The 72,089-nt window shown below is 37.9% G+C and overlaps 3 protein-coding genes across 4 annotated transcripts in view; all 3 read right to left on the reverse strand.

Moving 5' to 3' along the window:
• Nucleotides 1-791: 791 nt before the first annotated feature.
• On the reverse strand, nt 792-27,670 carry LOC122349531. The gene is made up of 19 exons (XM_043245611.1): nt 27,640-27,670; nt 23,889-23,924; nt 23,453-23,731; nt 21,838-22,143; nt 20,791-21,069; nt 18,993-19,274; nt 18,725-18,835; nt 12,433-13,584; nt 9,040-9,075; nt 8,609-8,872; nt 6,773-7,078; nt 5,515-5,859; nt 2,706-2,987; nt 2,362-2,472; nt 2,145-2,216; nt 1,784-1,837; nt 1,633-1,704; nt 1,436-1,510; nt 792-1,325 (listed from the first exon to the last, which is right to left on the reverse strand). Exons 1-19 carry the CDS (start codon nt 27,668-27,670, stop codon nt 1,231-1,233), a joined length of 4,188 nt encoding a protein of 1,395 aa, XP_043101546.1. The 3' UTR covers nt 792-1,230.
• A 2,288-nt stretch (nt 27,671-29,958) lies between these two features.
• LOC122348967 (Fc receptor-like protein 5) lies at nt 29,959-56,316 on the reverse strand. Of its 2 annotated transcripts, XM_043244886.1 has the most exons (21): nt 56,202-56,316; nt 48,899-48,934; nt 46,865-47,152; nt 40,686-41,018; nt 39,222-39,503; nt 35,668-35,991; nt 34,699-34,971; nt 34,262-34,606; nt 33,894-34,187; nt 33,451-33,714; nt 33,028-33,273; nt 32,827-32,931; nt 32,632-32,703; nt 32,204-32,245; nt 32,041-32,118; nt 31,893-31,961; nt 31,748-31,825; nt 31,524-31,577; nt 31,257-31,316; nt 31,112-31,174; nt 29,959-30,241 (listed from the first exon to the last, which is right to left on the reverse strand). In XM_043244886.1, exons 1-21 carry the CDS (start codon nt 56,230-56,232, stop codon nt 30,234-30,236), a joined length of 3,345 nt encoding a protein of 1,114 aa, XP_043100821.1. In that variant the 5' UTR covers nt 56,233-56,316; the 3' UTR covers nt 29,959-30,233. The 2 variants fall into 2 exon arrangements, with proteins under 2 accessions (XP_043100821.1, XP_043100822.1); XM_043244887.1 differs by lacking the exon at nt 35,668-35,991.
• Nucleotides 56,317-71,840: 15,524 nt separating this feature from the next.
• LOC122348978 (Fc receptor-like protein 5) overlaps nt 71,841-72,089 on the reverse strand; it is a 24,421-nt gene continuing 24,172 nt past the window's right edge. Inside the window, exon 10 of the mRNA XM_043244898.1 lies at nt 71,841-72,089. This exon is cut by the window's right edge and continues 535 nt beyond it. The gene's annotated coding sequence lies outside the window, so the exon portion shown is untranslated.

Below are 72,089 nucleotides of genomic sequence, written 5' to 3' on the forward strand. Positions count from 1 at the left end.
CTGTCGAGCAGCCAGGTGCTCAACGATTTGTTTCTGACGGACACTGACCTCTGTGAGCCATTGTGGCAGTTCTTACATGGTGGGGGAGGAGCGCTACGCCAAGCAGTGAACTAAAGGGGAGACCCTTTTGAAGATGAGATCACTTGCCGGTGTTTCTTCATACTCTTGCCCGCATTCTCCACCAGTGTGATGGGGTGAAGAAACACACGGCAAGGAGGGCTCAAATAAAGACCCTGGAGGGTGGATTTATTAAACAGAAAGTTCACAAATGTGAGTGGTGATGAGTGCCTGAGTGCTGTGCGGTGCTGAGGTGCTCTGTGTCCATGCCATAGTGTGTAGGCTATGTGTCATAAGCTGCTTTCTACAGGGGACAAGAGAACAACCGTTAGTCTCAGCTTTCATGGAGGCAAATGCTCGTAGTTGGTGTGCCACGTGGCCTTTGTATGCCACTTCGGTATTGAGGAGCAGCTGGGACCGATCAGCCTGTGACGGGTGTGGGCAGGTGCTCCTCGTCGGATTCCAGTGCGATGCTGATGGTTGTTCGGGACGCTTGTCACAATAAATACATGAATAAGTAAATATACCTTTTCTACAGTCAAAGCGAAAAGGCTGACAATCTTTTTCTAAACCAGGAATTACTACCTACAGTATTTTTAAAATAGCAATAGATGAACAGTTGTGGAAAACTATGCAATAAAAGCATACTGCATACTGTTTGCTTTTGCTGTATTTTTATTTATTAAACACAAAAACCTTCATTAACATCAAAAATGTGTTAAACATACAAATGTTAAAAATCTTCATGCATCTGAATAACTAAAAAACATAAGCATTATTTTGTAAGACATTAAAAAAAGTGCCAATAGCACTATTGTTTTATTCTATTCTATATTTTGTACTGTTAGTAAAAGTTTTACTATATATCATGGATAGATTTGTTTGCTTGCAGATTATACAGATAATATAGTGCATATATGTCTATCGTATTTCAGTGAAGCATGTGCAGAAGCAGCATGACTCGGGTTGATTTCTTAAGCAATGCAAGCGTTTCTGTGTCTGCTGAGAATCCTTTGTAGTCTGCACTTTAAACAGATAAGATGCAGCCAAATAACACAAACCTCTGATTTCAGCTCATTCTGACCAGTTACAGTTCAATACATGCCACAATCTGCTACAAGTGTAAACTGTGAGCTTGCTGTCATAAGTATATATAGCATTTCTGTTACAAAATTATTGTACAATTGTAACAGTGTTGCTGTTTTTTTTTTTTTGGTTACCCTTCCTAACAATAGCATATGTTGCATCACCAACTCCAGCATCAGCATCTGAAGAAAACAAATAATCAATAATAAGACAAAATATTTAAATATTGACTTTGAGTCATTTAGTCAATTTTTCTTAAAAAAAAAAAAGAAACTGGCATAATTTTGCACACCTTTGCTTTTGCATTTCATTCCTTTTGTTCTGACTTCTGAGTACGTCACTTCATTTGACTCGGCCATGGGATAATCTAAAAAAATATATATAAACAAATATATAAAAAGTTTATGCACCATAGATAGACACCATCAAAGTTACTGGTAACGACTGACGACTTTATCGTCTAATTGTAGTGAAGAGGGTTTTTTTAACCTTTATCCACAGATGTCTTTTTCTGAACAGTGATCTCTGAATATGTAAGCATATAAAATGACTCTGGATCATCTGAAACAAACATGTGAAAATTAATGAATGATATCTGCTGATTTTGAATGGTGTGTGTTAAGATGTTTTAAAACTCAACCGTTGAGTCTGTTATTCACTGCAGTCACGTCGTCATAAATGTGCTCAGGATCTGCTGGACGGTAAACAAGCATATATTCAGAAATATATTTGAGGACACATTTCTTTAATGACATGGGAATGACAGAAGTGTTACAATTTTAAGGTAGTTTATGAGGACACTGCCAATGTCCCAATATTTCAAAAGGCTTAAAAACATACTAAATGGTTATTTTTTTGTTTCCTGTAAAGGGTGGGTTTAGGTGTGGGACAATAACACATACTGTATAAAAATATTACACCTATGAAGAGTCCTCATAAACCACAAAAATCAGTGTGTGTGTGTGAACTATCTCTTTAAGTGATTAGGTACTGAGGCTCACCAGACTGTAGAGCAGAGTTTTCTGGTTGAGCCTGATTTGGGACTGATGTCTGGTTAATATTACCCTGCTGATCTATAACAGAAACAAAGAGCGTTATGATCACTTAAGAATATCTGCAGTGATTACAGTAAGTCTTTATGCTGGTATTTAGATCTCCTCGTGAGCCAGAAACTGTATGTTTCCTTGGTTTCTGTTCATGTTAAGAGCTGCTCCACACCTTTGTTCTTCTTGAATCTCCAGAGCAGCAGCAGAGTGATCAAGATCAAGAACAAGAACAAGAACAGCAATCCCAAACCCACTCCAGAGATCAGAAGAGAAGATGAAGCTTCTGAGACAGGAGAACATAAACACACAGATCTTTAAGTCACATATTATAATATTTCCTATAAGCTAATATTTTAAGGCTTCTGACTCCACCCCCTGTGCACCGAACATGAACATCTTTGTTCAAATGATAGCTTTAATAATATCAAACATTTTCCTCAAAATAAGGCATCTTTAAGTGCATCAGTGCGTATATTAATGCCGCAAAACAGGAGTTTTTTCACAGCATTTACTCACCATTAAAAGACAGATTGATTCGGTCACTCTTCTGTGAGAATGATGGTGTTTCTTCTCTCTGTCCTCTACACCAGTACTGACCCGCATCAGACTCAGTAGATCCTCTGATAGTGAGAGTGTCTCTGGTTACAGTGTAATGATCAGACGTGTTTAGTATTACACTGTCTTTATAAAACTCATATCTCCAGTCACTGTGATTAGACTCGATCACACAGGTCAGATTGACTGCCTCTCCAGTGAATATACTCTTTGGTGTCACAGTCACTTTAGATGCGGGTAAATCTGTTAAAAGTAAAGGCAGAAAAAAAGAGACGTACAGATATTCTTTGTTACAAAGTCATGTAAAGGAGTCTCTCTGTGATTAAATCTGTGGTTAAACTCCTGTAATAATCACTTACACACTTTACTCAAGACATTTTATTTGACATGTTTTTATTGTGTTAGTTATTGTCACCAAGCCAGCAGAGGGAGCTCTTACCTCTGGGTGATGTGCGATCACTCCCTCTGCTGCTACTTCCTGTCAGTGGACTATTAATACTGCAGCAAGCCACTCACCTGCAGGTTGCATTGTTCGCCTGTTTCATTGTTTGGATTGCTATTGGTTTGTTTCTTGTTTCTTGTTTCTTGTTTCTTGTTTCTTGTTTCTTGTTTCCTGTTTCCTGTTTCCTGTTTCCCTGGTTTTGACCCTGCCTGTCTTCTGAGTTTCTGATTGTTTGCTGCCTGACCTGACCATCGCCTGTTTTTGGATTTCGTGTTTGCCTCGCCTCTTATACTCCTGTTTGCCCTGTTTGACGCCTGCCTGTTTTGACCATGCCTTCACTTAATAAAAGCCTGCATATGGATCTGCACGCCTCAGGCCGCTCAATCGTGACAGAATGCAACCTCACACCAGGATCCAGCGGCTTTTCACCTGATCCATGGCCAGGTAGGACCCTCGCTCGATCTTTATTGGCCCTCAAGCAAGGCACCCGATCAATTGAGGATTATACTCAAGAGTTTCTGGACATGGCTTACCTCTCTGACCTACCTGACTGTTTATTGATTGAGTTGTTTCACGAGGGAATAAATCAGCCACTCAAATCACAACTGGTTCGAGAGGGCCCACGTGAGTCGCTTGCTCAGTTTATAGAGTTCGTTTTAGTGACTGTGGGGTCACCTTTCACGTTGGGCGTTGAGGAGGAAAAGGACACCGTATCAACTCCAGTAATGGCCGCCTTCCCAGAGCCGCTTCCCAAGATGGCCGCCGCCCGCCCAGCGCCGCTTCCCAAGATGGCCGCCGCCCGCCCAGCGCCGCTTCCCAAGATGGACGCCGCCCGCCCAGCGCCGCTTCCCAAGATGGCCGCCGCACGCCCAGCGCCGCTTCCCAAGATGGCCGCCGCCCGCCCAACGCCGCTTCCCAAGATGACGCCTTCATTTAATAAAAGCCTGCATATGGATCCGCACGCCTCAGACCCCTCATTCGTGACATGTAATGATTTGTTGGATTGTGTTTATTGTTCAGATTCACTGCTGCAAACTTTGATCTAAATATGATGCTATATTCAACACTTTTCACCATCAGTTCATCTCAGGGTTGTTTTAGTAAAAGTTTTGGAGAATTTTCAGCCAATCACAGCAGTGTTTACATTAAAGTCTTGTGACAAGCTCCTTCTAACAGAGCATTCAGAAGAGGATGAACGCAGAGAGGTAACAAAATGACCATTTATATCTATATTATAATGTTTTGATGGAAAACATACTAGGACTGTCAAATAAAAAAATCACATTTTGAATATTTGTTGAATAAAAAAAAAAAGAAACAAAAATCAATCTTGAATACAAAAATGTGAAATTTTATGTGCTCCTCAGGCAATCTTATGAAAGCATATGAGATATGATTTTGTTATATTATCTAGTTTAACTCACTGCTCATTCAAAATATTGCTAAAACTGAAGTCTTTCAGACGGAGCACATGTTCTCAAGTTTTCTTAGAAACGTCTGTCACCTTTGAACTCATGTTTAGAAAGAAATGTAAAAATAATGAAGGTTCATTAAAAAAAAACAAAAAAAAAAAAAACAAGAATATTCTTGAGAACATGTTTCACCTCACCTCATGTTTGCAAATGAAAAAATAAAACATTAGAACATATATATATTTGTTGAAGTTTCAACATGCAACGTCTAAGATTTTCCTGTTTTTTGGCGTCAGCACTGTTCAATGCATCAAATAATCATCTTTGATATTGATCATATTAAGAAGTGTAGCGCAAGGTCAAATTACTTTCAACATCTTGTTTCTTTTCTGAAAGAATCGGTGCTTTAAGTGTAACCATTGAATGGAGGGACTGGTTTAAAGAAGACTTCTTAAAGACAGTTTCATGCCGTTACCTGACCTTACAATGTAATGCATTGACTGACAGCCTGTCTAGAGTAATATACCTCTACTGATAGAACTCAAATATTAATATTAATATACCATAATAATAATAATAATATAGCTTTAAGGTTGATAGATGAAGGCACACATGATCTGTTTGTCAGCACCTGCCCTGTATCTCTATGAACAGACTCTGATGAACTGAACAAACTAACTGACCCTCAGCTGAATAATATCCTGACTTTATCAGTAATTCAGCTGCATTTGGAAAACATAAAAAAAGCACCAGCGTCATGTTTCTCATTAGAAGTTATTGACTGAATTACTTTTATCCTGAACAGAAATAAAACACAATCTGTCTTAACTGCACTGTGAGAGACGTCAGCATATGTGTATTTATATATAAACTATTTTCCCTAAAAAAATTAGGAGGATAATGAAGTTTAACTCACCTTTCACTGAGAGAGAAACAGAGTTTGATTGAGATGATTGTGGTGTTTCTTCTCTCTGTCCTCTACACCAGTACTGACCCTCATCAGACTCAGTAGATCCTCTGATAGTGAGAGTGTCTCTGGTTACAGTGTAATGATCAGACGTGTTTAGTATTACACTGTCTTTATAAAACTCATATCTCCAGTCAGGTGTCTGGTAGTATGTCCAGTCATTTCTCCAGTAATATGTCAGATCATTTCTACTTCTCCAGTCTCTGTAAGACTCAATCTCACACTTCAGAGTGACTCTCTCTCCAGTGAATACAGTTCTGTCTGGAGTCACAGTCAGTGAAGATCTGGGTGAATCTGTGAAGAAAGAAGACAGAGGTCTTTCAGTGATCTGTTCAGAAACATGATCTGATCTGAGTTTCTGTATTTGTGTAACACTGATGTGGAGAAGAGAGTGATGTGTCTTTTATTAAAGGTCTTCTGGAAACTTTATCTACAGTGAAGTTAAATCAGTTGATAAATCAGCTTATGCAAGTTCATTCATGTCTTTTTATTTCATTAAAGAAACTGAGTCACAATCTCCTCAAATAAGGACATAGTAAACCTATAGATGAAATATCATTTTTTGTGTACATTATTTTTAAAGCTCTAAACAATGTAAAGACATCAAAACTATTTTTTCCCTAAAACCTTTTTCTCTAAAGAGTCATATTAATGCAGAAAAAAGTCATATTTGGTGCCCAGAGAACCATTCAATGAACGGATCTTAAAATCAACTTTTTGCGTATTTTGAAGAAGATTTTAATAATCTACAGACCCTTTTATGTTAAAAGTTCTTTATGAAACAATCAATAAGAAGCTTTACTTTTAAGAGTGTACTTCTTAAACTTGTGTACAGGGAAGTTGACAGAATAAATATTATAATATTCAGGTCTATAACTGGTGTGTGCTGTCACTTTATCATGATCATAAAAACTATAATACAGATACAGTGCCATGAGTTTTGTGTTTTAAGACGACACTCGATACAATTTGAAAATACATTTTAAGATTCCTGAAACCAGTTTTATTGTTGTATCTGTTGATAACGTGATAACAGATCCTGTCTGAAAAACTCCTTTAGCAATTTAAAGAACAATTAAACCCTCGAATGAAGTCTAAATGATGATATTTATGAGTAGCGTGAACGTAACATCTGAAAATGAGAACGTCTTTTGATTGGATGTGTGATCATACATATATTACAGAAGAACAATGATATTCAACTCACCTTTCACTGAGAGAGAAACAGCAAAGTTTGGTTGTGATGAGACTGATCTTATCTGTCCTCTACACCAGTACTGACCCTGATCAGATGTAGTTACTCCTCTGATAGTGAGAGTGTCTCTGGTTTCAGTGAAATGATCAGACATCTTTAATATTACACTGTCTTTATAAAACTCATATCTCCAGTAATATGTCGGATCATTTCTCCAACTCCAGTCTCTGTAAACCTCAATCTCACACTTCAGAGTGACTCTCTCTCCAGTGAATACAGTTCTGTCTGGAGTCACAGTCAGTGAAGATCTGGGTGAATCTGTGAAGAAAGATAAAAACAAGTGACCCCTCTTTTCTTGAAATATTGTAAATGTTTCACAGAACTGATCAATTGATCCACACATACATCCAGTGAATCGACACACACTTCTCTTTGGAGACATACACTCGATCTCTGAGTTTATTTCATTTAGTTCACTTTAACCAGAACATCTTCAACCTTTATTAAACACAACTGATTCTGCTAATCGTAATGAATCTCTGCTCTGAGACTTGGGTCAAAGATCCAGAAACAGCTTTATTAAGAGATAATCCATTATTAATAGACAAAGAGTCAACTGCCAACAAACCATAGAAACAACAGTTAAAACACAGACAGAGAAATGATTAGATGTTTAGATAATTAGGTGTGATTAGATGTAGATTTATGTCACAAAATAATTGGCATTCATCTAATAAAGTTTTTATGATAATTTACACATAATTTATGTACTGAAGTATAAATGCTGCTGTTTTAGTATTAGTTTAAACAGAATTGAAGAAGATTAGCATTTAATATTTTTTCTAATTAGCGTAACTGCAAAAATATCACGGTTCAGTTAAAACTCAGTGTTGATTCAGTTCTGTCAAATATGTGAAGTTTATCAATTATGAAATAAAATGAGTTGAACAGCCTCGACAGCTGTGCTGAATTAATGTTTGTGTTTGTCATGTGACAATTAAACATACTACTCTGAAACATTTGCTGCTTATTGTATACTGTTTCACACACTATTGCTTTAAAATAGTATGCAGTATACACTGTGTACTGGGCAGTGAACAGGAAGCAAGTATGCTGTTTCAAACACAGACACAGTCACTAATCAGGCGTCTATGTATAGATATCTATGTGCTGGATGTTGTTAATGAACTTAATACTGTTCACTTTTTGCACAGAATGATCTTTTTTTGTGTTTTCTTTTTCTTTTTGATTCTCAAAGCTTTGCAATGTTTGGTGCCCATTGACTTCCAATTTATGACTGAAATTATAGGATTATAATAAGATTCTTTGTTTGTGTTTTACTGAAGAAATAAAGTCACCTGTATCTCGGATGTCCTGGAGGTAAACAGATAAACATCACATTTTCATTTTTAGGTGAACTATCCCTTTAAAATTTCTCTCAGTTCTCAGATTAACATCCTATAAACACGTGATAGCATTATTAACAGCATTAATAACAGAATCATATGCTTCAGTGAAAAGAGTCAAAGAAAGAAATCCCTGATTAGTTTTTTTCTCAGATGCATGTTTTCAGTAGTAATTAAAATTGTCATTACAATATTCATAATACATTTGTTTATACTGGTAATTGAGTTTTTAACTTATTTTAAACTCAGAAAGAAGTTAGTTATAGTAAAATATACTAAAAGAATATATATATATATATATATATATATATATATATATATATATATATATATATATATATATATATTCAGTTCAATTGAATAAGAAAAGCTAAATTTATGAACCCTGGAACAAATAATGTTGTTAAATGAGTAATAAACAGATATGAATATGAAGACTCACCTGATACAGTCAGTTTCACAGCATCACTGGTGTCTGATGATCTCTGTGAGTCTGATCTCTCTCCTCTACATCTGTATTCACTGACAGACACATAATCAGCTGTGAAACTGATCTCTGCTGCTGTTGGATAGTAAAGGTGTCCATCTTTAAACCAGCTGTATGTCCACTGAATGTTTTCTGTCTGTATGTCACATCTGAGAGTGACTGTCTCTCCTCTGAACACACTCTGATCCGGAGTCACCTTCAAAACTGGTTTTGGTTTCTCTGTATTAATACACATAAGAGTAGATATCATTGTCTCAATCACTGTTATGAACTCAAAACCTCCTCATGAGAAAACAATCATATCTTTATAGTAGTTTATCAAATAATCATCAAACTACTAAAAAAACGATTCAGATTTGTTTAATAAATGAACAGCAGTACAGTACCTTGAGTGAATCCAGCATCGATGAAGAACATCAGCACTAAAAGCAGAAGAAACAAGGATTCATTTTGATTCACGCAGCACAATGTAGATCACTGAAACATGTCTATTTGATTTGATTTCATGAACTGAAAGTGTCTCTACATTTGAATAATCCACATTAACATCACACAGAATGAGGTCACGGGACTCGTGAAGCGAAACGAGTCGATTCTCTGAGGATTCACTGAGATTCACACAACAGACAATATTCCTGTCAAACATTGTGATGTTCAGGACCTGCAGACCATGCCTTTGTTGAATAAAAGCCAGCTAATGGATCCTCACGCCTCAGACCCGTCAGTCGTAACAGTTGGTTTAGCAACATTATTCTGAACTGGAAAGCTAGCTGTTTTTGTCTCATGGCAGCTTGGAGCAAAGTTAGACAAACGTTGTAAAAGAGAAACCAGCATTTTAATCATAAGACACTGTATGAGTTATATCTCTGAAGTATAAACTGGTATGTTCATGTAATATTAGTGGTTTAGTTCATCATGTATAGAACTATTATTTGTAGTTTATTTAAAAAGGACAGTTTATAAATGCACCAAATCTTTCTCAGAAAAAGAACCAGAAAATGAACTTCATCACATTATAGTCAGATTTATCTTTTCAGCTCTAGACATTAACAACATATTGATTCAGAAATGCAAACAATTAAATATTGAAATTATAATTTAATTTGGTTGGTTTTCTTATATATTAAATATTAAGAAACAACTCATTTGTAACATTTATATTATTATTTTAACATTAACATGGATTTAATAAAATATGTATGTAACTCCTAGCCAGCAGAGGGAGCCCTCGCCCGAGTACTAGCTGAGCTCAGACCCTCTGCTTCTTCTCTGACCATTTCCTGTTAGAGGGCTTTATAACCACAGGCCCTCTATGTCTTTAAGTTTTACAGAGCGTTCTATTCTCATTTCCTGATTTCCTGTTTCATGTTGTACGATTCTTGGACTTGACCTTGTTGAATTAATTTAGCAGTCAGTTCTTCCTTCACTCTTTTATGGCTCTGCATGTTATTTTTGATTGTTTTTGTACAAAGCGTGCCATCAACAAACAAATTATGTTTTATTTATTTTAGATCTTATCGGGTACAGTATAAAACAGATATTTTGTTGTTAGCACTTTTAGAAAACCCAAAGTAAATCATTACAGACAGAAATAAGAAAAACAAATGACTAATTCAGAGAATCATTTGACCATAATGTGGATTGTAATGCTTCTAGCTGTTAATGGACGGATCTTTGAACGGCTGGAAACAGGAGCAGATTCATGAATCAGTGGATCTGTCTGCTTTTGTAACATCCAACCAGCAGAGGGAGCCCTTGCCCGAGTACTAGCTGTGATCAACCCCTCTGCTTCTTCTACATCCATTTCCTGTTAGAGGGCTTTATAACCAGAGGCCCTCAGCTCTCGATGTGAAGTATGGCCAGTTACCCCTGCCTTACCGAGTGTTATCTCTTGTTGTTACTGCCTGATACTCTGTGTATGACTCAGATTCTGGTTTGGAGATTCTTTGCCTGTTTACTAATTGAGATTTCGGTGAAACATGGCTTTTAGGGCTACGTCGTTCCAGCGAGTTCGGCAGCGGTTCGAGTGTCCTGGGTGATGGTAAGTTTCAAATAATTTGAATACTCTGTGCTGAGACATGTGCTGAAACTGGAAAAAGCCCCACCCTCCCTTTTTTAATTGCTCTCATCTTAAAGACAAATTAAATAAAAAAGATTATGTCAATAACAATCATAATAATACAGATTGTATACAATAGATATACAGGGTTTCTTTAAACCTAATTAAACAACTATCTTCTGTGAGCCATGTTTATGACTTCACTGTGATCCACTGTTCAATAAAATATGCTTCAATATAATTTTTTAATTATTCTCTTTGGTTTCATGAACTAATTTGTATTATATGGTTAACACATTTATGTATATCATTGAGAAGAGGGGAAGGTAAAGCAATGAGTCAGTTTGTAAATTGAGAAATATAAAAAAATTATGGTCAATACAATTAATATCTAAGTAGAGTATAAGAAACTACATCCAACATATATCCTCATACCGGACAAACAAAAAGGGATTCTGTGGAGGAGCAGGAATATTGGTCTTTTGAAGGTTTCTTCTTCACATTTTACATTACAGTAAAAAGACTGAATTGTACCAGAGCTCTCTCCTCCTATTCATTTCTGTATTTTAAAATAGCAAAAACACAGTGAATTGATTCTGTTATGTTGTTTTTAATTACTTTATTACTTTAGTAGCTAAAACCATGTTTTACTCTGTTTATACGTGTGAAGATGAAGAGCTAGATTAAAAATGAACTAGCTAGCGAATGAGAGCATATGAAAAGCGTAAACATTAATGCAACTATATAATTAAATGTTAAACTGTTTTAGCAATCATAAGATATTTCTTGGAAATGATCTAATGTTATATGACTTACGTGGAAAAGTCTACTCCTCTCTCGGGTCTCACGTCTCAAATACATGAAATATAAGCCTTTTATAGTGTTTCTTGAGAAAAGAAATTGCCGTACTTATTCAAGGAGCAAGATAATTTTGCTGTGCAGGGTTGACAGATTTTCACAACAAATCCCGCCCAATAGCTATTCAAAACTAGCCCAAGCGTGTTACGAGGTGTAAAATTTAAACTATGTATTTCAGAGCCTAATTATCATATTAAGTCTCTTCAACTCATGGAAATGAATTTAGTCACAAACTCTATTTAATGTTTCACTGGCTAAATGTTTGAAGATAGAAAATAGACAGATGCAGAGGGTGATTAATAACATCAATTATTCGAGCATCAGTCGTCTATTCACGAGCATCAAACAGAAACGTTAAGGCAGGCAGAAGGTCAATATCAAAGAGGCAGTCTGATCTTTCAATGAGTACAGGGGAAATCAGGTAAACGACAGTCACAAGGCAGGCAATGGGTCCAATCCAATACATCAGTTCAAACCAAGCAAATAAAACAGAAAGGGCAAATCCAAGACTCGAGAAACATGAAACAGGCAGATACATACACAAGCAGGCAGTCAGGAGATAATCAGAAGAACGCTCGGTAAGGCAGATGAAACTGGCATCTAACTTGACATATAATTGATTCTCAAGAAGTCGGAACAGGACAGTTCTGACATGTTTTACATGTTTGGTTTCTGTTTTAGAGTAGATCAGGATGTCATCAATATATGCCACAACAAACTGATTTACCAAACCCTTAAAACCCTTTGTCATTAATGAATGACTAGAAGATAGCAGGTGCATTGTTTAGCCCATATGGCATAACCTGATACTCGTAGTGCCCCCTGGTGGTGAGGAATGCAGAGAGTGCAATCCACTCGTTACCTTCCTTGATTCTGATCAAGTTGTATGCACTTCTCAAATCCAATTTTGTGTAGATGGTAGCTTCTCGTAGTTGTTTTAGAACAAATGGGACTAAAGATAAGGGATAGCGAAACTTGACAGTGACATTGTTGATTCCCCTGTAGTCAATGCAAGGCCTGAGTCCACCATCCTTTTTCTCAACAAAGAAGAGACCAGCAGTGGCGGGAGAGGTAGATGGATGAATGAATCCCGATTGTAGTGCTTCAGTAATGTACTCCTCCGTGGCTTGGTTTTCTGTTCTGGACAATGGGTATACCTTACTTCTGGGTGGCATGGCATTGGGGAGAAGGTCTATGGCGCAATCTCTAGGTCTGTGTGGAGGTAACTGCATTACCTTGGTTTTGCTGAACAATTCAAACTGATCTTGATAACAGGAAGGGAATTTTACAGACTGGCTGGTTTCTGGTTTCTCCACACTGGTCGTAAGACATGATATGGGGTTGCAGGGAAGACATTGGTTAAAGCAGAATGTAGACCAACTTGTTAGTTTACCATCAATCCAAGAAATATTAAGGGCATGAGTTAATAGATAGGGGAAGCCTAAAATTATTTCATGCTTAGGGGAATCCACAACATACAAGGAAATAGATTCCTGATGGAACAGGCAAACCTGGAGCGTGATAGTTTGGGTTTGGTGTGCAATCCCTTCACCAGTGAAGGCGTTATTAATGGCTTTGATCTTAATGGGTGGGGTGCAGAGTTGTACAGGTATGTTAAATTTAGCAATGATATTACGATTGATCGGATTCAGAGCTGCTCCAGAATCTATCATGGCCATGAGATTAACGGACTTGACGTTAGATAGGATGGTGAAGGGTAATGTTAGGGTTCTACTAGAGAGAAGCGAGAAATGTTCAATATTCACCAAGGTGGAAGAGGCTGCACTGTCCTGCTCCACCGCAGTAGAAACATAGGTGATTCTGACGCCGCCTCTCCCTCTCTTCATTAGGAAGCCGTGAGAGATCGCGTTGCATGGGTTCATGATTCTGGGACTTGGTGATCCTGGCTGATTTCGGGGTTTTGTACCAAACTTTCTTAGACTGTTGGGGAGTCTGTTGAGATTATCTAGCTTGATGTTTAAAGTGACCAAGTCCGTGAAAGACAGCTCCTCTCCTTTGCAGGCCAGTTCCGTTTGCAGATCAAATGTGAAACGGGCAGATACATACACAAGCAGGCAGTCAGGAGATAATTAGAAGAATGCTCGCTAAGGCAGATGAAACTGGCAATACTTTGCATTTGAACGTATGGAGGGCCTCTCATTATATGGCCCCCGAACTGGTCCCTGAAGAAGCAGATGGAGGGAGCCCAGCTAGTATTCAGGCGAGGGCTCCCTCTGCTGGCTAGGCATTAGACTTCTGCACAAGTTGAGCTCCATCTGTGCACATGTCTGCATATCACTGACCCCAATCATGATGAAGTGCTTTGAGAGGTTAGTCATGCATCACATGAAGTCCAGCTTCCCAAACACACAGCAGCGTCTACACTTTCTCCCCGGAGAGTAAGTCTCCCTCCACCTGTCCTCATCACCTTCTACAGGGGCTCCAGTGAGAGTGTGCTGACCAGCTGCATCACTCTCTGGACATTTTCCTCATTCGATGCACCAGCGAGGCCCTTAGCATCGTGAAGGACCCCACAAGCCCCCACAAGTCTCTTCCAGCCCCTGCCACCAGGAAGACGATTGTAGGAGCCATTTGGTTACTTTATTTAAAGATTTATATAGTTAATGTCTTTTGTTTTGCATCTGTCTTTTATTTTGGACATGTGCCCCCTCGGCAGGAGAATGGAGGCTTAAAGGTCTGGGTGTGGCCTACTGGAGCATGGCCTGCTGGGAGCACATGGTCTTTAGACCTTACCTTTTGTTTGTTGGCAGCCAAAACCTTGAAACCAAGTTTGTTTTACCTTTTTATTTTTTGTGGTCAAGTCTGCAATAAATATTCAAGAAATGCACATTGAAGTTGGTGTTCTTTGGACAAACAAAGGCTCAGCGTCTAAACCCTCAGCAGACCCAAGAGGTGACTAAGGTGACAAATTGTTTAAGGATAGTCACCACAACTGTACCGGCTTATCTGTTTTTATCACATTTTATTTGATTATTTTTATTCCCTGGAGCATCAAAGCCTGCTGTGCAAGACTTCTCAACAGCTTTTTCCCAGGCTGTGGAGCTCTTAACTCCAATCTTCCTGTTCCCTTCTGAAACCTCATCCACAACACAACCTACTGAAATCATCAATACTTCACCCCTCTCCACACAATTCATGAAAACTGAAGATCTGAAGGGCAATTCTGAGTGTGTCACACACAGATGAGAGGGCTTTACAAACCACCTCTCTGTCTGCACATCAAACACTTTATAAACACTTCCTGCTACAAAGACATATTTTTGGGGAAGTAGCTCATAAAACATCTAATTTGCACAATTTCATGTTAAAATACATCCTTTGTACAGATTTCAATGTACAAAATATGTCTCTTCATGTAGAGTATTTTATGTAAAGTTCTTGTAGAGTTTTGGGTTATGTATAGCCAACTATTTATAGTGTGTATATATATTGTCACAGTTCGTCAGAGGAAGCTGTATCACTATGAAGCAAAGTTCATTTCAATTCAGAATAACCGAGACGTGATAACTTGTTGATGTGCAATCATTTCAAACCAATGACCGAAAGATAAATGAAACTCTTTATCCTTTTTGCCGTCCTGACTTTTATGCCGCTCTGGCTCTAGTTCTCTTATATGCACATATATATCATATTTCGGCTGATTTGAGAAATACAGATAACAAGGTAGAAAAGATCTTCAGGAACTGAGTTGTGCACCCCAGGTATAGAATATAATAAAATACTTACAGAGAACGAGGCGCAGCGCACCGGACCCCATACTGACACATTAATAATAATAAAAACTGATGTCTGGTGTGATCTAAAACAGACACTTCCTGTTAAACAGTAATTTCACACTTCAAGAAGAGATGAGGGAGGAGACAAAACTCTCCAGAAATAAATGAAGAAATAGGAAGAAATAGAGACTGTGAATGCACAAAAAATCTTAGAATCATTCTTAGAGCTCTGTTTCATTCTGGTGAGATTGTGAGCGGCTCTGGTCTCAGGATCTCATCTAAAAACATCATCTTCAACACAGACGACAGACATCCTCAGAAAGAGCTGCAGAAAACAAAGCAGAAGTAAAACTAACATCTATCAGCTCAACACTACACTCACTTAACATTAAAGACTTATCATTTCTTCCAAAATACAACAATTCTGCCATTAATTACTCAGCCTCATATCATTCTGAACCAATAAGACAAATTAAGATATTTTTTATGAACTCTCTAAAGACAGCAAGGGAACTGAAACATTCAAGGCCCAGAAATATAGTACAAACATGGTAAAAGTGATTCAATCATCACTTTATAAACATACAATTTTCTTAGAATAAAAACTACAAGAGAAACGCATACTCATGCGGTGTGTCATTTTCATATCTTGATAAAATTAAGACTGAACCACCGATGTCACATGGGTTATTGTAGCAACATAATTTTATTTTAGTCGACAGACAGAAGCAGGTATACAGAGAAACAGAAGAGAGATAGAAGTGTTTCTTCACCCGTCACATCACTTCCTAAAGAGCTGAAGTGAAGCTTTTAGTGACGTGTCGATGCAGATGAGTATCACTGATGATCTCATTTATCTCATTATTGACTTCTATTTAGAGGATTCAGTTCCTCAGGAAGCTCACAAACTGACTCCATGTTCAGGACATTTGATGATAGTCAGTGTTTCAATGTCAGCTTTAGAGGAAAAGTACAATTAAAATGTTTTTAAGAAGATGAGAGAAATGTTACAGGGCTAGAAACTATTCAGATCTCTTAAAAATATTTGTTTTTGAAGTTTGAAATAAGAAATGTGTAATAAATATTAATAAAGTGTTTAAAAGACTAATTGTGAGCACATCTGCTCTCTGCTGGCTGCTCATAGACTCTGAGGACTGCATCTTTAATCACATCGGTGACGTCTGTTTAGTGATTAGTTTCTTTCATTTGTACGTTTTGAGTCTTTTTGTTTATTCATGATCGTGAATAATATGATCGTGGATGCACAAAAAATAAAAATAATAAATAATCAATAGTTTAGAAAAAGCAATAAATGATAAAAATGGAGAAGAAATAGGTAAAAATAAATTAAGTGACAAAAAAGTATCAAATAAGTGATTAATATATGAAAAGCAAATAATGCATAACAAATTTGCCATAAGAATAAGAAATTCATAAAAATAAGCATTTTAATAAATGAGAAATGTAATAGATTAGTTTAAAAGGGAAATTAATTATGATTAATTACAAATATTTATATCCTCTGTCAGTAGTAACTGTACTTGTCCTCTAAAGAGACAGAGAGCATCGACGACCGTCCTCCATCTGACCCTGTTGATGTCTTTCAGATCAGGAGAGGGATAATTCAACATATTCAGTAAGAGTGTCATCACTCAAGCTCTTTCCTGATTGGAGGAATACGTCATGTTACGACCGTCCCCGGTCTCTCCTACTTGAATACAACTTTGTACTTTTTTACTTGGACTCAAGTATGTTTTTGGCCAGATACTTCCAACCTTTTAAGATTTCAAATTGTTACTGTGAAGTCCATATTGAGATTCTGACAGATATTTTCAGCTGTTTTGAACACATGCGACCGATTCTTTAGGAAGTTCAGATATTATTAAATGGTTATTAAACAGACTGTCACGTCCTCACTTCCATCATCCACTGAACCCGTCTCCTGATCACGATCTCAATCACCTGATTTCTAATCACCTCTCACCTGCCTCCCTTTAAAACACGCTCTCACCGTTCCTTCCACGGCTGATCACAAGGTTACAGACCTTAGGTTCTGGTCATCATCTCGTCTGCCTGCCAGAAGGAGCCTGTCCCTCGACGAATCTCCTACAAAGGAAAGATCTTTACTTCCCTTGTTGATATTCTCATTTGAACGATCTGTTGTTTGAGTAGACGGCGTTTTGCCGCTCTCTATGTTGTTCAATGAAAGACTTACCTTTGGAATATATTCAGAGTCTGTCTCCTTGACCAGATCGTGACACAGACAGAGTATCAAAAAGACTTAAACCCTCAATTAATTTTTCTTCATTGAAACATGTCTACTTGGCCTTACTTAACTTTTTACCATCAACAGGTTCCTCGTAACTGAGTTAGGTTGCGTTTAAGTAACGATATTGATTTCAGTAAACATTCATTGTTGTTTAGTTGGACTTACTCTATTAATTAAGTTTAGTTATTATAAAATGTATATTTTCACCTTCAACCAAAACAAATAATCCAGTTTCATTGATCAGTTTATTCAGTAAATACACACAACTTTTTTTTACAACTTTTTCAGTCTTTCTTACATTTATCTTACAAAAACACATGAATTCTCTACAGGAGGCCTTTATTAACCTCCTGGAGATTTGTTCATGTAAGTTAGGTGAAATGATAAACACAGCAGTCAATAACTGACTACACATCAATAAGATTGAACTTCAGCTGAAGAGTCACTGTTTGATGAACAGATTAACATGACATTGATTTCGTCCAGCAGATGTATAAAGCCCTTTTGCTTGTTAAACAAATTATAATCAGAAGATATATAGACACACAGAAGGTTATAATTATGATTTTGTCTAAATAAAAACATTCGTTCTAAAAACATCGACAACAAAAAAGAGCATAATAAACAAAAAAAGATGTTAAGAAGTCCTTTGAAATGTATAAGTGTTGCTAGTAGAGCAGTATTTAAAATCAGCTCGTTCTTATCTGGGGAGGTCTGTTTTCTTCAAGTAACGTAATGAACCTGACATTCAATCAAATGTTAATATATCAGATATTATTGATGTCTGTGTCTCAAGCTTTTATTGACAACCAAGGACTCCGGTGTCCTCTGACTCTGTGGTTTGGAGAATAGATGGAATATCAGGTTGAAGTTTATTCCTCTGTTATGGTGCACTAGCTTTGGTCTTCAGATGTACCTATGAGACACACACACACACACACACACACACACACACACACACACACACACACACACACACACACACACACACACACACACTTTAAGTCAACACACTTTCTGTTTTATTTCCAGTGCAGTTATGAAAAACCACCATCTGTTGTAAATCTCAATCTATAACATATAAAGACAGATAGTAAAGGCCTGTCTGTCTGAATGTGAATGGTTTGAGGATCAGACAGAAGTCTTACCTCTCTCTCTGAAGTATTTGAACAGCAGCACGACCGTCGACAGCAGATACGGACAAGCTGCCAGAAGAAAACTGAGGATGTTGAAGACAGAAATCTGATCTGAACGTGACACTGAAAAACAGAAACAAGCACATTATCGAGGAACATTAAAGAGCTCCTAAACGCTTTCAAAGGTTTCTCAGAGAGACCAAAGCTTTGTGAGAATATTGTAGTGTCTGGTTATTTAAAAAAAAAATAAGACAAGTTGTCACAGCATTCATTTACTCACCATTAAGAGACAGATTGATTCGGTCACTCTTCTGTGAGAATGATGGTGTTTCTTCTCTCTGTCCTCTACACCAGTACTGACCCTCATCAGACTCAGTAGATCCTCTGATAGTGAGAGTGTCTCTGGTTACAGTGTAATGATCAGACGTGTTTAGTATTACACTGTCTTTATAAAACTCATATCTCCAGTCACTGTGATTAGACTCGATCACACAGGTCAGATTGACTGTCTCTCCAGTGAATATACTCTTTGGTGTCACAGTCACTTTAGATGCGGGTAAATCTGTTAAAAGTAAAGGCAGAAAAAAAGAGACGTACAGATATTCTTTGTTACAAAATCATTTAAAGGAGTCTCTCTGTGATTAAATCTGTGGTTAAACTCCTGTAATAATCACTTACACACTTTACTCAAGACATTTTATTTGACATGTTTTTATTGTGTTAGTTATGATTTGTTGGATTGTGTTTATTGTTCAGATTCACTGCTGCAAACTTTGATCTAAATATGATGCTATATTCAACACTTTTCACCATCAGTTCATCTCAGGGTTGTTTTAGTAAAAGTTTTGGAGAATTTTCAGCCAATCACAGCAGTGTTTACATTAAAGTCTTGTGACAAGCTCCTTCTAACAGAGCATTCAGAAGAGGATGAACGCAGAGAGGTAACAAAATGACCATTTATATCTATATTATAATGTTTTGATGGAAAACATACTAGGACTGTCAAATAAAAAAATCACATTTTGAATATTTGTTGAATAAAAAAAAGTAACAATAAAAATCAATCTTGAATACAAAAATGTGAAATTTTATGTGCTCCTCAGGCAATCTTATGAAAGCATATGAGATATGATTTTGTTATATTATCTAGTTTAACTCACTGCTCATTCAAAATATTGCTAAAACTGAAGTCTTTCAGACGGAGCACATGTTCTCAAGTTTTCTTAGAGACGTCTGTCACCTTTGAACTCATGTTTAGAAAGAAATGTCAAAATAATGAAAGTTCATTAAAAAAAAACAAAAAAAAAAAACAAGAATATTATTGAGAACATGTTTCACCTCACCTCATGTTTGCAAATGAAAAAATAAAACATTAGAAAATTAAATATTTTGATATTTAGATATTTGTTGAAGTTTCAACATGCAACGTCTAAGATTTTCCTGTTTTTTTGGCGTCAGCACTGTTCAATGCATCAAATAATCATCTTTGATATTGATCATATTAAGAAGTGTCTCTCAAGGTCAAATTACTTTCAACATCTGGTTTCTTTTCTGAAAGAATCGGTGCTTTAAGTGTAACCATTGAATGAAGGGACTGGTTTAAAGAAGACTTCTTAAAGACAGTTTCATGCCGTTACCTGACCTTACAATGTAATGCATTGACTGACAGCCTGTCTAGAGTAATATACCTGTACTGATAGAACTCAAATATTAATGGTAATATACCATAATAATAATAATAATATAGCTTTAAGGTTGATAGATGAAGGCACACATGATCTGTTTGTCAGCACCTGTCCTGTATCTCTATGAACAGACTCTGATGAACTGAACAAACTAACTGACCCTCAGCTGAATAATATCCTGACTTTATCAGTAATTCAGCTGCATTTGGAAAACATAAAAAAAGCACCAGCGTCATGTTTCTCATTAGAAGTTATTGACTGAATTACTTTTATCCTGAACAGAAATAAAACACAATCTGTCTTAACTGCACTGTGAGAGACGTCAGCATATGTGTATTTATATATAAACTATTTTCCCTAAAAAAATTAGGAGGATAATGAAGTTTAACTCACCCTTCACTGAGAGAGAAACAGAGTTTGATTGAGATGATCGTAGTCTTTCTTCTCTCTGTCCTCTACACCAGTACTGACCCTCATCAGACTCAGTAGATCCTCTGATAGTGAGAGTGTCTCTGGTTACAGTGTAATGATCAGACGTGTTTAGTATTACACTGTCTTTATAAAACTCATATCTCCAGTCACTGTAAGACTCAATCTCACACTTCAGAGTGACTCTCTCTCCAGTGAATACAGTTCTGTCTGGAGTCACAGTCAGTGAAGATCTGGGTGAATCTGTGAAGAAAGAAGACAGAGGTCTTTCAGTGATCTGTTCAGAAACATGATCTGATCTGAGTTTCTGTATTTGTGTAACACTGATGTGGAGAAGAGAGTGATGTGTCTTTTATTAAAGGTCTTCTGGAAACTTTATCTACAGTGAAGTTAAATCAGTTGATAAATCAGCTTATGCAAGTTCATTCATGTCTTTTTATTTAATAAAGAAACTGAGTCACAAAAAAGTCATATTTGGTGCCCAGAGAACCATTCAATGAACGGATCTTAAAATCAACTTTTTGCGTATTTTGAAGAACATTTTAATAATCTACAGACCCTTTTATCTTAAAAGTTCTTTATGAAACAATCAATAAGAAGCTTTACTTTTAAGAGTGTTCTTCTTAAACTTGTGTACAGGGAAGTTGACAGAATAAATATTATAATATTCAGGTCTATAACTGGTGTGTGCTGTCACTTTATCATGATCATAAAAACTATAATACAGATACAGTGCCATGAGTTTTGTGTTTTAAGACGACACTCGATACAATTTGAAAATACATTTTAAGATTCCTGAAACCAGTTTTATTGTTGTATCTGTTGATAACGTGATAACAGATCCTGTCTGAAAAACTCCTTTAGCAATTTAAAGAACAATTAAACCCTCGAATGAAGTCTAAATGATGATATTTATGAGTAGCGTGAACGTAACATCTGAAAATGAGAACGTCTTTTGATTGGATGTGTGATCATACATATATTACAGAAGAACAATGATATTCATCTCACCTTTCACTGAGAGAGAAACAGCAAAGTTTGGTTGTGATGAGACTGATCTTATCTGTCCTCTACACCAGTACTGACCCTGATCAGATGTAGTTACTCCTCTGATAGTGAGAGTGTCTCTGGTTTCAGTGAAATGATCAGACATCTTTAATATTACACTGTCTTTATAAAACTCATATCTCCAGTCATATGTCAGATCATTTCTCCATCTCCAGTCTCTGTAAACCTCAATCACACACTTCAGAGTGACTCTCTCTCCAGTGAATACAGTTCTGTCTGGAGTCACAGTCAGTGAAGATCTGGGTGAATCTGTGAAGAAAGATAAAAACAAGTGACACCTCTTTTCTTGAAATATTGTAAATGTTTCACAGAACTGATCAATTGATCCACACATACATCCAGTGAATCGACACACACTTCTGTTTGGAGACATACACTCGATCTCTGAGTTTATTTCATTTAGTTCACTTTAACCAGAACATCTTCAACCTTTATTAAACACAACTGATTCTGCTAATCGTAATGAATCTCTGCTCTGAGACTTGGGTCAAAGATCCAGAAACAGCTTTATTAAGAGATAATCCATTATTAATAGACAAAGAGTCAACTGCCAACAAACCATAGAAACAACAGTTAAAACACAGACAGAGAAATGATTAGATGTTTAGATAATTAGGTGTGATTAGATGTAGATTTTTGTCACAAAATAATTGGCATTCATCTAATAAAGTTAAGATAATTTACACATAATTTATGTACTGAAGTATAAATGCTGCTGTTTTAGTGTAAACTGAATTGAAGAAGATTAGCATTTAGTACAACCGGAATATATCATTTTTTTTAAATTAGCGTAACTGCAAAAATATCACGGTTCAGTTAAAACTCAGTGTTGATTCAGTTCTGTCAAATATGTGAAGTTTATCAATTATGAAATAAAATGAGTTGAACAGCCTCGACAGCTGTGCTGAATTAATGTTTGTGTTTGTCATGTGACAATTAAACATACTACTCTGAAACATTTGCTGCTTATTGTATACTGTTTCACACACTATTGCTTTAAAATAGTATGCAGTATACACTGTGTACTGGGCAGTGAACAGGAAGCAAGTATGCTGTTTCAAACACAGACACAGTCACTAATCAGGCGTCTATGTATAGATATCTATGTGCTGGATGTTGTGAATGAACTCAATACTGTTTGCTTTTTGCACAGAATGATCTTTTTTTTGTGTTTTCTTTTTCTTTTTGACTCTCAGAGCTTTGCAATGTTTGGTGCCCATTGACTTCCAATTTATGACTGAAATTATAGGATTATAATAAGATTCTTTGTTTGTGTTTTACTGAAGAAATAAAGTCACCTACATCTTGGATGTCCTGGAGGTAAACAGATAAACATCACATTTTGATTTTTAGATAAACTATCCCCTTAAAATTTCTCTCAGTGTGTGTGTACATTATAACATATATATATATATATATATATATATATATATATATATATATATATATATATATATATATATATTCAGTTTAATTGAATAAAAAGCTAAACTTATTTAACAACATTATTTGTTCCAGGGTTCATGAGCATTGAACAGATATGAATATGAAGACTCACCTGATACAGTCAGTTTCACAGCATCACTGGTGTCTGATGATCTCTGTGAGTCTGATCTCTCTCCTCTACATCTGTATTCACTGACAGACACATAATCAGCTCTGAAACTGATCTCTGCTGCTGCTGTTGTTGTTGTTGTTGGATAGAAAGTGTATCCATCTTTAAACCAGCTGTATGTCCACTGAATGTTTTCTGTCTGTATGTCACATCTGAGAGTGACTGTCTCTCCTCTGAACACACTCTGATCCGGAGTCACCTTCAAAACTGGTTTTGGTTTCTCTGTATTAATACACATAAGAGTAGATATCATTGTCTCAATCACTGTTATGAACTCAAAACCTCCTCATGAGAAAAAACTGTATTTGTGGGGAAATAATCAGCAAACTACTAAAAAAACGATTCAGATTTGTTTAATAAATGAACAGCAGTACAGTACCTTGAGTGAATCCAGCATCGATGAAGAACATCAGCACTAAAAGCAGAAGAAACAAGGATTCATTTTGATTCACGCAGCACAATGTAGATCACTGAAACATGTCTATTTGATTTGATTTCATGAACTGAAAGTGTCTCTACATTTGAATAATCAACATTAACATCACACAGAATGAGGTCACGGGACTCGTGAAGCGAAACGAGTCGATTCTCTGAGGATTCACTGAGATTCACACAACAGACAATATTCCTGTCAAACATTGTGATGTTCAGGACCTGCAGACATTTTGAGGGACAGTGACCCAAACCAAAAAAACTATGTTCCAGTTGTTACAAATCTACAACTAAAAGAGAAGACAGCACACTCTTTCTTTTAGATGTTTTGATAAAACACTCTCTCAGATTGTTTCTGTCTCATCTTTAATGGAAGTAGAGGAGAGCGGGGTAAGTTGTCACATAGTTGATGTTTCACCAAGCCAGCAGAGGGAGCCCTAACCTCTGGATGAACTGTGAGCTACTTCCTGTTCCTACTTCCTGTAGCTCACGATAAATTCTGAAGCAGGCCTCTCACCTGCATGGAGCATTGTTATAGTTAGCCTAGCCTTGTATTTCCCTGTTGATATTCTTTGGATTTGACCCTGCCTATCTTTGATTCTTCGATTGTTCGCTGCCTGACCCGACTCCTGCCTGATTTTGGATTTTGTTGTCACCTTCCCTCTGATATTCCTGTTTGCTGTGATTCTGACGCCTGCCTGCTTTGACCATGCCTTTGTTGAATAAAAGCCAGCTAATGGATCCTCACGCCTCAGACCCGTCAGTCGTAACAGTTGGTTTAGGAACATTATTCTGAACTGGAAAGCTAGCTGTTTTTGTCTCATGGCAGTTTGGAGCAAAGTTAGACAAACGTTGTAAAAGAGAAACCAGCATTTTAATCATAAGACACTGTATGAGTTATATCTCTGAAGTATAAACTGGTATGTTCATGTAATATTAGTGGTTTAGTTTATCATGTATAGAACTATTATTTGTAGTTTATTTAAAAAGGACAGTGTATAAATGCACCAAATCTTTCTCAGAAAATGATCTTCATCACATTATAGTCAGATTTATCTTTTCAACTCTAGACATTAACAACATATTGATTCAGAAGTGCAAACAATTAAATATTGAAATTATAATTTAATTTGGTTGGTTTTCTTATATATTATATATTAAGAAACAACTCATTTGTAACATTTATATTATTATTTTAACATTAACATGGTTTTAATAAAATATGTATGTAACTCCTAGCCAGCAGAGGGAGTCCTCGCCCGAGCACTAGCTGAGCTCAGACCCTCTGCTTCTTCTCTGACCATTTCCTGTTAGAGCGCTTTATAACCACAGGCCCTCCATGTCTTTAAGTTTTACAGAGCGTTCTATTCTCATTTCCTGATTTCCTGTTTCATGTTGTGTGAGTCTTGGACTTGACCTTTTGTACTGTTTGTCTGGTGTGGACTGATGTACTGGATTCAACCCATTGCCTGCCTTCTGACTATTGTTTACTGGATTTCACCTGTACCTGTTGAAAGATCAGACTTCTTATTTGATATTGACCACTCACCTGTCTTTAACTTTTCTGATTCCTGCATATGGATTCAACCTCAGCTTCCGCCTGCTCGTTACAATGTATTATAGATTACAAGTATGAAGAAAAGTGATTATAATGAGAAATATACCTAATTTATATGTCCTGCTGCAGCTTTGTTTGTGATGTTGAATTAATTTAGCAGTCAGTTCTCCCTTCACTCTTTTATGGCTCTGCGTGCTATTTTTGATTGTTTTTGTACAAAGCGTGCCATCAACAAACAAATTATGTTTTATTTTAGATCTGATTGGGTACAGTATAGATATTGTAGTCCTAAAAACAGATATTTTGTTGTTGATTCCCCTGTAGTCAATGCAAGGCCTGAGTCCACCATCCTTTTTCTCAACAAAGAAGAGACCAGCAGTGGCGGGAGAGGTAGATGGACGAATGAATCCCGATTGTAGTGCTTCAGTAATGTACTCCTCCATGGCTTGGTTTTCTGTTCTGGACAATGGGTATACCTTACTTCTGGGTGGCATGGCATTGGGGAGAAGGTCTATGGCGCAATCTCTAGGTCTGTGTAGAGGTAACTGCATTACCTTGGTTTTGCTGAACAATTCAAACTGATCTTGATAACAGGAAGGGAATTTTACAGACTGGCTGGTTTCTGGTTTCTCCACACTGGTCGTAAGACATGATATGGGGTTGCAGGGAAGAAATTGGTAAAGCAGTATGCAGAGCAACATGTTAGTTCACCACCATGCCAAGAAATATTCGGGTCATGACTTGATAGATAGAGGAAGCCTAAAATTATTTCATGCTTAGGGGAATCCACAACATACAAGGAACTAGATTCCTGATGGAACAGGCCAACCTGGAGCGTGATAGTTTGGGTTTGGTGTGCAATCCCTTCACCAATGAGGGCGTTATTAATGGCTTTGATCTTAATGGATGGGGTGCAGAGTTGTATTCAGTATTCAGACGAGGGCTCCCTCTGCTGGCTAGGCATTACAGTTCTGCACAAGTTGAGCTCCATCTGTGCACATGTCTGCATATTACTGACCCCAATCATGATGAAGTGCTTTGAGAGGTTAGTCATGCATCACATGAAGTCCAGCTTCCCAAACACACAGCAGCGTCTACACTTTCTCCCCGGAGAGTAAGTCTCCCTCCACCCGTCCTCATCACCTTCTACAGGGGCTCCAGTGAGAGTGTGCTGACCAGCTGCATCACTCTCTGGACATTTTCCTCATTCGATGCACCAGCGAGGCCCTTAGCATCGTGAAGGACCCCACAAGCCCCTCAAACAGTCTCTTCCAGCCCCTGCCACCAGGAAGACGGTACCGGCTTATCTGTTTTTATCACATTTTATTTGATTATTTTTATTCCCTGGAGCATCAAAGCCTGCTGTGCAAGACTTCTCAACAGCTTTTTCCCAGGCTGTGGAGCTCTTAACTCCAATCTTCCTGTTCCCTTCTGAAACCTCATCCACAACACAACCTACTGTTCATCAATACTTCAAATCATCAATACTTCACCCCTCTCCACACAATTCATGAAAACTGAAGATCTGAAGTGCAATTCTGAGTGTGTCACACTCAGATGAGAGGGCTTTACAAACCACCTCTCTGTCTGCACATCAAACACTTTATAAACACTTCCTGCTACAAAGACATATTTTTGGGGAAGTAGCTCATAAAACATCTAATTTGCACAATTTCATGTTAAAATACATCCTTTGTACAGATTTCAATGTACAAAATATGTCTCTTCATGTAGAGTATTTTATGTAAAGTTCTTGTAGAGTTTCGGGTTATGTATAGCCAACTATTTATAGTGTGTGTGTGTATGTGTATATATATATATATATATATATATATATATATGTCACAGTTCGTCAGAGGAAGCTGTATCACTATGAAGCAAAGTTCATTTCAATTCAGAATAACCAAGACGTGATAACTTGTTGATATGAGTGCAATAATTTCAAACCAATGACCGAAAAATAACCTAAACTCTTTATCCTTTTTGCTGTCCTGACTTTGATGCCGCTCTGGCTCTAGTTCTCTTATATGCACATATATACCATATTTCGGCTGATTTGAGAAATACAGTTAACGAGGTAGAAAAGATCTTCAGGAACTGAGTTATGCACCCCAGGTATAGAATATAATAAAATACTTACAGAGACCGAGGCGCAGCGCACCGGACCCCATACTGACACATTAATAATAATAAAAACTGATGTCTGGTGTGATCTAAAACAGACACTTCCTGTTAAACAGTAATTTCACACGTCAAGAAGAGATGAGGGAGGAGACAAAACTCTCCAGAAATAAATGAAGAAATAGGAAGAAATAGAGACTGTGAATGCACAAAAAATCTTAGAATCGTTCTTAGAGCTGTGTTTCTGTATTTTGCCGCTGAAGTGTGTTTCATTCTGGTGAGATTGTGAGCGGCTCTGGTCTCAGGATCTCATCTAAAAACCTCATCTTCAACACAGACGACAGACATCCTCAGAAAGAGCTGCAGAAAACAAAGCAGAAGTAAAACTAACATCTATCAGCTCAACACTACACTCACTTAACATTAAAGACTTATCATTTCACCCAAAATACAACAATTCTGCCATTAATTACTCAGCCTCATATCATTCTGAACCCATAAGACAAATTAAGATATTTTTTATGAACTCTCTAAAGACAGCAAGGGAACTGAAACATTCAAGGCCCAGAAATATAGTACAAACATGGTAAAAGAGATTCAATCATCACTTTATAAACATACAATTTTATTAGAATAAAAACTACAAGAGAAACGCATACTCATGCGGTGTGTCATTTTAATATCTTGATAAAATTACGACTGAACCACCGATGTCACATGGGTTATTGTAGCAACATAATTTTATTTTAGTCGACAGACAGAAGCAGGTATAAAGAGAAACAGAAGAGAGATAGAAGTGTTTCTTCACCCGTCACATCACTTCCTGAAGAGCTGAAGTGAAGCTTTTAGTGACGTGTCGATGCAGATGAGTATCACTGATGATCTCATTTATCTCATTATTGACTTCTATTTAGAGGATTCAGTTCCTCTAGAAGCTCACAAACTGACTCCATGTTCAGGACATTTGATGATAGTCAGTGTTTCAATGTCAGCATCATAAAAACATATTTTGGCTGAGTATATTTAACAAAGATTAAGAAGATATAATGTGATTTAACATCTTGCTCAAATCATCATCGGGTTGTTTCTTCTGTTCTTTGTGGAGCAACTAATGGATTGTTTTCACTTTTGCTGGATTGACTTGCGAAACAGGATTTGTACACGAGACACTTCAAAATTTATTTTATATATATATATTTTTACTCTCTGACAAAGCTAACATTTTACTTCAGTGTCACAAATATAAGAAAATCAGACATCTGCCCTCTGCTGGCTGTATGTTTGTGATTAAAGCCGAAATTGCAAAAGTGTTGTCTGTTTTGTGATGTCTTTATTCGTTTTTATAATGAAACAGAAAAAAGGAAGACAATTTTGACTTTTTCTTTATTCATCAGCATTAAGTAATGAGTTATGTTAGGAGGATTGGGTGCACAATGTGGTTATAAACAATAAATGGCTCATTAAAAGTAATAAATAAATAAAAACAAACAAATGAAATGATAAAATAAAAAAAAAAGGACTAATAAATAAAAATTTGCCATAAAATAATACGTTTATATGATTGTATTTTCCAAATAAAAATAAGTAATGAATTAATAATAAGAAATGTATAATTAATTACTTTTTAATAATAATAAAAATATGTAAATAATACTTCTATTTCTTAATAAAACATGTTAATACCTTTGCCACCAGCAGGAAAGCCTATAAAATATAAAAATATAAATTTTTAAACATTAACATTTATGCATTTGGCATACTTATGACATTGCATTTATGAAACACTTTATACATAAAGCATTATACCGTTATTGGCATGTGGTTCTATGATGAATCTTTAACATCCACTAAATCTCTCCGTCGCACAAAATGTTCTTTACAGTTTAAAGTTTCTTTTCATCATTAAAAAGCTTAGAAAAGGTGTTTCTTTGAAGAACTGTACTCAAAGCTGCTTCGTTCTTTTCTCTTCTGCCCGTCTTTTCTCTCTCAGTATAAAACCACTTTAATAAGCAACAAACATAGAAGTAACTCAGTTTCTGTTTAATGTCACGCATCAGCAGATTCAAGAGCGTCCGGCGCTTTTTTTTTGACGATTTCAGCTCATAACCAGATTCTGATTTGAGATCTGTTTTAGTTACTGTGTTTTAGGTCAGAGAAGATCTGCATTCATCTACGGTTAAAATGATCTTCGGTTAAGAAGGTAAGTTCCACAAACAATAGACAATTAGTTTTTTATATCTTTATTTTTCAAATATAAACCTTACACTTTGTTAAAAGAACAAAAAAAGCAATACATATAACATAAAATCAAACATAAATGTAAAAAGCAGTAAAAAAACATTAGTTTCATTGCCTTAACACACACAAAAAAACATTGTATCTAATAATCAAACGCTATTTTATTCTACTGTTACTGCACGGCGATCTTATGATATTAATAACTTTAGAGCAGTTTCACCTAGAGCTGTATTAAGTGCTCACTGGTGAAATAAAAAAAACTTGCAGATAATACAGAGCGTATGCGTCTCTAAATCAAGCACACGCACAAGCAGTTACTTTAAGCAAAGCCAGCGTTACTGTGTCTGCTGAGAATCTTTTCTTCGTCGGCCGTCTTCAGACACCTTTAAACAGATAAAAGCAGGTGATGAGAATTATGAGCTCGTTCTGGTGATGATTAACAGTCATAAGATCAAGGTAAACTGATTTATAACATAAAAGAATCATATGCAAAAAGGTCAAACATTAAGATCTTGCTTGAATTTTATGAAGCGCTCATCCGCTTTATATAGCACTTCAACATATACTATTTATTCGTACTCTTTCTCATAGGACTACGTTTTCTCTGCTCTACTGATAAAAGACCACCTATCAGGGATAAGCTAAGAGTCCTGTGACAGTTTCGTTATTTAGCCACTTCCTCCTCCACCTTATACGGATGATTATCAAAGCTGTAAATAGATATATGCAGATTTTATAAAGAAAAAGCTGATTTTGGTGTAAGAATACGATTTCTTTGCCCCGAACTGTATTTTTCTTAGCACTTAAAGCGTTGCAGATGAATCATATCTTACGTGACAATAAATTGTAGATTCTCAGGCAAAACGTGATGCTTTTTTTTTAACTGCTAATTTCAAACGTTATGCTAAAACGGCTAAATGAACCCCGAATGATTGTGGTGGGGGACGTTGGAACAGTTTAGCATTCCCTCGCATCGAACTGAGTACTATCATATTGGCTATATGGAGATTTTCTGGCATCTCAAAGCCAAAGGATGTCTGGGTAAACTTTCTGGATCCACCAAGCCTGCACTTGAGGGTTAAAACACTTTCGACCGGTAGTGGAGTATATCGTATTAAGAGCACTCCATGTATTTAACATCAACTTCTAGGAGCTGTGATATTCTTCTAGACGTTTGAAATGGTGTTTGAGCACTCTAAGCTGAAACAAAGTGCAACAAGTGTGAATTATAAGCTGGTGATCTGAACTCTTACGTGTTTTCTTCTTCTTCTTCTTCTTGATAGGTTGAGCGTAAGTTGCATCAGCAGCTTCAGCACCTGAAGAACACAGATAATCATGGTGCATGATGGGTAATATTCAAGAGCAGTGTTTCTCCTGTACTAGTGATGTTTCTCTCACCTCCGACCGTGTTGTTCTTCAGTTCTGAGTACACAGTGTCTCCAGACTCACCGCTCTTTCCTGAGACGCAACAACAGAGAGAGAGAACTACATTAATAACTGATCGGATGAAGACTCGAACCACAAAGATACAGAAGACTACTGATTAAAAACTTTATTTCCAGGAAACATGACTGTGATTAGGGACCTTGTTTTATTTTATTAGCCGGCTCTGTTAACGTATTTTTATCCTTTTACACGTGATGATATTTGAGATCTTCTCTTTACCTCTTTGTTTGTCCTTGGATTTCATTTCAATGAAAAAATCATGAAGTCCAGCACCTATCACGAAACAACACGTCGTTTTCAGACTTAAATGCCAAGTCTCAAAAAGGCAGATTTTAGAGTTACATTATTGAAATGAAGTTGTATGAATTTGCTCAATCACCTCTTTTTAAAATCGTAAATTATTTCATATTCTAGTTAAATGTTAAATGTGATGTGATGTTTACCTTTGCCCTTGGTTTTCTTTTTGTCCTGTAAATCAATCTGTGCATAAATCACATCACTGGGTCCTGCGGTATTAATATCTAATAAAGAACAGATGGTCAGTCTGATTAATCAGAACTTACTGTAAAAACAAAAACAGGATCTCACCTCGGCTTTTGGATTTTTTTACTTTTACTTCAGAGTATGTCACGTTATTTGGCTCTGCCATGCTATCATCTGGAATAATATAAAATGATTAATAATAATAATTAATTATTAGAAATGATAATACATAATTAGAGTTTTTTTTTTTTACCTTTGTCCATCTTTTTCTTTTTTTTTTTCTTAACAGTGATTTCTGAATATGTGACATCTGCCAGCGGATCTGGACCATCTTTAAAAAAAAATAAAAAAACAGCCAATATTACTGATGAAATTATATTTGTTTTTTATGGGTTTAATAAGGTTTAAGATTCAACCTTTTTTCACTTCAGTCACAACGTCACAAATCTGATCAGAACCTGCTGGACAGAGAAAAAAGCACCGTAGTCTTACAAGAAAAAAAAAAAGAAGTTATAAAGCTGAAATTGATATTGCACAAACATCTTTTGAGGAATGCAGGTGTGCAAAAAAACATATAGATAAAAAAAAAAAAATCCAACAGATGACAGAAAGATGGACTTTTGTGTGTGTGTGTGTGTGTGTGTGTGTGTTGGTGTGTTTATTAGGACACTGCCGAAGTCTTCATAATTCAAAAGGCTTAAAACAGGTTTCCTTTAAGGGTGTACAACAATAACATACAGTTTGTACAGTACAACTGTACAACTTTCCAGGCCTTGAATCCATGTGTCTGATATTCAAGTAGTATTCAAAAAACGTGAGAACACTGTTAGTTACTGAGGCTCACCAGACTGTAGAGTAGAGATTTCTGGTGGAGCCTGATTAAGGACTGATGTCTGGTTAATATTACCCTGCTGATCTATAACAGAAACAAAGAGCGTTATGATTAAGAATATCTGCAGTGATTACAGTGATTTTTGTTATACGTCTCATGAGTCTTTATTATTCAGTTGTATTAATCATGTTAAGAGCTGCTCCACACCTTTGTTCTTCTTGAATCTCCAGAGCAGCAGCAGAGAGATCAAGATCAAGATCAAGAACAACAATCCCAAAACCACTCCAGTGATCAGAAGAGAAGATGAAGCTGCTAAGATAGGAGAACATAAACACACAGATCTGTTAGTGAGCGACATTTCTACGATACTATTACAGAGGAACATGAAATCACTCAACATTCCCAAACCTCTGACTGAGATCCAGCTCTTGGGTGACTCTCCTCTCTGTGTTTTACAGTAGTAGAAACCCTCATGTGACTTTGAGACAGTCGTGATGTTCATCTCTCCTGTCGTCTGATTCTGGAGAAGTGATCCGTCTTTATAGAAATCAGCTCCGAGGATGGAGGAGTTTGTAGATCGATGTAAACAGCGTAGAGTCAGAGTATCTCCCTCAACCAGAGGATCAACAGAACTCTCCAGAATCACTTCACCATCTACAACACAAGACATACAAGAGCTTACTGTATATAGTAAGAACATATCAAAACAGTTCAGGGCTTGCTTTCGGTGTTTTATGCACTAGTTTCATGTAGTCCAACGAGACTTCACTAAAAGACTTTAGAATATAGATTAGAATATGTGTAGATGTAGTGATTGGAAACAGGACTCACTATGTACAGTGATGTTGAGAGGATGATGTTTCTCTCCAGATTCAGACTGACACCAGTAAACTCCAGTGTCAGATGTGCTGAGAGAGTCGATTCGACATCTAGATCCTGTTTGTTTTGAACAATCTTCAGTTTTTCTGTCTGTGTATCTTCTCACTGTCCATCCAGAAGAGCTCCTCTGATCCTCACAGCTCAGAGAGAGAGAGTGAGACGAGAAGTGTTGACTTCTGCTGGGACTGACCTTCAGAGAGACCCGCGACCATTTACCTGAAAACAAGAACATCACTCATAAAACTGACAGACTATATGTGTGTAATCCTTAAAGTGTGTATTTAATAGTAATATTGATGCTGATCTGGTTCACACTAGTCTTTCCCCCTGTGCCAGAGACTGTACTGAAACACAAATAGAGATGAACAGCAGCACAAACACAGTCACACACTCACCAGTGATCCACAGCAGCTGTGTGCTACTGTTGTGTGTGTAAAAGGCCGGTCGTCCTCTCTCTGCTCTGCACGTATAAACTCCTGTGTGCTGTAGAGCAGCAGGACTGAGAGTGTAAGAGTCTCCAGCTCCTCTGCTGCTGTCTGACAGACCATCATCCTCATCATCATCATCCTCTCTGAACCAGCTGAACGTCCAGCCTGTAGAGGAGCCTGGAACCTCACAGATCAGAGTCACTGAGTCTCCTTCAGTCAGCCACGGCTGTGGAGACACTCGCACTGCTGCCTGAGCTTCAGCTGAACAAAACATGAGTGGTTATAGAGAGAGAAGCTGTTCACACTGATGACAATCAACAAACACACAAACTCACCTGAAACCTTCAGTGTCACAGCATCACTGCGCTGAGAGCATTGAGTGTTATTCTGTCCTCTGCAGGTGTAGATACCGCTGTGAAAGTCTTCAACTCTGCTGAGGATCAAGTCTTGTGTTGAACACCAACTGACAGCATTTCTGTGTTTCTGATCATCTGTTTCACTGCTGCTGCACTCTTTTGTACATCGGTCAGCAGAGTCTTTATACCAGTCTGTTCCCTCTATTTCCCATCTGTACGTCCATTCAGTGTCTCCTCCCCACTTTATATCACATCTGAGAGTGACTGTTTCTCCTCTGAACACGTGTTTATCAGGCCGTACCGTCACCACGGCTTTTGGGCTCTCTGTACAAACACAGATTATTTCATTTATTTTGGATTAAAAAAATTTAGGAGTTCTGCAGATATTGTCTTTGATCACATATGTTTTCTCTCACCTGTAACATTTACCCACAGTGCATCACTGTAATGTGTGTAGTAGACTGGTGTTCCTCTTCCAGCTCTACACCGGTACTGTCCTCCATCAGACACTGAATCAATCTTCACTCTGTAGGAGTTTGTTTCTGTCTTTGTCTCAGAGGTCAGTGTGTGTTTGTTCCAGTAAAAGTCCCATCCAGTGCCCAGATTCACGAGACAGGTCAAAGTCACTGTGTTTCCTGTCAGTGCAGCTCCTTCAGGATCTGATGTGAGTTCAGGCTTTGGCTTCAGATCTGCAGGAGAACAAGAACACATTCAGATCCTGAAGAGCCAGAAATTACAAATCACTGACTATTTGTCTGCATTAGAAAAAAAAATCTGATTACAAGATACAGATTTGGTGCTAATACAACCGAAAGTGAGAGAGAACAGAATAAAAATAAAAATGATGTGACTTTTATTCATGTTATTATTAATCATGCTATTATTTATTAGTTCTTAGATAATGTCTTTTGGGTGAAGCTGTCAAGGTAACATGGATATCAGACCATAAAGTATCCACATACACAGAATGAAAAAACAGATGATCCATGGTTTCAGTGTCATCACAGAATATAGATTTATTAAAGTCAAATCCAAATCTAAGTCTTTCATACTCACTGGATGGAATTATCCCATTTTGGGAGATTATGTATTTAGTTTTAAGAATTTGAAGGGAATCTTTTTGATATCCAGTCCTTGTCATACAATGATTTGTTTCTAACTTTTATATATCTATTGTTCCATAACGGTGTCTAGTGTGCTGCAAAATGATGGTTGTATAAAATCTTCCTCTCCCTGCACCGACTCAAGTTTAAGACACTGATTCTTACATATACACATTTTTAAGTGTGATTTGCCTAAAAGGGACCAAACAACAACAACAGTCTCTCAACTAGATATATAGACATAGTTCAGAGGGTTTAGGAGAACAATGATATTTAACTCACCTTTCACTTTGAGAGAAACTGAGCTTGATTCTGATGAGACTGATCTTCCTTCTACGTTTCCTTTACAAGTGTAATCACCTTCATCAGATATTTTAGATTGTTCAATAGTGAGAGTGTCTCCATTTACAGTATAACTCTGAACAACTCCACTGCTGCTTTTATACTCATATCTCCACTCATACGGCCAGGTAGAACCTGAGTTATATATCAGACCGTTTCTCCATCTCCAGTCTCTGTAAGACTCAGTCTCACACTTCAGAGTGACTCTCTCTCCAGTGAATACAGTTCTGTCTGGAGTCACAGTCAGTGAAGATCTGGGTGAATCTGTGAAGAAAGTTTAAACCAGTTTAAATCTAGATTAAAGACACATCTTTTTAACTTAGCCTACACATAACACACCAACACACCTTTTATTATTCAAATCCGTTAAAGGATTTTTAGGCTGCATTACTTAGATTTGCTGGAACCGGGAACACTACTCCTACAATACGATGTACTTGTGACATCGTAAAAAGAATGGCATCTAAGCTAATATTAGTCCTGTCTCTTTCTTAATCTGTTTCACAGTTTGTATCCAGACTAGATGGTGGATCAGCACACAGAAATTATGTTCATCAGAGACCAGAAAACCTAGATGCGCCCGTCGACAGATCACCAGATCCTGATGCACACACACACACATACACACACACACTTAGTCATTTACACTATCTGACACAGCTGCGTTTAAAATTGAACTGGAAGTTAAGTGCTGGGCGTCCGGTCAGAGGAGAACTGACCCCAACTGAGTCTGGTTTCTCCCAAGGTTTTTTTTTCTCCATTCTGTATGCATGGGGTTTTGGTTCCTCTGGCTTGCTTTGTTGGGGACACTTAACTTCTAGTGATTATCGTCGAATTGATTACAGAGACCGTCTCTACATTTAATAAGAAATTGGTCACTCTCGTCATTATACATCCCTGTCATTGTACTCTTCTACATTATACTGTACAGTGCTTTGATGCAACCTGTGTTGTTAAAAGCGCTATATAAATAAAAATGATTGAATGATTGAAGAAAGATAAAAACAAGTGACTCAAACACCTCTTTTTGTGAAAAAAAGGCCCAAATATATATTAGTTAATAATATTGTATAAAGATACAGTCATGTCATGATTTGCTCTGATACACAATTCTGATCACAACACAATCATACTAAAAATAGACAGAAAAATAGAGTTAAAATGAGAAATGGCATATTTTACATTTTTGGATTTTAATCATTGCTTCTAAAACATATAAACTATTATAAAATATGAAATTGATCAACAAGGTTACGATCCACACTGATCTGTGATGATCCTCAAAGTGACTTTCTGCATTATTACACTCTTCTGCTCTTTGTGTCACACTGATGTTAAAGAGGAGAGATGAAGAGAGAAGATGATGGTCTCCTCTGATTCACTACAGGTTTAATGTGAGTTATGATAATGATCATAGAGTAATGATCAGGCATCTGTGACATTGGATCGTATGTGTTGTCTTTATTTCCTCATAGATCCAGTCACTGTGACAGTATTTTATCTCACACTTCAGACTGACTGTCTCTCAGTGAATACAGGGCCACTTCTTGGGGCCAGGGACCCCTTACATAATTATAAAAGTGTTTAATCATATGCTTATTACTTCTATTATTTTTTTCTAGATAATGTTGTTTTTATTCTGTTTTAACAGCAGTAACTGTAGTATGTTTAATTATTAAAACTTATACATTAACAACAGTTTAATAGAAACATATGATAGTAGTATTATTATTATTTTCTTCGTCAGTAATAGTGATAAATTAATTCTCATACTGAATCACAGCGCTGCACTTTGAACACTTTAGGATGTTTAGTGATGCTCTCAACTAATATTAGTCACGTTATCAATGTCTTTTTAGTTGTGCAGTTAAAAACCTCTCTTTTTTATGACAACTTTCTATTTAAATTAATTTATGTAAAATGGTTTAGTGGTAGATTAGTGCAAAGAAATAAAATAAGATGATATTTCAAGCACAGCCACTAGACGTCTACAAAGATCACTCAATGGTTCATCTTCAAGTATGTTAAGAAATGATTCAAATATTCCTGTTATGAACTTCCAGGAGATTAAGACACACATGAAAGCAGCTCCGTGATCTTCAATCATATAAAAGAGATCAACTAAAGTGTCTATCATTGAGTTTAGATTAAATCATAAAATTAATATTTCTGTGTCACAACCATGATCCGTCAACACCATCTTCCAGTTTATGACATTATTTGAAAAGATTAGATCATTTGTGTTAAAATTAAACTCTTAAATGTGAATCTTGAATTAAATCTTTTTAACAATAACATACTGCTTTGTGTTTAACAGGAATTGATTGATTAATGTATTTGAAAGATAAAATGAATATAAATTGAGGTTTTCATCAACACCATCATTTGTTTACTCCGTCACCTTTATCAGATCAATATTTGGATCATATTTGATTATGATATTTTAGTTTAGTTGAGGAATTGTTGGTCACATGTCTGTCTGCTAACATGTTTAAAAATGTTAAAAACATCAAGATAAAAATAAAATGATGAAAAAAGAGAAAAGCTTAGTTTAATGCATATAAGATAGACTACATAAATATAGGTTTATTTGTTTGAGTACAAGGTTTTATTATTATTATTATTATTATTATTATTATTATTATTATTTCACACCCTCTTCTCAAGACTCATATAAAAGTGTTTTGTTTGTAGTCTGTGATTATTTTTCTGATCTGACTGTTTTTAAGAGAATCTTAATTTTCCATTTTTTCATCTGAAAGAGAAGCGTTTTCGTTCGTCTGAGAAATGATCCTAAGATTAAATTCAGGATGTTTTCATATAACAGACCCCATATGAGGAGCATCTGAATCTCACTGCTTTTAGTCATATTTATAATCATAGTAATCATTAAAGTTTATGTGACTTTATGACATTACAGAGTTTTTGTTCACTGAAAAGTTGAGTCTCTGTCATTAATAACTGAAGTCTGTGTGTCAGTGTAACTGTATTCAGCTCACTACAGCAAACAACATCATCATTTATAGAAGACAGAAAAGTCTGAATCAAGTTGTGTCTTTAACACTGTTTGTCTCATTTCTGCTGCTTGATCCGCTCTGATACCAAGAGCTCTTGTGCTACATGACCTTTATGGTCTTTAGATCCAAATAATAAGACAAACATACTAAATAATCACTTTGTGATACGTTTTGATCTAAACTAGGCACTCTGTCACCCTTACAACATTGAAGAAAGAATCAGGACATATTGAGAAGATTTCAGAAAGAGAAAACACTCATTAAACAGAATATGATACAATAACACAGATATTCTTCTTATAGACTTTATATATATAATATTTATATATAATATTTAGCTTATATTATCATTTTTTTAAAAGTGAATTGTTTCAGTGTTTTACAGATGTGAGATGTGGCTAAAACAGAAAAGTATAAGAAAGGTGTTGAGCCACAAATATTGAGGATTAATAAACAGATATGAATATGAAGACTCACCTGATACAGTCAGTTTCACAGCATCACTGAAGTTTGATGATCTCTGTGAGTCTGATCTCTCTCCTCTACATCTGTATTCACTGACAGACACATAATCAGCTGTGAAACTGTACTCTGGTGTTGTTGTTGTTGTTGTTGTTGTTGGATAGTAACGGTATCTATATTTAAACCAGCTGTATGTCCACTGAATGTTTTCTGTCTGTATGTCACATCTGAGAGTGACTCTCTCTCCTCTGAACACACTCTGATCCGGAGTCACCTTCAATACTGGTTTTGGTCTCTCTGTATTAATACACATAAGAGTAGATATAGACTGAAACAGCATCACAGTATCTTGATCATTGGATCTCATTACAAGTACATGGTTTCTCTTTTTATTGCTATGCTGACGACACACAGCTCTGTTCTTTCTTTCAACCAGATGATCCATCAGTAGCTGCTCAGATCCCGAGAACATGCCACTCCAACTCTACAACATGATTTCATGATCCAGCTAGGTTCATCAACAACTACAATGCTCTTCTAGATGAACTTCCATCAAACACAATCAAACTTCTCCCTGCACCGACTCAAGTTTAAGACACTGATTCTTACATATACACCTTTTTCTTCAACACAGAAGTCTATGAGTGAAACTTTCAGTTCATTATACAGAAGCTAAATAAAGAGTTTCACTACAAACCAGTGTGATCAAAATTAATGTAATACATTAAAATAATGTCCCAATATACAAAAACATTGGATATCAAGCAGCAAAAACACCTTCTTTTGTACAGCTGAAAGAAAGATAGACCATAGAATTTAGAAATATCTCATTTTTTAGGTCAAGAGAAATGTGTCTAGAGCAGTCACAGGCTCTACTTCCTCACTCTTATGAGTCTGAGATCTTCAAGTAATCTTGTGTTATCATCACAGAGACACAAAATCACTTTCCAGAACACCCCCGACCCGAGAAGACATAAGGTCTGTATATTTGTTTATCGTTACTTAAAGGGATACTCCTCCCCAGAATGAACATTTTGTCATTAACCCCTTCCTGTCTAGCTTCTACTAATCTGAACTATGTCTGAAATATTGTATTATGAGCACTTCCTGTGTTTATTTGTCTCTTTATGATAAATCACTTTGAATAAAAGCCTCTGCTAAATGAAGAAATGTCAGGAAATCAACATTATAAAGTCAAAACCTCCTTGTGATAAATAATAAATAAATAAATACATATAATTAATGATCTAGTTCGTTCTCATTTCACTAAATTGAATAGTTTGTATTAATTGATGTCATGTAAATAGAGTTTTGTTTCATAAATTGGTTTGTTCTTATTGTATTAAAAAATTAGTAAAATAGAGCATAAAAAGTTGATTTTAGTAAACAGTAAGAGTTTTCTGTTCTGAACAAACTCCGTTTAGATTATAGATATGTGATATTAGAGAGAGTTTATGAGGATAATGATGTTTAACTCACCGACAACAAAGAGAGAATCAGAGCTTGATTGAGATGATTGTGGTCTTTCTTCTCTCTGTCCTCTACACCAGTACTGACCCTCATCAGACTCAGTAGATCCTCTGATAGTGAGAGTGTCTCTGGTTACAGTGTAATGATCAGACGTGTTTAGTATTACACTGTCTTTATAAAACTCATATCTCCAGTCAGGTGTCCAGTCATTTCTCCAGTCATATGTCAGACCATTTCTCCTTCTCCAGTCTCTGTAAGACTCAATCACACACTTCAGAGTGACTCTCTCTCCAGTGAATACAGGACTGTCTGGAGTCACAGTCAGTGAAGATTTGGGTGAATCTGTGAAGAAAGATAAAAACAAGTGACTCAAACACCTCTTTTTGTGAAAAAAGGCCCAAATATATATTAGTTAATAATATTGTATAAAGATACAGTCATGTCATGATTTGCTCTGATACACAATACTGATCACAACACAATCATACTAAAAATAGACAGAAAAATAGAGTTAAAACAAGAAATGGCATATTTTACATTTTTGGATTTTAATCGTTGCTTCTAAAACATATAAACTATTATAAAATATGAAATTGATCAACAAGGTTACGATCCACACTAATCTGTGATGATCCTCAAAGTGACTTTCTGCATTATTACACTCTTCTGCTCTTTGTGTCACACTGATGTTAAAGAGGAGAGATGAAGAGAGAAGATGATGGTCTCCTCTGATTCACTACAGGTTTAATGTGAGTTATGATAATGATCATAGAGTAATGATCAGGCATCTGTGAGATTGGATCGTATGTGTTGTCTTCATTTCCTCATAGATCCAGTCACTGTCACTTAAGATGCTAAACAAAGCCCTCAATATAAACACAGAACAAATGACAGAAACCCAGAAGAAGACTCAAGATCACTGCAGCGGTGAAGTTATCTGAGGATAACAAAGGAACCAACTAACTGCTGTACAAAAAGAGACTGATGTCACAATCTCCACCATGAAAAGCACGGAGGACGATTTAAACCAATGTCAGAGCAACTTTTACTTCTGACACAGTTTCCAAGCAATAAAAAGAGGTAAAAAGGTTAACAAGCAGCGTCTTTCAGCTGATGGAGAAATGTATGGATCTGGAAAATCTTGTGCAGTTTGAATATTAAAGGCAGTGAGGAGATTGGGCATAAAGCTACAGAATTTATTTTGCATCTGATAAAGAACTTGTTAGGAGTTTATTCTGTTTTGGGTCCCTAGTGGCCGCTATTGTGCTTTTTCTGTGATGTCTCTGTTTTTGTTTTTTTGTGTCCTTGCCCTACACTGCATTTTCCCGCCATTTTTGATTGCCTGATTATTGTCAGATGGGTTAGTCATGTGATCTAATTTACCTGCCTATTTATATTGGGCCTCGTGGGTGAAATGTCACTGAGTCTTCGCTTTAAGACATGCTGGAGAGTGACCTGTTTTTCTAGTCTTCATCTCTGTCCCTAAGCCAGAAAGTTAAGTTTTTTGTGATTATCCTTTAAGTTTTGTTTTTTGCCTTGCATTTTTGGATTTCCACTGTGGATGTTAAGTTAAGTTTTCATGATTTTCTCAGTTCTGCCCTGTGCTGTTTATTGGACTTTATCATTTCTATTTTTTGAATTCTTTGTTGCAATTTTGATCTTCTGTGGATTCTAAGTTCTTGAAATAAACTCTGAGAAGACTTTTACACCTCTGCACTTGAGTCTCCTGAGTAGCTCACTTTGATTGAACTTTGCCTTTCACACCAGCGAACCGGGTTCGATTCCTGACAGAAGACTCAGACTGCACACAGTGTTCCTGCTACAGAGTTTGAAAAACTCATGGCGGCTATCACCAGCTTTGGATCCACCATGGATACACATGGCCAAGCACTGACCAACCAACATGATGCCATGCTCCAGCAAATTGGAACGACTCTTCAGACTCTGATTTCCCCAGCCCCCCCAGCACAGCCAATGCCTCCTGCGCCTTCAGTACCACCTCCCCCGCTACCTCATGGAACTGAACCTCGCCTCCCAGCACCACAGAGGTATGATGGCAAACAGGGTGAGTGCCGGGGCTTCCTAACTCAGTGCGAGCTTACATTTGAGCTACAACCTGCATCCTATCCTACTGACCGATCTAAGATTGCATATGTGATAACCCTGCTAATTGATAAAGCCCGGGCATGGGCAACCTCCATCTGGCAAAGGCAGGGCCCTGAGTGCTCTGATTTCAAGAGGTTTTCAGAAGATATGCTTTGAGTCTTTGATCAGTCAGAAGTCAGCCAGGATGCTGCTAAACGACTAATGTCAATCCAGCAGGGAAGAAACAGTGTTGCTGACTATGCCATTTCATTCCGGACCCTTGCAGCTGTTAGTGGGTGGAATGAGCTTGCCCTGGTCTCTGCATTCCATCATGGTCTATCAGATGCTGTTAAGGATGGATTGGCCTTTCTGGAATTTCCCAGTGACCTGGACTCCTTGATTTCACATGCCATTCGCCTGGATAATCGAATTAGGGAGCGTCGCCGGGACCAGGCCCTCTCTCAGAAATCTCTGGATGCATCTGCCCCATTCTGGAACCCTTCATCATTGTCAGTTGATTCCCTAGAACCTATGCAGATTGGCCGCACCCGCTTGTCAGCAGCTGAAAGAGAGTGCCGAAGAAGAGAAAGGTGCTGCATCTACTGTGGCAAACTAGGCCACTTTCGAGTTTCATGCCCAGAGCTCTCGGGAAAAGAGCAGACCCGTCCAGCCGTGGGAGGGTTGTGACGGGAGCTACTCTGTCTCCCGAGTTTCCTGGCCAAGGAGTCTACCTTCCCATTTCCATCTCCTGGGGTGAGTCTGTTCATTCTTGTATGGCCCTGGTGGACTCAGGGGCAGCCGGTAATTTTATGGACACTAACTTTGCCCTCAAGTTCAAAATTTCACTTATTCCTCTTAACGTTCCTCTGTCAGTTTCTGCTCTAGACGGCCAAGCATTGGGTGATGGCAAGGTCACTCAAGTAACCTCTCCCTTGCGCCTCCAGTCTGAAGCCCATCGAGAAGAGATTTCCTTGCATCTCATCCATTCACCCGAATTTCCAGTAATTCTTGGCATCTCATGGCTTACACCCCCACATTGATTGGGTGACTGGCCGTGTCATTGAGTGGGGTCCTACTTGTCACGCTACCTGCCTCTTTTCCAGTCCTCTAGTTTTGCCTATTGAGTGCCTAGATCCTGCTGAGTTGTCTCAAGTTCCCGTGGAGTATTTGGATCTTAAAGAGGTTTTCAGCAAAAGTAAGGCAGCCTCTCTACCCCCGCACCGGCACTATGACTGTGCAATTGATCTCCTCCCTGGCACCAGTCCTCCACGTGGACGAATTTTTTCCCTCTCTCTGCCAGAATGCAAGGCCATGGATGACTACATCAAGGACGCCTTGGCCTCTGGATTTATTCGACCATCCACTTCGCCTGCTGGTGCCGGATTTTTTTTTGTCAGCAAGAAGGACGGTGGGCTCCGACCTTGTATTGATTACCGTAAATTGAATAAGATGACTATCCGTAATAGATACCCACTTCCGCTGATGTCCACAGCCTTTGACTTGCTCCAGGGTGCCACTGTTTTCACTAAATTGGATCTGCGCCATTCCTACCACCTTATCCGTATTAGGCAAGGGGATGAATGGAAAACCGCCTTCAATACCCCCTCAGGACACTATGAGTACCAGGTGATGCCTTTTGGTCTTACTAATGCACCTGCAGTTTTTCAGGCTCTTATTAATGATGTGCTTAGAGATATGATAAATCATTTTGTGTTTGTCTATCTTGATGATATACTCATTTTCTCTAAGTCACTACAGGAGCACCGGGTTCATGTACGGAGGTTCCTTCAACGACTTTTGAAGAACCACCTTTTTGTTAAACCGCAAAAGTGCGAATTCCATGTCTCAGAGGTCTCATTTCTTGGATTTGTCTTGAGGGAAGGGCAGATCCAGATGGACCCGTCAAAAACTGAAGCTGTACGGAAGTGGCCCACTCCTAAATCGGTGAAAGAGGTCCAGCAATTCCTTGGATTTGCAAACTTCTATCGCAAGTTTATCCGGAACTTCAGCTCAGTGGCACCTATCTCTGCACTCACCAAGAAGAATGGAGCTTCTTTTGAGTGGACTTCCAAGGCAGAGGAAGCATTTCAAGACCTCAAGCTCCGCTTTTCCTCAGCGCCCATACTGGTCCTCCCTGATCCAGGGCAGCCCTTTATTGTTGAAGTTGATGCATTGGATGTTGGCATAGGAGCAGTCCTCTCTCAGCGGTTTAATGGTAGACTGCACCCCTATGCCTACTTATCTCACCGCCTCAACCCAACTGAATCACGGTATGATGTAGGAGATCGTGAGCTGCTTGCAGGGAAGAAGGCTCTTGATGAATGGAGACACTGGCTGGAGGAAGCACAACACCCGTTTCTGGTTTTGACAGACCACAAGAACTTGGAGTACCTCCAGCAAGCAAAACGCCTTAACCCTCGCCAGGCTCGGTGGGCTATGTTTTTCAGCCGCTTCGACTTCACCCTGTCATATCGCCCAGGCTCAAAGAACACTAAGCCAGATGCCTTGTCTAGGCAGTTTTCTCCTACTGGTAAAGTGAGTGAAGTCAGCACGGTGGTCCCACCCTCCCGTATTGTTGCCCCTATCCGGTGGGGTGTTGAGGCAGCAGTTAGGAATGCCCAACATCAAGACCCAGACCCTGGAACAGGTCCACCTGGTCTTTTGTATGTACCTCGCCAGGCACGATCTAAGGTTCTCCAGTGGGGTCACTCCTCCCACCTTACTGCACACCCGGGGTCCCAAAGAACTTTGGAATTCCTGCAGAGACATTTCTGGTGGCCAGGCATGGGAAAGGACGTTAAGACCTTTGTGTTGGCCTGTTCAGTGTGCACCCAGAGTAAGAACCCACGTCAGCGCCCTCAAGGTCTGCTTCACCCTCTTCCTATCCCAAAGTGTCCCTGGTCCCATGTGTCGGCAGACTTCATCACTGGGCTCCCAGAATCCGAAGGTAACACAGTTATTTTAGTTGTAGTTGACAGGTTCTCTAAGGCTTGTCGATTTATTCCTTTATTGAAGCTTCCTTCTGCACTTGAGTCTCCTGAGTAGCTCACTTTGATTGAACTTTGCCTTTCACACCAGCGACCCGGGTTCGATTCCTGACAGAACTCTGTCTTTGGAATTTTGACATTATTTTGTCTTTGGCATTATTTTCACGATTGACTGAAAATCAGTTCAAATCCATCATCTCCAATGGAGAGGAGCCTGTGATATTTCCTGACCTCTCTTCAACTTCATCAATCACAATATTATGATCTCAGATCATTTCTAACCACTTTTGCAGACCCTTATCTAATAAAGGATAAGAAATTATGTGAATATTTGTGTACACAGCTTAAACAGGTTCACCTTTACTTTTGAGGGACACTTTTAAAGCATATTTAAGAAAAAAAAAAAAAGAAATAAAAAAAACTGGATCTGAAAGAAAATCAACTTTACAGCAGAGAAATTATGTTTACAGCCGTGTAGAAAAAGTGCTTTTGGTCTATACAGCTAATTTTACCCTTCATGACAATGTGAGGAGTTGAATTTCGCATCCTTTAAATATTATTTTACATATAATATAGCTTTGAAGTTCTGCATAATTAAGTGACAGGTGTATTGCTGCTGCTGTCTACCGTCGATCAAACATACCACAGAGAAGCATTATAAAAACTCTGCATCAATCTAATACAAACTTGCCACGGTTTTAGAGCCACTCTCTGGACGTTACATTTTAAAACTTTGACCAAATGTGCAGTAAGATACGTTATAACAGGAAGCAGAAATTTATGGAGAGACACGTATTTTTTTTTTCAATGAGCCCGGGTTGGTTTTGAAGCTTGGATGCTGGTTTAAGATGACCCTTTGCTGGTTTATAACGGTCCAGCACAAACCAGCATAAACCAGCTTCCCAGCATCACAACACACCTAACCATCATATGCTGTTTTTTTCAGCAGAGTGACTTTAATATTGAGAAATGCGTCTGACTGATTGAAAAAGAACAACTAAAACTGTAATAATCATCTCTCTGTGAATATGTGCTGTTTGTTCTCTTTAATTTAACAGTGTTTTATGTGTCACGCTGATGTTGTACAGTTTAAGAAAATGATGACGTTCAACTCACCCTTTACAGAGAGAGAAACATTAGAGCTTGATTGTACTGAGTCTGGTTCTCCATCTCTCCATCTTCTACACCAGTACTGACCCTGATCAGACTCAGCAGCTCCTCTGATAGTGAGAGTGTTTCCTTTTACAGTGTAACGATCAGACGACTCTGATATGCATCTATCTATCTCTTGTTTACACCAGTCATATCTCCAGTCACTGTGATCAGACTCAATCTCACAGGTCAGACTGACCGTCTCTCCAGTGAATACATCAGTGTGTGGAGTCACAGTCAGTTTGAGTGAATCTGTGAACAGAAGAAAACACTCTGAACTGAATATATCTGACTCTATAGAGATGATAGTGACACGGTATTGAGTAAAACTGCTACATTATGATAACAAGCTATAATAAAATGTTTTATTGATTTACTTGTTTTGTCAATTCAGATGGACTAAGAAATTAAAATGTTATTAAATTATTAATTGTTCAGTTCCTGTAGATGGCCAGAAGGTGGAACTGTTTTCAGATGTTTCTAAAAAAGCATTTGTTTTACAGTTTTTTTTTCTCAGGCACTTGAGCATTTCTCAGATCAGAAATCAAAACTACTTGTTCAACCTCCACATCATCTAGTCACTTTTTCACATCATTAAAGCGGTTTCTCATTCTTTTGAACAATTTGGGATCGCTTTTGTACATGAGGAGCATATCAGAAGAAATAAGGGTCACTTATTTCTAATGTGTTTTTAATCATGGCCCTACAATTACTTAAGAGTGCAGCTGAATACTGAGATATTGACCGTATCCTCAATACTGTAATTCTCTTTTTATCAATATCCCACATACAGAAATAAATAAATGTCATTTTGAAAGGATACATGGCACACATAAGAAGCACATCCTTCTGCATTTCATTTTATATTGACAAGCATCTTGACTATCTTAGACTTTTCGTTTCTGATGGCACTGATATGTTTATTGATATAAATATCACTTTTAAATGATGAACTAAAGATTTTGAATAAGTTGCAGGCTTTTGCAGGAAATCCATTACGTGGTGCTGTTTTTGAGAAATACACTGCTTTGAAAATTTTAGAGAAAATGGAAAACCTGCATCTAACTTCTATCTGTCTGTTAACAGCCACCTTTGAAATCATAAAACTTATTAATAACCAACAAATTAGTCAAAATGGTCATATGAAATGGTATTTATGTATTAGCTAGTTATTTAGTTAGTTAGCTTATTTATGAGTTAGTTTATTGTAATGTTTTTTTGATGTTGCTAAAATGTTTTTTTCTTCTTCTGTAATGTCAGTAACTTTGGGGGTTTTTTTTACTGTTTTTTTGTTCAGTTTTGACAGGTTTTAGTATTTAAGTTTACATAACTTAGGGATCATTAGTTAATAGTAATAAACAACACTAGCTAACATATACTGAGAATGATCAATATTTCTACAACATTTATTAATCTTAGTTAATGTCAATTTCAGCATTTACTAATACATTATTAAAATCATAATTTATGTTTGTTAACTTTAGTTAATGCACTATGAACTGACATGAATTAACATGGACTATTAATAACTGCCTTTCCATTAACAGAGATTAATAAACAGCATAATAAATGTATCGTTTAGTTTGTGTTAGTTAATACACTAATGTTAACAAACATCACCTTACTGTAAAGTGTTACCAGATTTTTTATTAAATAGCTTTTGATGTTAATTCTAACTTTAATTCATGGAGAGGAAAGAGACGATGTGTGGAGCTGATTCACTGATTTATTTGATTGATTGATTGATTGATTGATTGATTGATTGATTGATTGATTGATTGACAGATTGATTGATCAAGTGAATGATTGTATTTCCACTGCAGGGTCTGGGAGACACTGATCATCCTAAATATGAGTTTTATCTTTTATTTATCTTAGGGGAGTAAACATTAAATGGCACACATTAAGTTATAACAGTTAAATTCTTGAAATAAACCGCTATAAACCGGTGTGAAGCATGTACACAAATAAAGTCACATTTGTTCAGTAATTCAATACCTTGAGTGAATCCAGCGTGGATGAAGGACATCAGCACTAAAAGCAGAAGAAACACAGACATGAAACATTTACATTCATTCAACACAATCACTGAAACATGTCTAGAGTTCAACTGAACGTGTTTTTCTGTGTTTTTCTGTAGATTCTCCATCATTTCGACGCACAGAATGACGTCACAGGACTCAAGAACCGATTCAAGATTCGATTCAATGATAATTTACTGCTCCTCGGAGAAGATTGTAAGGGTCCCCCTTTTCCTGCAGAATGGAATCCAGAGGCCCTGGTCGAAGGTCAACGCGTGTTCGGTCTTTTCTTTGCGTCTCGTTAAAAATCACTAATATTTATTAATCTTTTGGTTTTCCAATTATAGTACTGACCTTATACATAATTTTATGTGACTCCAATCTTTTGTGATTTTAGTTATATTTATATAAATGTAACTGCTGATCCCTCTTGTTGTGATTAAAATTGGATCATTAATTAACTCTAATATTTCCTAGTTTCGACTTATCGTTCGTTAGGAGTCTGGGTCACTTAGAGACCTTGTTTGTCCAGAACAGTCTCACAACACATCTGGGCTAGTCCAGGTCTTAGTTAGAGGTTACCCCGTAGATCACTTACCTTAATGCAGCCATCTCCTCGATAGACTCAAAAAGAGTAATTTTCTATGCGTTCCCTAAGTAATAGCATGCTAAGCCAGTTTGGTGGCCAGAAGTCAAGATCTCAAAAATGTGCCCCCGGCTCCATCCATTGATCGTTGATCTGACTCACGCTAGCACGACAACAATGTGGAAAACCTCAGAAGTCACTAACCTACTAGAAAAGTTATTTCAGACAATATTATAAGTTAACCATGATTAATGTTTATTTTGCCAGGTAAGAACAGTTTCCAAATTGGTATAATTGATAAACATTTGCACAACTGATCAGCAGTACAAAAATAACACAAAACAAAATAAAACAAACTTAAAGGTCAGTATACCTGGTCTTTAAAAAGTCTTAAGTCAGTCTTAAGTCATATACAGGTTTTGATTCACCTCCTTACAAGATTCACAAAATACTACACATGAACATCTTCTCAGTCTGGTTTCGGACCTCTTCACAGCACAGAGATAGAGCTCAAAAAGATAATGAATTATATTAAATTAATGACTAATTCTGGCTAAATACTATAGATCTCAGTGCTGTTTTTCACAGTGTTGATGTAGAGGTTTTTTAATAATCCTGATTCAGTATAATACACAGAATTATGCTTATATTCACATTTGTCAAACTTTTCTTGCTTTTTGTCTGGTGCATGTTAAGCCAGATACATCGCCGCAGCTAAATGCAGACACATATATTTTAACCGTCACACCTTTTGCACAGTGGTTGAAGCTGTAATCTGCTGATTGGTCAGTTTGAAAGTCTCACATTTGGTTTTTAGAAGATCGTAACCGTTGCTCTGGCTCTTCTCTTTTCTTTGCTGGAGCTTTTTTTGAGGCCCCTACATCGATCCTACACCCCGAAGCTCTGTAAGGAAAACACCCCTAGAACACTGATAAAACAGCATGTTCCTGATTCAGAGCAGTATACAAGAACAGAAGAGTCTGACGGGGAGAATGTGTGTGAATGATGGGGAAAAGAGACACTAAGAGATGAGAAGCCAAAACAGCTGTTATCCAAATGCTGATATATCCAAATTGAAAATGAAAAGAAAAACATAACATAACCATAACATTCTCCTATCAACCCTCAGGCAGATGGGTGTCTCTGGAACAGCCCTTCGGTGGTTTGAGTCCTACCTCTCTGGTAGGTCTTTCAGGGTATCATGGAGGGGCGATGTCTCAGAGTCTCATCACCTCACTACTGGAGTGCCTCAGGGCTCAGTACTTGGGCCACTGCTTTTTTCCATCTACATGACATCACTGGGTTCTGTCATCCTGAAGCATGGCTTCTCATATCACTGCTACGCTGACGACACTGAACTCCATCTCTCCTTTCAACCAGACGATCCCACTGTTTCTGCACGTATTTCTGCGTGCCTAAACGACATCTCAGTCTGGATGAAGGATCATCACCTGCAGTTGAACCTCACAAAAACAGAGCTCCTCGTTTTTTCGGCCGATCCCAACATACAGCACAACCTATCTTTTCAGCTAGGCTCGGCTACTGTATCCTCGTCTAGGTCAGCTAGGAACCGTGGAGTGATCATTGACGACCAGCTAACTTTCACTGAGCACATTTCAAAAACTGCTCGATCTTGTAGGTTTGTGCTGTACAACATCAGGAAAATCAGACCGTACTCATCAGAACACGCTACACAGATCCTCGTCCAGGCACTAGTCCTGAGTAGACTGGATTACTGCAACGCCCTCCTTGCTGGCCTCCCAGCCTCTACAACCAGACCTCTTCAGATGGTCCAGAATGCAGCGGCTAGGGTGGTCTTCAACGAACCAAGGAGGGCCCACGTCACACCCCTCTTCATTAATTTACACTGGTTTCCTATAGATGCCCGCATCAAATTCAAATCCCTGATGCTAGCCTACAGGACAATCACAGGCTCCGCTCCCTCGTACTTACACTCATTAATTGAATCATATGTTCCCTCCAGGTGCCTACGCTCTGCAAACGAAAGGCGTCTTGCAGTGCCTTCACAAAAAGGTGCAAAATCACTCTTGCGCACCTTCACCTGGTCTGTTCCTCGCTGGTGGAACGATCTGCCCGTTGCCACTAGGGCAGCAGAGTCACTAGCAATCTTCAAAAACCAACTCAAAACTCATCTTTTTCGCTTACACTTGACCCAACATTGATAGCACTCTCTTCTTCTCCTGCTCCTTCCTATCCTTTTGTTTAAAAAAAAAAAAAAATAGCCTCGTGTCTGCGTTAGGTAAGACAAGACCCCACTCAGAGCACTTATGCACTACTGCCCTTTTGCTGATATTAATTTGCTTCTATATGCCTACCTCATTTGTACGTCGCTTTGGATAAAGGCGTCTGCTAAATGACTAAATGTAAATGTAATGTAAACCAAGCAATACCAAAAAAGGAAAGAAAACACAATGCCACACTTGCACGACATAATTACATGAACATGTAGATCAAACAAGCTTAATGCAATTTTCTTTTTAGCAAATCAAGAAGAAGCCGATTCTTGTCAAAAGTATAAAATGTTGGTTTGTAACTGTTAGCTTTAGCAAAGATTAATGAAGTTTTGAAGAAAGAACTCTTGTCGTGCCTGAAACTCACAAGACTTTGAGTTTAAGGACGTCGCCATCTTTGATACTACTTCGGTCATTGTCGCTATGGTTACTGGTACATGGGCTTGACTCTTGCTGCACGTTCATACAGACAGACTTCTAAACACAGCTGTAGTGAAAGATATTTTGAGACACAGGTAAAGAAAATACAGTCGTCAACCCAATTCCCAGACTGACAAACTTTTCTGTATTCTTCTGCTGAAAGAAGAATCTTGATTGAGATCTCAGAGAAGAACCATTCATTGATCACTAGAATGAGTGCAGAAGAACACACTTCTAGTCTTAAAATACCAACTATAGGAACGAAAAACCCTCCGACAGAGAAAGATCACGGCAACAAATCTCTTCTCAGAGGGAGGAGTATGTAGAAGAACTCCTGATTCAGTATAATACACAGAATTATGTTTATATTCATAAGAGAAGTTGTTCTGTTATTATTTCCTGATTGTATGCGGTGGCTGTATTTACTGTATAAGGGCTGCAGTGAGCTCAGAACAGAGCAAGCTATATAAATCTGAAAGGCTCTACATGTATGAAAAGAATTTGTTCAGGATCTAGAAATGCAGATATGACAGATATTGATCACACAACATCAAAAGACACCTTAATAAAACAGTAAATGTATGGAATACTATAAATGTAATGAGGAGTCAGAAGTGGTCGGATCCATTTGCACGCTCTTTAATAAGAATGGTCAAACAGGTAGTAAGTCGGCAAAAATACAGGAATATTACAGACAAGGCAGAATCGTGAACAGGGGCAGGCAGATAATAATCAGAGTCAGGGGAAACAGGCAGAGGGTCGATAGGTAGGCAGCAAACAATCAGGATAATTGGTAAACAGAACAAGGTCAAACACAGGAAGACGACAGTAGTGGGAATAAAGCTCGGCATTATCAGCCAGCGGAAAGATAAGACTTCACAATGTGCTGGAGGCTGGATGCAGCTTAAATAGCAGTCTTAACAAGGTACACCTGGGCAGGTAATTAGGGCTGAGTGGAGGCATGATGGGAATTGTAGTTCTGAAAACTAGTACTCCGGGGAGGGTTCCCTCCGGTTGCTGTCGGAGAGCCACAGAGGCACAGTGCATGACAGAAAACTGATTTAGAATGTATATCTGTGAGCAAGAGACACAACTGATGGTCAAACATCTACTCTGTCTGTAATTAATATGTTAATGAAAGGTCTAGCTGGATTCAAAATCTCCTCAGAGACATTTATTCTAAAAAAGGATAATCGATCAGACAATACTGCAACTAAAAAATACTGCAACAATTAGATGTTTTGTCAAAAAACTCATTCATGTCTTCATCAGCAACAGAGTGGACTTATAATGACTGGCCTTCGCAAGAAAACCGACATCTGCAGCTCATCCAGAACATCAGAAACACTGAGTATATCACACCACTGCCTTCCAGTGTCATTTAGGATTGATTTTACAGTATTTTTACTCATTAATAAATCACTCAGTGGCTTTGAACCTCAAAACACTGCAGATATGCTCACTGAATCTAAATATAACAGACTCAGATCATCAGGATCAGGTCAGAAATACCAAGAGTTCGCTCAAAAGAAGTGTCCTGCAGCTGAAACCAGCTTCCAGAAGAGATCAGATGTGTTCAATAAAACATTAACCACATTTAAATCCAGACTCAAAACATATCTGTTCAGCAGTGAATTTACTGAAGGAGCTCTGTCCAAGTTTTTACTGAAATGTATGCATCATCTTTTGTTTAATTCTTAAATATTTGATTTAATTATATATTTTTTTTGTCATTGTAAAATGTATGTTCTTTGCTTTAATTGTTTTAAATTTGCTTTAATTGTTGTGATTATTTTTATGTAATGTATTTTAATTATCATTTTGTACATCCACATATATTTATGTATTCAAATACATCATTTAAATGGATTAAAAACTCAAAACATAACTAACAAGCAAATATGAAGATTAATGTGCTCATTGTTTGACACGACTGATGCTTTACTGGAACAGAAAAAACCACAGACACATACCACATCAGTTTGAGAAACACACCGCCTCACTTCCTGTTTGATGCTGACATCATCTTAACCATAGATGAAGGGTGAACCAACTCCAGAGTAAAGGTAACAGTCAAATGTATTGAACATCATAAACCTTGCAAGTCTTTTATATCATATCTTTTATCTAATTAACTTGATTCACTTCAATATGCAATTATTCATAACTATTGTTTCTTTGTTTTTTGCTTTTTTCTGAAAACTGAGGTGCAACAGCTTAAATTAATTTCGGTGATCAATTCTAAAAACTAATAAAAATCAGTCCTAATAATAATTTAAAAACAATAATAATAATAATAATAATAAACAAAATAAAATCACTAAGAGGTTATTTGTGACAATATAGTGGGGCATGAAAATAATTAGTTTTCCCACAAACTTTTTTTTTTTAAATAAACCAAAGCTAGCAAGTGCAAAGTGCTTTTTGTTCATTATGCAACTGGACATAATAGAACCATTGATATATAAATATATATATATAAGGTATATAATAAATAAATATGTTTTGTAAAGACTTTAGCATTAGTGCATCATATGGTAATGTAATAAAGTACAGATGTTGTTTTTCAAAGTGCGTGAATTCACACATCTGATAAAAATGACACAGAGACAAAAAAATATGTGACAAGTGTCTCAGAAAACAGAAGTTAGTTCTGAGAAAAGCTTGAGCATCAATTTTAGCCGATGACACTTGTGCTTGCATGCAATAATATTCGGTTGGTATTTGGTAGGCCACTATATGGACAATCCATTTTCAATAAAAGTTTCAGAAATAATTAAAAGTGCTAGATAAACTTGTGTGTTTGGCCAAAGCTAAACTCATATAAACACAAATACATCTGATTTCAGTTAATGGGGTCATATAATGCCATTTTAATATGATTCTTTAGGGTCTTAATTGTCAGTTTGTAATATACTTTAATTAAAAATTCTCATTTGTATCGTAAGAAAACAGCTCTGTTTTCAGCACACCATTTCAGTGCATGTGCCTTTAAGTGATACTGAGCTCTGCTAACCCCGCCCCTCTGTTCTGTGGGGCGTTTTGACTCGACACAGTGTTGCCTTGACAACAGTTGAAGATATGTTTTGATGAAAGAAATGGGCAGATATGTTTTGATGGGCAACCGTATCAATTTTTATCGGAGTCAGACCCGGAACAAGATGACTCCCCCCAAAAAGTTTGACAATTATGGTTCAAACAGGACATTTCTGAATGGCGGATTAACGTAATGTCACTTTGATTTATTTTTGTATGTATTGGCAGGGTAGCATAGAGAGATTGTGCTGACTGTAGCAGCATTCATCGAGAAACTTGCAAGCAGTTTGCAAAGATTAATATAACGATTAATAAAAAGTTGCGCTCATTCCTCCTAGAGGTGCAGCAGGAACACAAATAGTATTCGTTTAATACTGACCCTTGTTCATAAAGCAGTCTGCTGAGAAATTATTTTTGCAAAAATTGAAATGACTGCAATGTTCGTTATTACACCCAAGAACAGAACACCACAACTTCTTAGACGCCTTTCTGCTGCAGCGTATTAACAATGGCGGACTATGATAACATCTCTTGAAACACTGCTGTCAGACAACAGTCGTGGGAGGTGCTTCGACTGTGTGATGTCAGACGGCTCGATTTGAGAAAAGGGGAAACATTTTTTAGGAGATTATAAGACAACCACTGGATGGATTTGTATCATTACAGGATGGTTCTGTACAGACACTTTTAACTTTTTCAAACAACTTGTAGTTTGTGTCAATGCGCATATAAGACCCCTTAAACTACATTAAAAATGTCCACAAGGCCTCCATCTTTCACGTGCAGCACAAATAAATGCCTGTTCTGTGACGCTCTGTATCTGATCCACACATAACATATCATCACATTGAATTTCAATATTAAAGAATATAAAAAACAAAGAGATCATCCTAAAAACAGCACAACCATTCTTTATCTTCAGCTGAATACTGAAATGATCACAGAATAATAAAAAATGAGAGTGTAGAATATAATAAAATACTCACAGAGTATGAGAGACAGTGCACTGGACCCCATACTGACACATTAATAGAGTGTTTAACAGCGAAGTGATCGCTAAATCAGACACTTCCTGTGTTTGAGAGATGAGGGAGGAGACGACACTCTACATAGAAACACATGAAGAAAAAGCTGCTTGTTCCGTGCATTCAAACTGTTAAAGCTGTTTTTGTACTTCAGAGAATATCTGGGTGATGACAACTAACTGTGGTGGGAGGAGCTAACGACAGACGCAGTGTGTGTGGCGTCAGGCCTCGGAGAGGCTTTTTATTAACAAAAAAGTATACAAAAATAAAGTGTCTAGTTGAAAAAATGTCCCAAATAAATGGGGGAACTGGTGTCCTTGTCATGCTGCAGTGGGAGTGCAGTTCGAGTAGTGTTCCAGGGGGAAGGGTCCAGGTAAGGGTTGGAGTCCGGTGGCTACATTCGCTCCGCCCCTCCGAAGCGTGAGGGGCGGCGGTCTCTTCCCGCGGCTTCTCCTCGTGGCTTCTCCATTGCTTAGATAAACAGCCCTGCATCATGGCCCGTCAGCGGTAGACGTGTGCAGGAAGAGACTGGTCTCTCAAGGAGAGGCACGCTCGGCATTTAACGGTGGCGGTGATGAGGCTCAATCCACTTCAGGTGTGCCTCGTCACGCACCTCAAGACCTATCCAATGCCACGCCCCTCCTCTCAGACACACCCCCTCTTGTCGGGAGCCTGGTAAAGGGTGGCGAATAAAGGATGGGATGATGATGACAATCGGAAGGGAGGGTCAGTCGACTCGTCACATAACAGACACTGAATTCAAGCAAAAGGTACGTTTTAATGAAGTAAGGCATTGAGCGGCTTCCAGCCATCAAACAAACATAAAGAACTTCAATAAAGTAAGTCAGTAGTTCTTTCCTTTAGGATGATTGCTACACAGAGAGTCCTTCGGGCCAGCAGACAATGCAGGCTGGCAGGCAGGTGGAACAATGACCAGAGCTTGGAGGTATGCAACCTTGAGATCAGCCACTGAAGGAATGGATTGAGGGTGCTTTATGGGGAGGCACGTGAGTGGCTACAGGTGCGGGTGATCAGTACTCTGGTGAGTGTGATTGTGACCAGCTGGCGGGATCGGCAGGTGGGGTAAGTAATGGTGTGACATTACCCCACCCTCTACCCGTTGAGACCGATGGTGAGGACAACCATGCCCCCTGGGAGCTGGACAGTCCGGATGAGCTCGATGGAAATCCTCTGTGAGTGAGAGGTCTAATACTTTGTCCCTGTCAACTCAGGACCTCTCCTTGGGGCCATAGTCCTCCCAGTCAATCAAGTACTGGAACCAGCCGGCCCGCTATCGGGAGTCGAGGATTTCCTAGACCCAATAGATCGACTCAGTGGCTTCAACTTCGGGTGGAGGGGTGGTTCCTCATGCTCTGTGGAGAGAGGAAGGAGAGGGTCAGTGTAAGGTTTCAAGAGGGAAACGTGAAAGCTGGAGGATATATGGTATCGATTAGGTAGGTGAAGCTGGTAAGGGACTTTGTTGATTCGACGACTGATGGGAAAAGGATCAATGTACCGGGGACTCAACTTTCTACAGGGCAACCAAAAATGAATGTCCCTGGTGGATACCCAGACGCGATCACCTGGTTGGTAGACAAGATTGTAAGCGCCATGGTGTGAGTGTGATGGCACAGAAGGGGTAGATAGAGCGTGGATGGTACAAAGAGCCTTCCTTCAGGACCTCCCAGCGGAACAGGTTCGGTCAGGGTGGCCTCTCTGATCTGAACATCAAGGGACCAGCCACTTCAGATCAGCCACTGAAGGAATGATGCGGCACACTTTCAATATTTCTATGCCTTGATGTTGTCTATGTCTACTTATTACATCAATATCTTAATTAGCTTAAAGGTCTTGAAGCTTTGGAATAATTTAAGTGTGAGTAATTAATGATATAATTTAGATTCTCTTTAAAATATTTCACATCTCGTATGGTCTCACTATCAGAGATAAAGTATGAACACCAACACTTATAGAAACCAAAGTATATTACATTTACTGTCACACACAAGTGGCACATACGGTTAATGATATGAGTGTTGATTTGCCACATTGTTTATTCTCTAAATGTAATTACATGACAGTGGTTACTTGTTAGATAAAGAGATTCTTGTGTGTCTTCAACAGGATTCTTTATTAAGAAAACTCTTAATTTTGATTTTAGATGTATTTCAAAATGTAATTCAAAATATGCAAAACAGCAGTGGATGTTTTAGGAGGATAAACAATTTTTAGCCGTCAAATAAAATGACTAAAAATCACACTTTAAGTAGTTATGGTCATAAACACTTGCCACAACTTCCAAAGACTGGAGCAGCCAATAAACATGTTGCTGTGAATCTTTTGCTCTTGTGCTAGTATTTTGAGGTTTGTGAAACTAAAACTCAAAATAGGAATAATTCTTCTCCACTCTGGTTAAACCCACAGAGTAGAAAAAGTCATCACAGTCATTATCTTAACTGTTTTATTAGCCTTCTAACACTTCTGTCATTTGCTCGCTACAAATCGCTTCTGAAGTTAACATTCAATGATGGTCTAAACAAGCTGGTGCAACACATGAAAATGTGACGTGTTACTGCTGTAACTTTCAATTCCCTCTTCTTTTTTTTTGCTACCTATGGTCTCAGTGAATGAGGCCCACTATAGAGAAACAACCCACAAAATGCTGTGACTTCCACAACAAGGTGTGTCTACAATGAAACCACACTACAGAGAGAAACATCAGGGCCTGTATTCACGAAACATGTAGGCTAAATGTAGCTGGCTATTGGCCGCGGTCTGCCTCGGAATATAAACATTGATGATATTGAGCATTTAAAAATGTATCTGCTTTAGGGATTGGAGGTCATTCCAACTCCAAATGTTCCTTTGATTATATCCTTTTCAACTAGTTAGGCAAGAAGTAAAAGCTGTTCTTGTGTCCAGTTTTTGTTTTTTTTAAACTTTATTCAAATTATATTTTAAACCTCTCAGTGCAATATTTTGTAAGGGTCCCCCTTTTCCTGCAGAACTAAATCCAGAGGCCCTGGTCGAAGGTCAATGCGTGTTCGGTCTTTTCTTTACGTCCCCTCAAAAATCACTAATATTTATTAATCTTTTGTTTCCAATTGTAGTACTGACCTTATACATAATTTAATCTGACTCCAATCTTTAGTGATTTTATTTATAACTATTTAAATGTAACTGCTGATCCCTCTAGTTGTGATTAAAATTGGATCATTAATTAACTCTAATATTTCCTAGTTTCAACTTATCGTTCGTTAGGAGTCTGGGTCGCTTAGAGACCTTGTTTGTCCAGAACAGACTCACGACACATCTGGGCTAGTCCAGGTCATAGTCAAAGGTTACCCCGTAGATCGCTTACCTTAATGCAGCCATCTCCTCGATAGACTCAAAAAGAGTAATTTTTTATGCGTTGCCTAAGTAATAGCATGCTAAGCCAGTTTGGTGGCCAGAAGCCAAGATCTCAAGACGGCTCCATCCATCGATCGTTGATCTGACTCACCCACACACCCCACTACGGGCCGATCTGGCTACAGAATCACGCCTTGTTGTGTTTTGTCACTTTCCTTATATACTCAGACCAGACAAAGAGATACCAAATGTAGTTATAAAAACCTTTTGATGTTTAGGTTCCCGTGCTCCATGGTCACAGCTGGCTGGAACACGTTCAGAGACCCAAAAGGAGGACACACCTCCTTCTCAACAGAACACAGTTCTATCAAGTTCTTAATCTTCTCCATAATATAAGTGATTACTGATTCACCTCCTTACAATTTTTATGAATAAACCTCTGAATGAAGAGTCCTCTCATCTCAGCCAATCACAGTGTGCATAGTTAGTAAGCTTGCTTAACCATAGCAACAAGGTCAACCCCATGTGATAAAATAATTATATACACATATACTTCAAAGAGCTCTAAAAATGGACAGGTGCTGCAGTGTACATCCTATAATGTAATGAAATCATCAAAAATGGAGCAACAGACCATCGTTTTGTAAGGAGGGAAATTATTTCTGAATGAAATTAATTCCCTGTGAAGTCAAAAACCCAGGAACTCTTGCAGCACACATGCCATGTGTGATGGTCTTACCTGGGTGGCCTCTTTACCCGAACGCTGCACAATGGAGATGACGTGAAAATGTGGATTTTGTTGGACAAGGAATAAATCTGTTCTACATAAAATGCAAGACAACACACAAATCAATTACAATTGTGGAAAATTCACAATAACGCAATATAAAATGATACATTCAACGCCAAAAACATCACTAACAAGTTCACAAAGGAGCTCCAAACGTGCAACTCACCTTCAGCGTGTCTCATCAGCTCTGCTGTGGATGGATCTTACTCTAAAGGTCAAATGCCATCACGCACTACACAGATGGCGCTGTCCCCATTTATGCATTAATTTAACTATATTACACTTCATTACATGCACCCCTCTTAAATGATGTTAAATTAGGGAAGTGCATGCATAGTAAGAAAACTAAACACTATACAACATAAAAACTAGAGAAAGGAAAAGTACAACAAAACAAGAACAGTGTGTATGTCCTTAATACATAAATTGTGCAAATGTCAATTACAAAATCCCTCCATGGTAAGTATGAAAATATGGACCGGTACCAAAATCCATGCTAAACATAGACTAAAGAAATGTTCTTTACACCTCTCTTTACATACACAAGGATGGAAAAGTCAGACTACTTAAAAAGGAAAATCTCAACTTAAAATGACAAAATCCAACTGCTAATTTTATCACGTATTTGGACTCTTTTGTTGTCTTTTTTGTCTTGTGCCATGTGCTCTGGGTGCCCTACCTTCCGTTCCTGTTAATTGTGTCATTGTCTTCACCTGTTTCTTGTTAATTTAGTCAATTTCCTTGTGTATTTAAGTCCTGTCTGTTTGTATTCAGTTTGTCCGATCGTTGAGGTCCATACGTGTGGTTTATGTTCTGCCTGCCTGTTTGTATATTATTACTTTGCCCGTTTAAGAGGATTAAATCTGTTTAAGTTTATTTTAGTTGTCGAGTGCTCCTTTACGCCAAACCACTCCCGTGACAGTACGATTGGACCGTACAAGTAAATAGCGGCGTATTTTCCCCTTTTGATTTTTATTTTTGTCATGGATTCCCCCTACATTGACCCAAACTTCCTCAATGCATAAAAGTAGCCGGGTTACTGCAGAGGCCCTTTGGCATCCTTTTATACTCATGCAGCCCAAATGGTGATGAGAAAGCAGTATATTTCCTACATTGTAGAAGCCCGAGGTAAGCTCCATAGTCGAGAAGAAAGCATTCCTTATGATAGCAGTTAAAGCATCAGACAGAGGAGGAGCACCTTTTACAGTTCTGGCATTTATCCAGTTTACCTACTTATGCAATAAAGCGATTAATCCTATAATCAGGTCCCTCCTTCCTTCCTGAACCTATGGCCCAGTTGCTGTACTTTTATCATGCATCTACCGCATCTGAAGAATTCATAATCACATACCCTTTCTGTTGGATATCGTTTTTACGTTCTTAGTGTGTTGGTAAAGTGGTCTCAGTTTCACAGCAGTCACTTGTATTACGAGAAAGATTGAAAACTTTTATAGGAATGTGTTCTGCTGAGGAGGGGGTGTGTCTTCTTTAGGGTGTCTCCAGTCAGGTGTCCCCCGGAGTAAAACCCAAAAGCTCTTTTATATTTTTACACCTGATCTCAATGTCTGGTGTTAAATTAGGCTAACTGTTACAGGTGTGATTATGTAAAATCAGTTTGTCTCCTGCATAGATCACTTGGCTGAGAACCACAGTGTCTCAGGAGCAGGGCTGCCACATGGCTGCCTACAATGTACATCATCCTTTATAAAATTGTCCTATAATTATTTTATTATGTAATTTGCACGATACAACTGAATAATAATAATTTGTAATATTCCATTTATTCCATTTAGAATTAGAGTTGTAGTCTAGTGTTTCTACAAATCTGTGTTCAGGACAGGTCATAATAAAGTACCAATGAAAGTCAGGGATCTTCTAATTTCTGTCTATCACTAGCTGAACAAGTTACAGTTTTCGTGATTAGGGGAAAATAGACTTTTGTTGTTTTAGCAAGGTGCAGAAAGCCTTAAGGTATCTAATCACTCTGTAATGTCTGAGTAAGTCAGAAGCGGAGAGTCATGCGCCACAAACGACTGAATTGCTAAACAAAGCTAGGTCCTTAATGAACAGAAAACTGAAAGTATGGTATTTCAAGAATGATTCTGGCTCTCAGTATCCGCTGTAATTCAGCCCAAAGGGGTTCTATCGGGTTGAGGTAAGGACTCTCTCTTCGCACTATGTACCTCAGCATCCGCTGACCCTGCTCCGTCAGTTTACATGGTCTACCACTTTATGGCTGAGTTGCTGTCGCTTCTAAACCATTCCACGTTCTTATAATACAGATAGTTGACTGTGGAATATTTAGGAGCGAGGAAATTCCACGACTGGATTTGTTGCACAGGTGGCACCCTATCACAGATCTACGCTGGGATTCACTGAACTCCTGCAAGCGACCCATTGCTTCACAAATGTTTGTAAAAATAGTTTGTATACCTAGGTGCTTGATTTTATACACCTGTGGCCCTGGAAGTAATTGGAACACCTGATTCCGATCATTTGGATGGATGAGCGAATACTTTTGACAGTATAGTGTACATTATATAGCTTGTCAAAGGCTTTTCTACTTCCACTGAAAACACCGCACAAGGAATCAAAGAGAGTCTCCAAAATCAAGTACATGAAACAGTAGCCGTATCAGACTGTAACGCCCAACCAGGAGAGGGAGCCCTCGCCTGAGGACTAGCTGTGCTCAGGCTCCTCTGCTTCTTCTCTGATAACTTTCTGTTGGAAAGCTTTATAACTAGAAGTGAAGTAATGCCAGTCTGATTGCCTTACCAAGCGTTTCTCCTGATTACGCTGATTGTTCTTTATGTGGATGACCATTGCCTGTTTATCTGATTCTCGTCTCTCAGATTCTGTTTGCCTGTTTGGTTTTCCAGGTTTGATCCTTGATTAAGCCATGAATTATCTTCTATGTGCGGGATGCAAGGGTTTTATCATAAACTTTTAGATTGCATGAGATGAGTCAAGCATGAGAGTCCCTACCACATCCCACATATTTTTTTGTTTTTTTTGGAATTCAAGTTTTTATTGCTCTTTGGATTAGGTAACATACCGCATCACAATGACAATAATATTACAGGGTTACAGGTTACTACAGGCATAGTTTAAATATTAGAGAAAGTACAATGCACAACATAATCTATTCCTTCTGATTTGTTACTATAATATATGTCCAGAAATCATCCCATAGCCCATCCTCTTTCACACCATTAACTCTATGAAGCATATATTCATAAGAATTTCTTTCATTGCACTTGCCCAATCTTACATTTCGGGGGCTTTTAATGTGTCAAAATAATCCTGCTAGCCAATGTAATACATACCATTATAAAAGAAAGTACACTCTTATATATATATTTGGTAACTGAGGCTCATCACCTAATAAACACAGTTGAGGTGTAAGACATATCCAGGAACCCTACAAGCAACTTAGTATATATAACTTGTTTCCAAAATGGTTTAACTATACTACACTCCCAGATACAATGCAAAAAACTAGTGACTTCCAATTGAAATTTCCAGCATGAATTACTTTCCATCAGTGGATGGATGGATGGATGGACATTTTCCTCTTGTACCTTGCTGATGCCAGTACTTCCAATAAATAGTTTTTTTACTAATACAGATTGCTGGGTTATATATATGAAGATACATAATGAAGAATATTTATATAATGTACATATTTTATGAAATCTAAAATGTGTACATATTGTATATTTAATATTCATCAGTTTTTCCCTTGATTCCAATATTTAGTTATTTTAGCCAATATAAATGGCAGATCATTTAGTCTATAATCAGGAAAGCCCAACCCTCCCTTTTCTTTAGGGGCAATTAGCTTTCCCTTTTCCCTGATCCTCTTGAAAAAAGAAGATTATTTTAATCTGAAGCATCAGTAATATATAATTATGATGGGGGCCTATAACCATCTTAATAACGAGTGCAAATTAAGTTTTTTATTTTTATTTTATTCCTTCATTTTTAATTCCCTTGGGAACCCAATTAAACGTTTCTTCCATAGACTCACTGATAGACATGAATTGTAAAGGGGTGTAGCTTCAGGCTGTGTAACCAGACAATTTTGAAAAGGATTGTATAACCTCCATTAGACGTGGTAGCCAGGTCAGAAGATCAGTTATAACTGTTAAAATGTCATCTGCATAAAGTAATAACTTATGTTCTTCATCTCCAGCTTTCACTCCTCTAATCCCAGAGTGTGATCAAATAATAATCACCAATATTTAAAAAAATAATTAAATAAATAAAATGCCTAAGTAAACACCCCTGATGTGTCTCTTGAGGTGTTAAAAAAGGGGGATACTACTCGTTTTTTATCACCACGGCCAAAATGTGACAAGATAAAGAATGAAAATTGCTACTCTACCTGTCAAAGGCTTTCTGCATCAAAAAAATGGCTGCTGTTGGAATGGTTTTGGAATGACACGTCCACATTAGATGAAACAACATTACAGCTTCTTACATTATCAGATCAAGCTTTGTTGTTCATGAATCCAACTTGGTTCTAAATCTGAGGGGTCTATAATATTTCTACCTTTCTTAGGGATTAAAGAAATAAAGGCCTTGTTAAAAGTTGGGGGTGCTCAGTGTTTCCTAAACATTTCTTGATATACCTCATTAAGTATTGGAGCTATAACCTGAAAAATTCCTTATAATACTTTACAGGCAAGCCATCAGTACCCAGTGATTTTTCATTGAAGAAATTGCTTCTTTAATCTCGTTTACAGAAATGAAGGATTTCATCTCCACCAGCTGATCTATCTGTGAACTCAGCATTTCAACCTTAGAGAGAAAATCTTCAGATGTATTATGTGTTATAGATAAATACAGCATCTCATAATATTCCTGAAAAACTTTATATATTTGGATGCAAAAATGTGCAAAATTTTCCCTGTTTAATTGTTTTAAACAATACAATACAGTATTGTGTCGGAAGTGTTTTTTTCTCTCAGTTGTCTCTCTAGCAGTTTCCCTGTTTTTTTCCTCCTTCATAAAAATTGAAATTTTCTTTTAAAAATTTCAATCTATACAGAGCATATTCCACCTTTTTGTTGTAGATCTCATGCAACTGATATTTTTATCAAGAGAGTTCTTGATAAAGCCTATCTGACAAAAAATAATTTATCAATTATAATTTCTTATTTTTAATTTTTTGTTTATCTTATTTAAATTAATGTTTAAATATATTGCGTGCTACTTATATTTATATAAAAATGATTTTAAATCCTCCTCTAAAGCTTTTCTAAAGAGAAGATTTAACAGTAACGCTTTGTTCATTCTCCATCTTCTTCTTTTCTCTGTATCACTAGATATCTTCAGAAATAGTGAACTGGTGCATGTTTGCTTTCCCTTTAAAATGAAATGAGTCTGTTGTGAACTTTTATCGAGAAATGGATCTATTACTTCATTAAAATCTCTGGCTAGAATGATTTGTCCCTCAGAATTTCCCAATATATGCTTGTTTTTCAGATGTGACAAAACTTTTTGTCCCATATTTTCATCTTATATTTTTAAATATAGTTCAGGAGGGAGGCCATATATGCCTGGAGACGTTCCCTTCAAAAGGATTTTTCAGTGCATCCTTGAACTTATCAACTTACCAAATTTACAAGCACTTACTCTGTCTGTTCGTCTCTCAAAAACTAAATGTAAATGTAAATGTAAACTTAGTATTCCTCATCACCATCTCCCAAATCACCACCATCCAGGACAATTCTTTACAAAAAGGTCTAGTTCGCCATAACACACCTCCACTCACCCTGCAGATCAGCTTTCTCGACAAGGAAAGTCTTACCCTACTGGTGCTGGAGGAAGTTACAGTTCACCAGGCCATGGTTGCAGCAACACCAACCTAAAATAAACTGGAGAACCAGTGAAGCGCTGAAGTGGAGTAACACCCCTAAGACAAAGTGTCTGTCCTCACTTTTCCGTGTAGATCCATCCCCTCTGACCTGTTACTCCATTTCCATCGAAAGTCCTGAAACGCAATCGAGCACACTCATTCCACCTGAATGCCTTCACCGACGTCTTCAGCAAATCTGCAGCCACTCACCTACCACCTTACTGACCCTAGGATTGTGCTGTCAACCTGCTACCTAGTGCCAAACTGTCCAAAGATCGGATTTATCCCCTTTCTGTCTTGGAGAGAAAGGCTATAGAGGAGTATATAGAGGAAGCTCTGCAACAGGACTTCATTAGACCATCCACCTTACCTGCTGTGCCCAGCTTCTTTTTCGTGGCCAAGAAAGATGGGGGCCTTAGACCCTGCACAGATCATCGAGCCCTAAACGACCAGGAGGTAAGAAGTTTGCTTACCCCTTGCCTCTGGTGCCAGCTGCGTTGGAAGAACTTTGTGATGCCTGAATCTACCCGAAACTAGATCTCAGAAGTGCTTATGACCTCATTCAGATGCGCAAGAGAGATGAGTGGAAAATTCCCTTTTTTACCCCTACTGGCCATTATAAATATCAACTAAATATTAATTACTAAATATTATATATAACTAAATAATAAATAACTAAATATTTAACAAGAAGATGCTAACCTGGACTACAGAAGCCCAAAAGGCCTTTACACAACTCAAAGATGCCTTTTGTATGGCTCCTGCTCTTCGCCATCCTAATCCCAATCTACCCTTTGTAGTGGAAGTGAACACAGCCACCCTAGGTGTAGGTGCCATCCTGTCGTACCGGCAAGGAAAACCGCCTATATTGCATCCCTGTGCCTACTCCTCCAAAAAACTTTCCCTGGTGGAGCAGATTTGCGACGTGGGTAAGTGAAAGTTCTTGGAAATTAAACTTGCTCTCGAAAAATGGCATCACTGACTGGAAGGAGCTAAACATCCATTCGAGGTCAACACCGATCACAAAAATGCAATATCTGTGTTTTTAACATTTCGGACTCAAGGAGGACAAGTCAAGTCAAGTCAAGTGGCTTTTATTGTCATTTCAACTAAATATAGCTGTGCAGTACATAGTGAAATGAGACAACGTTTCTCCAGGACCTGGTGCCACATGAAGTCACACTTACAACACAATACAAAAGATATTGAGCTAAGACAGTGCCTTAGCCACATAAAGTGCAAAGTGTGCAGACTAGTGCAAACAGCAGGGGAGTAGAGTGCAAACCCAGTGTGCAAATTAGTGCAAACAGTGCAAAGACATAATTAGTGCTAGAACATAAAATACAAACAACAATAAATATGAAGTGCACAACAATAAATATGATGTGCAAGAATGCTTATGGGACAGGAGGTCCATTCAGGTGTGGTTATTGAGGAGTCTGATGGCTTCTGGGAAGAAACTGTTCAGCAGTCTGGTTGTGAGGGCCCGAATGCTCCGGTACCTCTTTCCAGATGGCAGGAGGGTGAATAATGTGTGTGAGGGAAGTGTGGGGTCCTGTACTACAGTATATTGTGGGCTTTGCGGATGCAGCGTGTGGTGTTGATGTCCATTATAGAGGGCAGAGAGATGCCAATGATCTTTTCAGCTGTCCTCACTATCCTTTGAAGGGTCTTGCGATCCGATACGGTGCAATTCCCAAACCAGGCAGTGATGCAACTGCACAGGACGCTCTCAATGGTCCCCCTATAGAACATAGTCAGGATGGGTGGAGGGAGATGAGCTTTCTTCAGGCGCTGCTGGAGCTGGTGTTGAGTGACCAGGTGAAGTTATCCGCCAGATGAACACCAAGGAATTTAGTGCTCTTGACGGTCTCCACCTTGGACCCATCGATTGACAGCTGAGAATGGTCACTCTTCGCTCGCTTGAAGTCAACAATTATCTCCTTTGTCTTGTCGACATTCAGAGATAGATTGTTGGCTCTACACCTAGTTGTGAGCTGCTGCACCTCACCTCTGTATGCTGACTCGTCATTCTTGCTGTTGAGACCCACCACGGTCGTGTCATCAGCGAACTTGATTATATGATTGGAGCTGTGCATTGCTGCACAGTCGTGAGTCAGCAAAGTGAACAGCAGTGGGCTGAGCACACAGCCCTGACGAGCTCCAGTGTTCAGTGTGGTGGTGCTGGAGATGCTGTTCCCGATCCGGACTGACTGAGGTCTGCCTGTCAGAAAGTCCAGGATCCAGTTGCAGAGAGAGGTGTTCAGCCCCAGCAGAAAGATGGAGGGGAGTTCCGGCCGCCCGTTTACCGCGCTTCCGTTTCCTCGAACACCACTTGCGGCGTCCTCTTCCCCAGCCTTCGGCATCAGGAGACACAGAGGACTGAGGGCCTGGTCCGCACAGCAAGCCGAGATCCCGGAGTCTGCGTGCAATGTCTCAGTTTAGATATTGCATGGCTTCTGAGCAGTTTCAGTGTCTGGTGGTCGTATGCGCGGACACAACTGTCATTGGTATTCATGCCCTACGAAATTTCGGCTGAAGCAAACAAAATTTTGTCTTAAACAAACAAAAAACACCATTTTGGTTCCGGAGTGGCCGCTGCGTGCTACTGCCGCGCCGCCATCTGACGAAGTAGATTATACAAGATATATTAATCTTGAGAAGCTTCTTTAATATTTCTGATATTTTATTAATGATGAGTTAAGACAACATCCTTGGTCTCACTGTTGAAAAGGTGAACATTTTATTCACTGCACACATGCCCTGCAATAAAACAACACACTTCTGGGAAATTTGATGTTTTGTATCAATAAGAGTTTAATTCTGAATTGGCTTCTAACTGATTATTGATTATGAACAACTTTTTCTGACTGATAGTAAATTCTTAAATTTGACATATTACGATCTTTTATAGGGGAATCAGTACAGATCAAGTGAATTCCATAACGAGTGAAGAAATTAACTTATGGGATTTCCAGAACAATCAAATATCTAAATGAATATACATTTGTCCTCTGTGATAAGTTTTAATTATGCTAGATCGAAATTTAAAGTAAATTCTGATAAAATAAAAGCTCAAGTAAAAGACAGATTACGCATTAAACCTTCAACCGGGGCACTGGATTCTGCTCTTAATACATAATACAATAACATGTATAATAACACAATAACACTGGTAACATAGAGATGAAAGAGTTTTGTATTAGAGATGGGCAGAGAAATATGCAATCATATAGAAAGTCCTACTGTATGTTTATTATACAAAAAGAAAGTGAAATCCTTAAATATTCTGGATCCTCCAAAGACTGATGACATTAAGTTCAGTTATAAATAGAGGATGGGTCAGCTGTTGTATCAGGATTTAAAACCGCATTAAAGTACCTCTGGACTGGCAGACCAGGGTGGTGGTTTCTCTTTTTAAGAACCGGAGCATGTGCTCCAACTATTTGCGGATCACACTCCTCAGCCTTCCTGGGTAAGTCTATGCCAGGGTACTGGAGAGAATTCCCGCTACTCCTCCACATTAAGAGAGGCCAACTGAGGAGGATCAGGCGTCTTTTCCAGATTCTGTCCCAGACGTCTCTCAAAGGAAGTGTTCCCGACACGTCCCACAGGAAAAGAAGAGAAGCCTAGGACACACTGGAGGGACTATGTCTATCGAGTGGCCTGGGAGCACCTCAATGTTCCCCCAGAGGTGCTGAAGGAAGTGTCTAGGGAGAGGGAAGTCTGGGCGTCACTACTTAGACTGCTGCCCCCCCAACCCAACCCGGATAAGTGGTGGAAGATGGTTGGTTGGAAGGATGCATGATTGAAAAAGATAATGCTGTAAGCATTAATGGTTTTGAATGTAGTATTAAACGGTAAAAGAAAATAATTACATTGTATGCATTGTTCCAATCCTACAGTTTTTTCTCAGTAGCTTTGGTGCATTTCTCAAATCAAGTTTACTGTAATACTGGCAGAGAAGTTCATTTCTCAAAACAATTTGTACAAACAGCTCCAAACAAATATCTGCAAAAAAGCCAGTAACTTACAATGTTTAGTTAATCTCTCAAAAGTAATTTATTTATATCAATGAATGTACCAGTGGCATCAGAACAAAAAAGTCCTTGTGTCATCATTCGCAAACAAAATAGTCAAAATTCTTATGTTGTGAATATAACAGTGGTGTCTGTTACCTGATATAAACTGACTACAGTTTGGATGAGAGTTTACACATTACTGTGTGTGTGATATTGATTGAAAGAGACTGGATAAAGTTCACAGTTACACTTTTACTACTGCACAGTGTACAATAGAAAACATTTTGAGCAATGTGACATTATCAACCGATAATGTAGGAAACTGCAGACAAATATACATAATCCATAGCATGAATGCAATCAAAAACTCAAACTAATTCAAAAGAACAATGCTTTTCTGATATGTACAAGTGACTAGATGATGTGGAGGCTGAAAGAGTAGTTTTGAGAATTTTTATTATCTGTGTCTCTGAAAAAAACACTATAACTTGACCTGTGGCCTGTTCTAAAGTCATGATTGGTTGGTGTCAAGTAAAGGGTGTTTGCTCATGGAGGAGTTAGTGTGAAGTACTAATGAATGAATGTGGAATTTTAAATTGTTGTGTTTGAAAAAGAAAATCAAGACACTTCCTGTTAGATTTTTGTGTTTTGCATGGATGTAACCCTTTTACCCCAAGGGGTTAATTTAATATTTGTCCCTGAAGAATCCTGGATCCCCGACAATTAGATGGTGAATTAGGCCGGTATACTTTCCCTTTTTTAATTTTTATAAACTCAGTTTTCGATTCCCCAATATATTAACTTGACAGATACAATAAAATACAAATTTGCAACGAGGTAAAGAAAAAGAATAACAAAGATTTATTGTGTTACAAATATGTAAATCAACTCAAACCATATGCAAATCAAACAGTTGAAATGTTCGATCGATCGTAAACGTTGGGGCCCAGTTCGTTGGTGCACTTAAAACAAGCGATGACTTCACAGTAATCCTTCACGGAAACAAGGCACTTACGTTCTTCCGATGAGAATTTGTGAAACAATCTCATGTTCCTTACGCACTCCACGTCCTGTCACGATACGTCAGGAACACGTGATGAACGCAACCGGTCCACTTCCAAGTCTCCTCAGTCCCTCAAGCACCAAGAAGTTTGGTTGATTCACAAAGAGAGTTCCAGAGTTTACTCAACGTAACATTAAGCTCAACAGTCATTGGCTTGCGTTAGCATACCTACATTGAACACACTCTTCTATTGGACACAACCCGAACACAAGTATGTTGGTTATTTGCTATGTTTCCCAAATTAAAAAAGTAAAATACATTAATACTTCTGACATAGTATTAAACACAGGATATATTTCTTGGGGTCCCTACATGGGGAACTATGCTGTGTTTTGCAAAAAATGTTTATTAAATTGAAAACTGAGTCAAAGGCTGATAATTAGCATATGGTTTTGCAGATTTGCATCTGCTGTTTGAGTGTCAGGTTTTAGAAATTGTGTGACAAGTAAATATTTTGTGTGCAAGCAGCAGAAAAAAACTGTAAAAGATGTCACAATAATGAGCTTGTAAGTTAGAAATATGATAGTTTATTGAACATTTTGACAAAAACAACGAAAACTGAATTTTAATAATTTTTTAATTGCTGATATAATGAGAAGCTCATACTGAAAAGAGGAAAAAAATCAAGAAAATATTTATTTTGATAAGCGATAAACAAACTGGTGCAGATGCTAATATTTATAGACAATATTTAAAATATAATCGTTTAAATATAAAAATCTTTCATATTTTTGGTGAAGGTCTGTTCAGTTAAAATGTC

Source organism: Puntigrus tetrazona, chromosome 7, assembly GCF_018831695.1.
Source record: "Puntigrus tetrazona isolate hp1 chromosome 7, ASM1883169v1, whole genome shotgun sequence".
Taxonomy (NCBI): Eukaryota; Metazoa; Chordata; class Actinopteri; order Cypriniformes; family Cyprinidae; genus Puntigrus; species Puntigrus tetrazona.

Bases quoted from the DNA above. Each gene is read 5' to 3' on its own strand.
- LOC122349531 (XM_043245611.1), bottom strand. From the start codon at position 27,670: ATGGGGTCCGGTGCGCTGCGCCTCGGTCTCT. The intron at 19,275-20,790 runs GTGAGTTAAACT...TACTTTTAACAG, and splicing joins TGTTTCTCTCTCAGTGAAGG to ATTTACCCGCATCTAAAGTG. The intron at 2,473-2,705 runs GTGAGTAAATGC...CTCCTGTCTCAG, and splicing joins AATCAATCTGTCTTTTAATG to AAGCTTCATCTTCTCTTCTG.
- LOC122348967 (XM_043244886.1), bottom strand. From the start codon at position 56,232: ATGGGGTCCAGTGCACTGTCTCTCATACTCT. The intron at 35,992-39,221 runs GTGAGTCTTCAT...CTTTCTTCACAG, and splicing joins TGTGAAACTGACTGTATCAG to ATTCACCCAGATCTTCACTG. The intron at 34,188-34,261 runs GTGAGTTTGTGT...TGTTTTGTTCAG, and splicing joins TGTGACACTGAAGGTTTCAG to CTGAAGCTCAGGCAGCAGTG.